Source organism: Triplophysa rosa, linkage group LG17 (assembly GCF_024868665.1).
Source record: "Triplophysa rosa linkage group LG17, Trosa_1v2, whole genome shotgun sequence".
Classification (NCBI taxonomy): Eukaryota; Metazoa; Chordata; class Actinopteri; order Cypriniformes; family Nemacheilidae; genus Triplophysa; species Triplophysa rosa.
Window position 1 is genome coordinate 12,676,552 of NC_079906.1, and position 60,191 is coordinate 12,736,742.

Consider the following 60,191-nt stretch of genomic DNA (forward strand, 5'->3'; position numbering starts at 1 on the left):
AAGCTCTTTCTGATTCTGATTCTGATTCTGATCGTGTTATCTGGGGACATGCACGTGCATGGTGATGATTTTACCCGATTTCCCAGCAGATGTCGGACGGCGGCAGATTCGACGAATATGATTTTCCACGAATTTCTGGTTAAACACGTAGATCGTTTAATGTTTGTATCACTATCTATCGATGCATGTCCTCGATGGCCTTTCCCATGTATTTGACGCATTTTAAGAAACATTTAAACGAGTTTCCATGTCGAGCCGGAAACCACGCCCACTTTCGATGTAACGCAAACAAAAGATTGTAGGTGTGTGTCGGTACACGATCTGGGATGCCTGCACGATCCGTCCGCGCATGCGCATAATAACGTAGTAGATAATTCTGTTTAGCGACGATTTATGACACTGCACGATCTGATCCACGCTTGAGCACCTTTGTACAGCGACTTTCACTACTGTCCACCTCTGGTCTCATGTCACTTCTGTGTGCACACTATGCGTTGAAATACTCTGTAACGTTTCCCCAGACTTGTTTGTAGTTTTTTATTCATGTAAGTGCAGATAGTCTAGGCAGAAATGCATATTATGTTCCTTATTGTCTTCTGTAAACACCATTGAAGGGATTATTCCTCATTTAGATTATATAGATAGATGTATTAGCCTATATAGACCCACACTAATACAAAACGACTCGATTTAAAGTTAACTAATATTAGCTGCTTTTAATAAAAAAACGTCTTTGACAATACTACTGACCTCAGATCGAAACACAGCAAGTTAAGTAGGCCTAATGCCATGCAGCAATGAATCGCAAAGGGGAGTATGCATGGAGGAAACTGAAGGTTTGCAGTGTCAGAAAGACTCACACGATTTTGGTTACATGTGGAATAAAGTCTATGTTCATGTAACAACTCCTTTATTATTTTGGATTGGCAACAACGTAAACACATCGTAATGCATAGCGTAAGCTACATTTTAAAACATCAAAATAGACCCGCCATGAACTGTTAAATGAAAAACACAATGTAGCCTACAAAAATATGCCGCCAGTTGTGCCGCCTGGCCGTCAAGTGTTTCATCGCATGCGTGATACCAATAGTGTAGGGAAACCGTGACGTGATTTACTACGTAATTACGCGCATGCACAGAACGGATCGTGCAGGCATCCCGGATCGTGTACCGACAGCATGTTCAAATTAATTTGACCCTGAGCAGACCGATCGGTCTATGTATGACATCAAACCACCAATCACTCTCGGGTATGATGCCATACGCCGATCGGTCTGCACAGCACGAAGTCGAACACACCATTTGCGCTGGAGCCAAACTCTCGGATTCTTGTAATTTTACAGGTTTAGATTAATTAATTAGATTAATTATAATTTTACAGGTTTAGAATTAAAAGGTTAGTTTTTAAAAATGACATCCGTAATTACTAACTTTAAACTTATATTTTAGATTTTGAATCCTCAGTCATGTTACAAGGAATCAACGGAGATCAATTTAAATTTTAGAAAATAAATGTTATTTGCAAACTTATTCACAGAAAACGGGTCTTCCTAACCAAAAATCTAAATCAATTTTACAGAAACGCCAAACAAATAAAAACACATTAACAATAACCTAAATATATTTAACCATTTTAACAGCATGCTGGGCATCTGTATGAAGTTGAAGTTGTGAAGAGGACCTGGGGGGCGGTAAACTACAACAACACTGAGATGAGTAGGAGAAGTGATATTAACAGCATGGTATTCAAATGAATAGTTGTTGCATAGGGAAGATAGTGTGGAATATTTCCAATTATTGTTGATAAGCAAACCTGTGCCTCCTCCTCTTCCAGTTTGGCGGGGGGAGTGAGAGAAGGAGTAGTTTGTGGAGAGAGCAGCGGGTGTCATGATTTGATTGTTCAAGGTCTCCAGTAAAAAACAAGAGAAAATCAGGATCAAGGAGGAGAGGAAGACCAAGCGTAGGAGGAAGACCAAGCGTAGAACCAAGCCTTCAGAAATCAATGAATGATATGATTTCCAAAGCTACGCAAATGATAAGGTTGAATTAGCGCTGGCTGTTGATTTAGATTGTACCTTGTGAAGATGCTTACGCTTCTGCAACATATAGAATTTGCAAACTATCATCTTGACAGTTCAGCAGCTAACTGCTTTTGCATTCGAACATAGTTCATGTGTATGAAGCCTCCTATATGTATATGTTAATTTGTGGGGGGAAACAGATGTCAGCTGCCATACCCGAGATCTTATCTTCATTGTGGTTAACAGGTGTCGGTGCTTTGGTAATCTGTTTATGCTTAGGTAGAAGATGTAAGTCTAGAATAGTTTCCACTATGTGTAGTGCCCAAATAAGGAATGTATATTCTGGTACAGGGCCCCTCTGTATAACGGAGACTCTATAAAAGGGGAACTAAGATGTTGATCGAGGCCGAACCTCGTGGTGAAGACTTTTTCATTGTTATGTTTGTATTATTACTTTTGATGATTTGTTCAATCACTTTAATATGTAAAATAATTTGTATAATTGCAAAGATAGTAGGAAATCTAGAATTGTTATAAACATACAGTAAGTTATCAAACCATTACAAATAACAAACATATGTCCTCGCCATGGTTACATTTCATCAGGACCCAGCTAAAGCATTCGCCTCATTTACCTGTAACAAAAACAAGATAATTAAATAATTATCACACAGATACAGAACAGAATAAAGTCAGATTATTATTAACTTCTCATAAGAGTTACACACAGTAGCTTGTAAATACAGCAGAGTTACCTTTTTAACCATATAGGCATAGCTGCTTTACGTTCAGGGCACAGCATATGGGGACATACGCTCAGACGTCTAATCTATTAGTACAAGCAAGAAAAACACAGATAATCGCCATCTGACATCTGCTGGGAAATCGGGTAAAATCATCACCATGCACACGCATGTCCCCAGATAACACGATACCCAGTTCATCCATAACACCTGTTGTAAACCAGGAAGTGGAGAAATAAATGTGACTAAGGGATTATGGGAATAAGTAAAAATAACACGCAAAAAATTGAAATTAGAAATAAATTGTGCAAAAAATAAATAGTAATTTACTGTACAAGTCAAATAAACATCATAAAATTGTTGAAATCTAAAAATAAAATAATTAAACTAATCAAAAATAACGAGAGTTAAGGATGTAACTGCGGTTCTATGAGTTCTGGATGACAGCCAGAGGCAGTGCTTCACACTGAATGTTATTTCATCGCAGATGCACAGGTCGAGTCTAATACCAACAAAGTCCCCGTGACCAGGATGACGCGGGGTCCTCCCCTATTTAACCCCGTGACATCCGGCAAACAGTCTCTACGGAATCTTCTCGCTGTGACTCCGAGTGACAGAAAGCTCTGGCGGTCATCGAGAACCGCAGTTACATCCGTAAATCTCGTTCTATTTCGTTCTTCCTGACCGCCAGAGGCAGTTCTTCACACTGGATGACTTATAACAACAAAGTCACGAGGAGGTCTACTCACCTCTAGAAAGTTGAGGGTCCTGACAGGACCGCGGTTTGAATTGAGTCTGTCGTATCGACATTAATTCTGTAATAACGTGAAAATGTGTTCACAGATGACCACGTAGCTGCAGTGCAAATGTCACTTAGCAGGACACCTTTTAGTGCTGCCCATGATGCTGAGATGCTTCTTGCCGAATGGCATCTCACTCCTGAAGGGAAGGAACATCCATTCGATTTGTAAGCATGGTTGATGGCCTCCACCACCCAATGCGACAATCTCTGCATTGAGAGGGGTTGACCTCTTCTTGGTCCCCCAAAACAGAGAAAAAGTAGGTCTGATCGCCGGAATTGTTCTGTGGCTCTGATGTAGCTCCGGAGAGCTCTTACTGGACATAAAAGTCTGCTTCCACCATCCTCTTGTGTATCCAACCCTGAAGGATTAAATACAGACAGTTCAATAGGCTGGTTCCTAAACAGGGTCGAGAGCCTCTTGGGAAGAAATGCTGGATTTGGCCATAATGTGACTCCTGAACCATCTGCATTCCAACGCATGCAGGATGCGTTAACAGACAACGCGTGAAGCTCACTAGCCGATGTAATGGCCAATAGGAATACAGTCTTCAGAGAGAGCCATTTAAGGTCACTGTGCTCCGTAGGTTCGAACGGAGGTAATGTAAGAGACTTCAAAACAAGGCTCAGGTCCCATGAAGGTACCCGAATGGTCTGAGGGGGGCGCAGTCTCTGTGCACCTCTAAGGAACTTAGTAATCAAGGCATGGGCTCCCAATGGCTGACCATCTATTCTTACATGATGTGCCTAAATTGCAGCCACATAGACTTTTAAAGTAGAGGCTGCCCGATTATCATCTAGCAGAGATTGCAGATAACGTAACACTAAAGGGACATGGACATGACTCCGGCGACATTGTCTGCCCCCTACACCAATCAGAGAACAACTTCCACCTATAAGCGTAAGCACGTCTAGTGGAAGGCGCTCTAGAGTTCAATATGGTGTTCTGTAGAGCTTGATCACAGCTCCTCAGAAGTGGTTCTGGCCCTTCAGAGACCAAACACACAGCTGTAGCCTGTCCGGCTTCGGGTGCCAAATCTGACCTCCCAACTGATGTAGCAGATCTCTCCTATTGGGAAGGCTCCAGGGCTCCCTTTCTAAGAGCCTGTACATCATTGGAAACCAGGGTCTCCCTGGCCAGTTGGGAGCAACTAGCAGTAGACTGTGGTGTCCTTAAAGGACTATGTGAACTGTTGCCAAGATCAATGGTATTGGGGAAAGGCATATAGTAACAGGTCTGGCCAGTCGTGGGCTAGAGCATTGGGCCGAGGGCATTGGGCTGACACTGCTGAGGCAAACAGGTCTACTTCCGCCCTGCCAAAGTGCTGCCATATCAATTCTACCACCTCCGGGTTGAGACTCCACTCTCCCGATTGAGGTTTGTGGCGTGACAAGAAATCCGCTACCCCATTTGTCACTCCCGGAATGTGCATCGCCCTGTCACTTGCAAACCAAAGGAAGGCCCAGGTCAACAGATTCTGTGACACATGAAGAGATTGGATGGATCTTGTGCCCCCCTGATGGTTGATGTGATAAACCACTGAAGTATTGTCTGACCTGATGAGAACATGTCTGCCTTCCAAATTCGATGCAAAATGCTTCAGTGCCAGTAGTACTGCCAATAGCTCCAGGGTGTTTATACACTCCCTGCTTTGCAGAGAGCTCCATTGTCCCCTCACTGATCTGTGTTGCCAGACTGCCCCCCAGCCGGTTAACAAGGCATCAGTCGTGATTATCTTGCGCCGGGAGGGAATCCTGCCCAAAGCAACTCCCTTGGTCAGATATGATCTCTTTCTCCAGGGTTTCAACGTGAGAAGACATTGCTCCGAAACCTTGATCAGTTTGTTCTTGTGCACACTGGGATTCAGGTGAAAACTGTTCACCCATGTTTGGAAAGGACGCATTGCCAGGAGGCCCAACGGTATGACAGCAGCTGCTGCTGCCATCATACCCATGAGTCTCAGGAAGTACCTGAGCGAAATCCTGGCCCGACTTCAAAATCGTTGAAGGAGCAGCAGAATACTGTTCACCCGCTGTTCTGCTGGTGAAGCTTTCATCAACCGCGAGTTCAGGATAATCCCTATGAACTCCACTGACTGACTTGGAGTTAGCTTGCTCTTGCTGAAATTCACCGCAAGACCCAGATGGGTAATATGGGAGAGCAGCTGCCCAATTTCCATCATAGCCTGCTCCTGAGAGTGGTAGCACAGAAGCCAGTCGAGTCATCCAGATATGGGAGTATCTGTAGTCCCTTGGCCTGCACTGGGGCCAATGCTGCTGCCATACACCTGGTGAAGACCCTTGGGGATAGAGAGAGACCAAATGGAAGTACTCGGAATTGATAGACCTGATCCTGGACTGCGAAACAAAGGAATGGTCTGTGTTGTGGAGCAATTGGAACATAGAAGTAGGCGTCCTTTAAATCCACTGTGGTGAACCAGTGCTGTTGCCTCACAGCCTGAAGAACATCGGTCACTCGCAACATGCGGAACGGTAATTTCTTCAGAAATTTGTTTAGGGAACGAAGGTCAAGTATAGGTCTTACACCGCCATCTTTTTTTGAATTAAAAAGTATATTGAATAAAACCCATCGAGCCGTTCTGACCATTTTACTGGTTCGATGGCACCTTCCTCTACGAGTTGTATTATTTCTTGATTTAACGAATCTGCATGTTTTGGGTCTGAAACTATCGTCGTTCTGACCCCACTGAAAGAGGGAGGCCGACGTCGGAATTGCAGCCTGTACCCTTGAGTTAGGGTCGCCATAACCCAAGGGTCTGAGGTTGTTGTTTCCCAGTAATTGAGCTGCTGATGAGAAAAACGTCCGACGGCCGGCCTCGGACCCTCAGGTCCTGCGACCCTGGCCTTTATGACCTCTAGTGGGTTGTTGGTCAGGTGCCCTTCCCCTTGGAGCCTGAAATGATTGGTGTACCCGTCCCCTGGGCCAGTGAACATATTGATCTATTCTATGAGACCGTTCCCCTCGCTGAGGCTGATTCCTATGAACCTCCATTGGGCGTGTGGCAAACTGAGATCTCTGTGGCACATGCCCAATAGGGGGCTGTCGGAACTGTAAGTGGGACGGTGGAACCCTCCTCAGATCCGCAAACTGCTGCCTAGTCTGATTCACCTGGACACTACGCTCTAGTGTCTGCTGTGCGGCTGGGCCAAAGAGCTGTCCAGGAACTACGGGAAGGTCCCTTAGTGTTCTCCTACAGACCTCCGATAGAGGAGACTGCGCAAGCCACACTTGTCGGCATTTCTGTGTGAGAGTTGACATAAGCCTGCCCAATTCTCTTGTCATAAATGCTACTGCTTGTAACGAAGCATCACTCAAGTCTTGCGATGTAGTATCACTTCCTGAAGAGACTGGGACAATGCCAACATTAGATGGGAGAGAGAGTTGCCAATGCGACCCATACGCGCTGCTGTGTTATAAACCTGTATGAGAAGATCGTCAGTAAGTGAAGTGACCTATTTGTCAAGTATGGTGACCCATACCCGAAATGTGACCTCTGCATTTAACCCATCCAGAGAGTAGTGAACACATGCACAGCAAGTGGTGAACACACGTACACCCAGAGCTGTGGGCAGCTATCACTGCAGCGCCCGGAGAGCAAGTAGGGGTAAGGTGCCTTGTCAAGGGCACCTCAGTCTTTACACGCCGGCCCTGAGGATCGAACCGGCAACCTTCTGGTCACAAGTCCGACTCTCTAACCATTAGGTTGTCAACACTTCCTCTGGGGAGAGGACAAAAGAGGCAATAATTGGATCAATCTTGGGCATCTGATCAAGGCCAAAAGTGTCAGCATCTTGCATCGCAGCCAATGCTCTGCTTGCACTAGTGTGGTGTGTAAGTGATTTTGGGTTAGCCCAGCACTTCTGCAATTCATCAATATAATCTCTTGATGGTGGTATAGTAAGAGGAGAAGGTTGAGTCGAACCTCTGAAAAAACCACTAGTAGGGGTTGTAACTACCGGAGCTGCATCAAGGCCTAAACGAGCCAGTGCAGTCCGAAGGGCTCGCTTCACCACCTGTTCTGACTGTGAATCTTCTGAGTCATTATGGGAGACCTGAGAGTGAAGCTCTGCAAAAACCTGTTCTTCCTCTCCAAAAAACTGATTGTGAGAAGCTGCCACCGACATGGCATCTTCTTCCAACATGGGAGACTCCATCGTGGGAGCTTCAACTGAAGGGATTAGTTTCTCAGCCGATTGTAACTTCATAAGCAAAGACTTAATTTGAGCAAACTCTGCAGACAACCTGTCCACCTTCTTAGTTAAGGAATCTTCTTTAGATCTTTTTCCAGCCGAAGCAGCCCTTGTTTCAGTATGTCTACGTTTAGCCGCTGCTTTATGTTGTGTCGATGGTGGAGTCGGCGTTGACTGTGGTGGTCGCAATGACTCCCCCAACAGTTTTTCCACCATAACTACCCTAGAGGTCTTCCTCTCCCAGGAAAGAACCTTACAGTTCATACAGGCCTCCTCCGTGAGACCTTTTTTCAGATGTTCCAGGCCCAAACAGGAAGGGCAACATTCGTGCCCATCATCCGCTTGCAGAGGAGTCTTGCACAATGTGCAGAAATGAGATAGCGTTTCAATAACCTCGCAGAAATTCTCTAGGCCAAGCGAACGCACTCTGACCTCTGCTGCAAGATAATATATCGTACACCCACAAATATCAATAATGGTCAGGTAGCCACAGAGCAAAAACACTCAACGTAACTACATAAATACTGCTCTGAGCATAAATAAAACAACTCACCAGAACTGCTGTATTTTCCGGGAGTCCGCGGTGCGGCCTTCCGTGGGCCTCACGTCCCCCTAGGACACCCGGGGTAAACGTACCGCTTCAATGACTTCTACTGAATCCGACGTAGCCTCTGGAGGACGCGCAGTTGCGAAACACCAACAACTAATTGTTGCGAGGCTGTGAAAAACGGATTCCAAGAGTTTTTAATTTTTCTCAATATTCTCTGACCTGTAATACATACGAGCAAGAAGATTATAGAGACTGTTTGCCGGATGTCACGGGGTTAAATAGGGGAGGACCCCGCGTCATCCTGGTCACGGGGACTTTGTTGGTATTAGACTCGACCTGTGCATCTGCGATGAGATAACATTCAGTGTGAAGCACTGCCTCTGGCGGTCAGGAAGAACGAAATAGAACCGAAATATCTACATATGTAAGCGCAAAGGCGCCACCTAGTGGACGTAAAAAAGCATACGCAGAAGTCTTCGTAACTGCAGATACAAGGCCTACTACTACTACTACTTTAAATAATAAATACACTAACAAGTAAACAAGCACACTGCTCCACTGAAAACACCCTACCGGCAGCCGTGAACGGTATATCCTGGAAATGCGCTAAACCACTGAAGGCGTCTGAATGTGAGGGCTCGTCCCAGATGAGGTCGTCAGGTGAAAGGTTATCACGTGGGTAATTTTATTTAGGAGTTAAATTATTATTAATTAATTTTACTAATATTTAGATTGAGCAGGCCTTCACAAAAGGGCTTTTAAATTACAAAAAATTGCCGACAAAAGGGCACTTTCGGCATTAAGGGCCAAAAAAGGCAGGTGATAAAGCACCCTCCGCCCTCCCCCCTGTACGTGCCTGTTACTACATCTTTCAAATATACTGTATATCAATAGCTCTGTTTTAAGAGCTGCTCTCTCTGATGATCCACAGAGGGAGCACTTGCCCTCACAGCATACAGCCTATAAAATTAATTCTAATTATTTATAATTTTGTAATATCTTTGTTTCAACACTATTTGTACGTTTATACTTGTAATTCACAAAAACAAAAGGTTTAAAACAATGAATGGATGTGTATATTATGAAGTTTTACTTTAGAGACTTAGTTTCGTTTCCTCCCTTTTCAACCTCTTCCGCAAAAACAGCTGCGCTTCATACAAGCAAGCGAGTGTGGGTCATATTACGCTGTAAAGCACCTCAGAACCCTCAGCAGTGAGCACTAAAGTCAGACAACATGAGCAGAAGAAACAGAAAAAAGCAATTTTCTCTAGCAGACATGTGTGCGGTTGGATTGGATTTTATAGAGCTGCTGGAGGAATCCGACAGGAGATCTATTACAGGGAAAGAAGACCTCAGGACCATTTACTATAACGAGTTTAAAAACAGGTATACTTTTTAGTGTTTCTTTAATGATAATAATACTATTAATAAAAATGACCGACAACTGCAATTCGATTGAATAAATGTTGGCTATCAAGGGACGGAGTCAGAGATCCAAGCTTCTCTAATGTCCTGTATGGATTAAGAAAAAAAAGAAAAGCTCGCATTACTAGAGATGGACACGTTTACTTCAACCCTCAGGTAGAAAAACATTACATACATGTCTTTGTTTTGTTCTATGATATGGTTCATATTAATTCCCACAATATTTATTTTGGTGACGGACGGTATTTGCCTATTGGCTTGAATAAAATGGTGTTTTTCCACAAACTGGACATTTTGCATTATTATTTTATAGAGGTCTATCTTGTTATTAAATGTTCTGTAATGGCAAGATATGCTGGGCTATACTGTATGTACATTTACATTTATGTGCATTTAGTCATTTAGCACACGCTTTTTTTACAGAGTTCAGGGAGCAATAAGCCGGTTGTCAGAAAGCAACAAAACGAATGTAACTTTCATTTTTATTAAAATGAAACTCAATATCGTTTTATGATCGGAGATGATACAGCAATGATCGGCCAGTGACACTGCTATATAAACATTTTGCAAATATCTGATTCAATGTTAACCTGGTTTATGACATGCATGAGTAAAACTGTATGAGAATAAATTAAATCCACAATAGAAGTCGTCCCAAGACATTTATTTGCATTTAACATGTTTGCTAATACAAAAAGCAAGAAGACCTTAAACTGGTCTTTTTTAAGAAAACTAAAGTATGCATGTAGGGTCACACACTGAAGCAGTAAGGATTCCTCTAAACAGCACATTTCTAATCTTTGAAGTTTCGTGGGAGTCACTCTCTCTGCTCAGATACAGAGAGGAAGATTCATGAAGGTCAATGTTGGAGTCACACTTGTCATCTCTGGCGAATGCATACTTGGGAAAGGGTAGAGAAATGCTTGGGTGGAGAAATGTACACACTAAAAAACACTTAAGAATACAGATAAGATGGCTAAATGAGTAGACATGTCATTTCAAATGTGCAATACCAATGCATAGTTTTGCGTAATTTTGAAGTAAAAGCAGCTTTACAGAAATGCATTTCAGAACAAACAGCAGAGAAGAAAAAACATAAGAAGGAAATTATAAAAATACAGGTAAATAATATTAAATACACTGAGCACACGGCCCTCTCAAAACACGGGCTGGATGTAATGTGCAGGGATGCCAACTTGTCACCTTTCAGCGAAATTCGCGGTTTTGGATCCAAAATGGGTAATTGTTGTGATTCGTGTAGATCCGATGAGTTTTTGAAAATGGGGGGTGAGGGGGGGTCTGTGAGTCTTTGGATGGGGTCGCGGTGAATGAAATTATGAGAATCATGTTCAGATGTTGTGGTAACGACGATTTCAAATCACTAGCCAGTTTGCGGGATATGTTTTGAATGCTGCGCAGATTGAGCGCACATGCTCAACTCATGGATCAATATTAGATGTAGTCTTATTAGATGTATACGCAGCAATTTGACTGCGCATTTCTGACTTACTTCAACACAACCGTCACTAAGCAACAGGTAAAGGCGCGCTGGTTTGTTTGCATTGAAAGGAACGGGCCTATGGAAGGTAAATCCTGCCAAATTTAAATAAATAAATTAAACGATGAAAATGAAAACCAGATTAACAATTTCATTATACACAACTGCGCACACAATATGTGCCAAAACGGCTATGCTATTTAAAAGCATACTGATCCATTTATTCTCATAAAGCTCGCGTTTGACTATGATATCATAAGCGGATTCTTGATTTCAGGGAAAATTAAATGTTAAATTACCAATTGCATTTTCTTTTTCAATTTGACAGGGACAACGCATTGTCAGTGTAAAAATGAAAAAAAAAAATCATTTCATTTTGGCACATATTGTGCGCGCAGTTGTGTATAATGAAACTGTTCTTCTGGGCCCATATTCATGAAAAATATTAGCGCAAAGAGTTGCTCCTAGTGACAAAATTCTACGAAAATTCTTAGAAATGTGGGTGTTTCCCCTTAGAATTACAGAAAAGATCCTAGTAAAGAAAAAAGTAATTCATAAAGGCCATAAAAGAGCTCTTAAGGTCCAAAATTTTAGGAGTAGCGAGGAGGACTTTTAAGAGACTTAAAGAGTACATAACATGAGATCATGAAAATAAAATTTCATGCAGTGTTGCCGTGTTTCAAAGTAAGCAGTCTGCCAAGTTGTAAATCCGAAGGTGAATGAATAAAAAAGGGACGCGGCAAAACGCAACGCGATGTCCAGTCTGGTGTAAACAGTGATGGGCTGAAGGCTGCGTCGTTGAATCTCTGTCAGACAGTGCATCCGTGTTAAGTTCTCTTTCATGCTTGAATGGATAAAACCATACAAGATTATGTCAGAAAGCCCACTTGTCTAGCATTTTCTTAAGCAAGACTTCAAAGTGTAAAATAAAATCTTAAATGAATGCAAAGAGTTGTGAAAATGGGAGTGCGGTGACGGTCAGATCTGCGTACTGAAACAGCTCTTAAAGGGGCCACGTTCTTAAACATGCTGCTGTGACTCCTGTCACTAACGTTAATCAAAGAACAAAATAAAAGAAGAAATCAATGTGATTTTGTAGCTTTAATGAGAATTCTTGTGCATTTAATTTATAATTTAGCATTAAAGACTGTAAAGTGTTTGAGAACTTCCTTCAATTTCTGTATATTTCATGATAGCTCTCAATTATATTGTTGAATGGCTATAATTAATGTTAAAATAATCAATTTAATAGAGACATCAGTTACAATACTAATATCAAAATGTTTTCTTTCATTCATAAAATGACGCTGTTAAAGAAATATGTTGTTTCTACATCAATTTGAAGATTAAATGTGAAATTACTAAAATGTAAAAGTATATTTTAAAATATTATTGTTATGTGCGATTAATCGTGATTACAGTTTTTCTCGATTGCTAACACACAATTCATGAAACAACTAACCATTTTCTGACAACTATAAACACATTCTCAGAACAATACACCAACTTGTACAAACCCCACACACAAACAGCCTCAATTTGCAAAGGTTTAACCATATTCTCATTCAGAAAACACAAACACAAAATATAATGAACTGAAGTGTCAATATGTAAACTCAAATAGCACACATTTGTCCATCAGTAAACATTCAGTTGCAAAACTGATGACACACCAATCAGAATCTCAGGATAATATCAATAGGAGCACAGGTAATTGTGCATCCTAGAATCATCTACTGGGCTTTATACTACTTACTGTAAACATACAGTATAATTACAGTACACACTTTATATGAGAGAAAGTTCACTCTTCTGTATCCAGTAAACTGTAGCACGTGTACACCCTTTTTACCTGTTCTGAATTACGGAATACTTGTAAAAATTGGGCCAAAGGTGCAGAGGATGCCATATTTTTTACATTGCCTCCTATTGACAAATCGCTTCACTGTATTGTTTCCTTTATCATCTCTGTAAGTCGCTTTGGATAAAAGCATCTGCTAAATGCCTGAATGTAAATGTTATTTGTGCAGTTGTGTACTGTATTGTGTTGCATGACCAGTTTATATTGTTCTTTGGTTTTTGAACTTCTCTGTCTTGTAAGATCATCTTCATCTACTTTACAGTAGTGTAATGTTTTATTTTATATTTTTTCCTAAAGCTCATTCTTGCACTTTGCTCTATGTGCACTCTTTTATGTTGTATATACTAATAAACACTAAACTGTCAAATTATTCTTGAATCCCACGAAGAGTTTTAGTAACAGTGTTTTGAATTGATCTCACCAGTGTCTAAGACTATGTTGCAGTGTGGGTGATTTTGAGGGCTTGTGTGTCATATCTGGGGGAAAAGTTTGGTTTTTCAGCCAGTTTGAATGGTTTTGAGAAGAGAGATTCATTTTGACCTGACAATAGGATGTTTGGAGAATTGGGTGAGATGTTATGGATTTGTGTTTACTGTTTTGAGAATACGAGGCATAATTTCAAGAAATGTGTTTAAGCAATCGAGAAAAACTGTAATCACAGAAAATGTGTGATTAATCCGATTAATTTTTTTAATCGATTGACAGCACTAATATATATATATATATATATATATAGTGCGTGTGCGCGCGCGCGCGAGTATGGTAAAACAGGAAAAAAGACATGTGCATTATCAAACTAATGTTCCTATACTTAAAGGTGCTCTTTTTTCCTTCTTGGTCAACCAACCAATCACAGTCTTTAAAAGACTGTGTCATACATAGCAACGGGGTCAGCCCCGCCTACTCACTAAGATAAAAGTTTTTGTCTTTTCCTTGCTCAGAGTTTCTCTCAGATTGGTCCGGAATCATTTTTAAGCTAAGACTCCTACGCAGAAGTTTTTAAGCTAAATTAAGAGCTTTCTTAGAGGATTCTTAGAAGCTTTAAGAATACGGGCCCTGGTTTCATTTTGATAGTTTAATTTGTTTATTCAAATTTGGCAGGATTTACCTTCCGTACGGGCCGGGGCAGACCCAAGAAACATAATATGGGGTAAGTGCATTAACACACTGTGACAACCGCTATCACCACATTTACGGAGAAGCCCTGGGCCCGTATTCACAAAACATTTAATCTTAAAACTAAGAGCTCTCCTAAACGGCAGTAAAAGTTTTTAGTTAAGAATTTCCACTAAAAACCTATTCACAAGCTGCTGAGAGCAACTTTTACTAAGGAACAGAAAGAAATCTTAAGAAAAAGGGCAGGGTTAACCTCGTTGCTATGGATGATGTCAGCAAGCTATACTGACTATGACCACAGTGATTAGCTGATAGAGGATGGGTCTCTGCCAGTCATTTAAAAATGTAGTCATATTCAAATAAAATATTTTAACACATAATTATTGCCATATTCAAATTATGATTATAAAATATACACTAAATTACTAATTCAACAAGTGAAGAGTTCATTTACAAAAACAGATAACTCAGTTTGTTTTCAAACTTTTTATTGTGCATTCCAATTAATACCAATCAAACATTGTTTTTTATTAAGTAACAGTAACTTTAAAAAATACAGCTAATAAATACAATAAAACACAATAAACACATGATAACACAAACATGAATTATTAAAAAAAAGGAGTTTGCAAATAAACGATATGTTCATATAAAGTATATGTTCAGCTAATTTTCAGTATGCATTTTGCCTGTCTCAAACACCTAGCAGATATTAATTGTCTTTATGGTTAAGCTCATTGTCATGTAATCTTTCTAAAATGTTTACGTTTCAAGGTAGACTGCAGGGGCCCGTTTCAATAAGGATGTTCAACCAACACCGAGTTAAAGTGTGAACTCAGTTGATTTAAATCAATATGCTAAACTTTGAGTTTTTGGTTTCAGAACAGCGTATTTGAGTTAGTTCTATCAACTCTGTGTAGGCTTACCTTGAGTTAAGCGCATGCACCACAACTGCGATAAGCCATGATCAATGGAGCTCCGATATTACGATTCACAATGGCAACGGCACCAAAAAAGCAACATGTCGGCAGAAAGCGCTTGAGAGCAAGGCACTTTTTCCGCTCTGCATACATTGGATTTACTAATGTGCTGAAAATGACTTGTTTCAATTATTAAATAGATAAATGTACCAATAACAAATATATTAATCATTAAATGAGTGAAACAACAGAAATAAGACAGAAATAATTAAAAAAATGTTATGTTCTCACTCCGAATCAATGATCTAATGATAAGTGTGAGACGTCATGGTGTATAGGACACCTAGGGCGTCCTGTATCAAAGTCAGTGTGAAGATTTCATAAATACCCTCAGTAATTTGTGGGTTAAGTCTATATTCTTCTGTTTACATGTTTGTAGAGATGGGACGTTTGACACTAAGGCTTCGAAGCCTGTTTTACTCTATTGAAGCAGACTGGTTCGAAACTGTGTCAAGGCTTGTATCAAATGTATGTGATCACATGACCGATGACGTTTGAGGCTTCCTACGTCACAATTAAACACCTGAAGCGATGTGACTGATTCAAATCTTTGCCGTGCCTTCATTCATTATAAGGAGACGCAAAATGCTCTTAATGCAAATCAGAAAATATAAATCCAGGGATGTCCTTATAATCAGTTCCACCATAAGAGGTATCCACTGAATTGCATATTGCAACATATTTTAAACATTTTACTAGTAGTAAGTGACATTTCAAAACGTTGTAACGCTTTCATGTGTGGACAATGATTCTCAGACTGAAGATACAGCTGGTATTGCGGAGTATTGCTTCTGTGTTAACTGGAATCAACAAGATGTGAATCATTAGAAAGTGGCTTCTGTAATTGCAGCTAACCACTAGATGTCACTGGTAGGGTCAGTATTTGAGGCTTTGAAGCTTTGAATCATTTTTGGTACAATCAGGAAAAAGCCTCAAAAGCTTCACAAGGCTTAATCTGCCCATCTCTACATGTTTGTGTGGTTAATTTTTTGGAAATGTTTTCTGTTATTTTTCTAGTCTAAAGTGCACATTAGATTGGAAGAAAGACACCAGTCATTTTCAATTCTTTACTCTATTTAGAAGTTGTATTTATTCTCATACCTTTTGTCTCTGGGTTCATGGCTGCAGCATGGTTAAAGGGGAGGGGTTTAAGAGAGTGTGCGGCCTTCCTGTTTCCCTTTTTATTCTATCTCCGATGATTATGGGTAATGTAGGCTTGGTTCATTTATTATGTTTGTAGGGGGGGTTATTTTATGTTTTATGTAAATGTTCTGTTCTTGTTTCTTGTTTTTGGTTTGTGTATTGGTTTTATGTATTTTGATGTAAAATAAATTACTTTGAACTGGTCTGTTAATTATGGTTATTTAGTTGCTTATGTATATGAATTCCAATTCCCCCCCATATATTTAAATTAGTTTGATCCTCTGGGTAGAAAATGCTTTCTCTCTGTGTCTTTGGTTAGTTGTGGCTGAGGCCCTCCGTGAACTCCCGTCCCAGGAGTTGATAGCGGAGAGTGAGGACAGCCCACCTAATCGCTAGGCACTCTTTTTCAATGGTGCTCTACCTCGTATCTCTCCTTGAGAGCTTGCAACTGATGTACAGCACCGGCCGTTCCTCACCCTCTACCTCCTGGGACAGGACCGCCCCAGACCTCTGTCCGACGCGTCAGTCTGCAAAAGAAAGGGGAGAGCAAAGTCAGGAGAGTGCAATAACAGACTGCCACACAGAGAAGGCTTCACTTGGGTGAAAGCCTGCTGGCACGGCTCGCACCACTGGACCGGATCTGGTGCCTCCTTTTTAGTGAGGTCAATCAGCGGGCTGGTGAGGTTCGAATAATTAGGTACAAACCTCCTATAATATCCCGCCAGCCCCAGGAACTGCCTCACCTCCTTTTTGGTCTTGGGTCTCGGGGAGATCGCAACTGCTGCCGTCTTGTCAATTTGGGGACCTCAGCCCCAAGACCATGCGGCAGAAGTATGCGGTCCATGAAATGCTGGAAGGTGGCCGGAGTGCCTAAAAATGCTGAAAGGAAGGGTGACAAATTAGTGCAATCTGAGTGGCGTGGTGAAAGCTGTCTTTTTTTTTTGACAGAGGAGATGAGGGGATCTGCCAATAGAAATCCAGTATCGAACAAAAGCGAGCCGAACCAAGCCGATCAAGCAATTTGTCAACCCTCGGCATTGGATATGCGTCAAATTTCGACACAGCATTTACCTTGCGATAGTCCACAGAATATCACACTGAGCCATCCGTTTTAGGTACCAAAACTAGCGAGGAATTTAGAGCTTGATATTGGGAGTAATATGAGTACTTTCTCTCCCGGAGTAAATTTGCGTAATCTGGCACCCCTGTTATATTTCCGACTTTGTCTGTCCTGGGCCTGTAACAAATTCTCCATAGAGAGCCGCCCCAAAGTGTGGAGTTTTGTTCTCAGGTCCATAACATACTGAATTTGGTTCTTACTATTGGACGGTCCGTCCTCCCAAGTTTCCCTTCCCTCGAAGGGGGAAAACCCTGTGGAGGCTTGGGGGACCTCGCACATGGCAAATAACAGGGGTTCCAGCCATCTATCCCAATTTTTGGCGTCTTCATGAACAAACTTTCAGATCGTGGTTTTCAATGTGCGGTCAAATCGTTCGACCAGACCATCAGTTTGTGGGTGGTAGACGCTGGTTCGAATCGTTTTATACCCAATAACCCGTAAAGATCGCAGAGGGTCCGTGACATGAATGCCGTGCCTTGATCCGTGAGAACCTCTTTTGGATTCCCACGTGGGAGATTAAGAGAACAGGGCATCCGCTACGTTTTTTGAGGAAATATTGTGAAGCACTACTGCCTCGGGGTATTGCCATGCATAGTCCACTATGACCAATGCAAAGCGATGCCCTCATGCAGATCGCTCTAACGGCCCGACCAGGTCCATTCCAATTCTCTCGAAGGGGACCTGTACGAGCGGGAGAGGGCACAATGGTGCTTTTGGGGTGGCCGGTGGGTTTACCAGCTGACATTCACGACAAGACGCGCAACAAATGCGCAAGTTCTTGTGAATGCCCAGCCAAAAAAATCAGGTCGTTAGATGATTCAACATTACTGCCTGCCCTAAATGACCGGCTATTGGATTAGAATGAGCTGCTTGGAAAAGCATTTCCCATTGGCTCCTTGGTATGACTAACTGGGTCATATCCTGTTTTGACTGAGCATCTTGGGTCACCCGATACAACCTGTCTTTTAAAATGGCAAAGTATGGATAGGGGAGCGGTCTCGTTGGTTGGAGAGGCTGCTCGTCGATGGTGCGGACATGTTCAAACGCATTTCTGAGACTGTTCCAGGGGAAAATCATCAGAGATTTCTCCAATCAACAGTGCTCCATTCCCCCGAGTCAGCTCTCGTTGGCGCTGGTTCAGCCTCTCCCAGCTGTGCTTGATTCCGCCAAGAGACATCCGCACACAAATGTCCCAATAAAATACTAAAATCCAGGCAATTTGTCCCCCAAATTAGCCGATGCAAGAGGTGCGGATTAACAGCCACCTCAACGTTATGCTTTTGCCCCCGGAATTGTATCGCCAAGGACACTAAGGGATAGTTCACCACATCCCTGTGAACACACTGTACTTTAACCATGCGGCCCGTATCCAATGCCGCGGACTGAATCAGGCTTTGGTGAATTGAGGTTTGGTTACATCCTGAATCCAGCAAGGCCTGATACGTACGATATGTACTCCATCACGGGACAGCGGTCTATAAAAGGACCTGGATCGGGTCGGCGCCACCCAGAGGTGGATAAAAAAAAACAGGCTCCCGTTGTCCCCCGGGTGTGGGGAGCTGCCCGCGGCTGTAGATCCGGCTGGGACCTGGGAAAGTGAGTCGGACGGGGGGAAGAAACAGGGGTAGAGAGAGAGATCGGAGGGGTTCACCGACCCCGGGGCAGGCCGCCATTTAGTCCTCCGACAGCTGGATGGCCTGGGTCAGCGAAGTCGGCCGTTGGCACTGGACCCACTGGGCGGCCTTCCTGGGCAGCCGCATCACGAACTGCTCCAGTACTACCGTACAGATGTCGCTGTCATCATTGGCCATCCATTTGTGGCAGGCGTCCTGGAGCTGTTGAGCCAACACGAAGGGTTGGCCGCACTCCCCGAGCTCCAGGCACTGAAAGCGCTGGCGCTACTACTCAGGAGTCAGGCCGACCCGCTGGAGGATCGCCTTCTTGAGGTCCACATACACGAGAAGGTTCTGGACTGGCAGCTGGACCCGTCACTCCCCGTAACGTCAAATGTGCTAATGAGTTCACGGAGCTGATGGCAAACTGCTTCATAATGTTTTGCACAGCCGATCTATCTACACAATAGCTGTGCTACAGTATAATGTGATAGTCTACAAACGTTCATAGACGCCACAATGCAACCCATTGTATTGTTGTTTTTAGTACAACATTGCAGATAGAATCACATCTAATGTTGTTGTCACAACGCAACCTCTTGTGTAAAAATACAATTTCAATCTGTCAGTATGGTTACAGGCATGCTGTGCAAATAGTATAACATTACAAGTTTGACAGTTCATTCATGTTTTGATTAGAGCTGTGACTGTAAGCTGTTTTGTGAAAAGAGAACCTTGAAGTAAACGTGAAGAGTTCATTTGCAAAAAACGTTTTTGTTCATTTTCATTAACTATGTTTTTGTGCATTCCAAGTAATATAATTTAAACAGTTGGATTGTTTTGATTAAGTAATAATAACTAAAAAAATACAGATAAGTAACACAGTAAAAACACAATAAAACATGATTTATGAAAATGAATAAAAACGGAGTTATCTGGTTTTTCAAATGAACTCTTCATGTGGCTGTCTATCATAGACACTTTTAACAAACCATTGACTATTCTGATTATGTGCACTGAATAATATGAAATACAAATTGTAATAATTATTGTAATGGTTATATATATATATATATATACAGTATATATATAACTATATAAACTATGACTATATATATATATATTTAGCGTTGGGGGGTCTCGTATCATTGTCACCTTTTCACCCATGAGTTTGCATCCCTGAATGTGTTAGTCTGGCATCGATTCTGCTGAGAACGCTCTGGAAACTGAAAACCATGTTGTTGTACATCCAGGTCCGAGTGCATTTACAGGATCAATGGTTTAGACCCCGTCACAGACAGCAAAACCAAGCCACGCCCACTCTGACTTACGGTAGTTCAACACCTCCTAATGGCCAGGAGGCCTCTGACCCGACTTCGGTTCCAGGGCCAGAGGGTGGAGTCAGGGCAAGGAGAAAACTAGCTAAAGACATACTACTCCGACTGAACACTGTAGACAGGTGAGCTGCTTATTTCACTTTCAAATGCAAACAGACTTCTGATCATACCCAAGATTGTGAAATTTCACCTGGACATCAAAATATCATCTTGTACAGTAGCCACCATTACCAAGACCCTAAATGGATCAAAAGTATAAAGCATAATGTGCCTAAAAGGGATAGTTCACCCAAAAATGAAAATTCTGAAATCATTTACTCACCTTCATGTCATTTCAAACCTGTATGACTTTCTTTCATTCGCAGAACACAAAAGAAGATATTTTAAAGAATGTTGGTAACCAAACAATCGTTATGGTACCCATTGACTTGCATTGGTTATGTGTCCATACAATAGAAGTGTATGTGACAGCTGTTGTTCGGTTACCAACATTCTTCAAAATATATTATTTTGTGTTCTGCAGAAGAAAGAAAGTCCTACAGATATGACAAGAGAATCAGTAAATGATGATAGAATTTTTATTTTTGGGTGAACTATAACTTTAAGGAATAAGGAAATATTTTTTATTTTTGTATATTGTTGTATATTGGTGTTGTGGTATTTAGAATAACTGGTTTTAACTGATAAGCTCATATGTTTGCTTACTGCATAAGTTCATGTAATAGAAACATTTTTATGATAATTAAGTTTTGGATTAATAAAATTCAAATTCTCACATTTTAGCTATTTAAAAGTAGTCAAACCTTTGCCTTGAATTTGCATGAAATTTACTCTTGGCGTTTTATCAGCCAACTTCCTTTGGTCTCACCCTGAAATGTTTTTAAACATTTTTGAAGGGGTTCTCATCCATTCTGGGCTCTTATGTCATCAACCTTTTAAAGTAAAAAAATATATATATATCCTAGTCTAAAATATCAAAACAAATGCCTCTTTCCCAGGTCTGAATTTATAGCTGATAAATATGGGGTACGAGTGTTTTCAGAGGCACTGACAGAAGACGGCACGATTCAGTTCTGTGTGGACAGAGCAGAAGTTCATGAGCTGAAGCTGTTTGTGGAGAAAACGGGTCAGGAGGTGGTGTATTTCACATACTACACGGCCCTTCACTGGCTTCAGTGTTTTACTCTAGAGGACAGCCAGAAAGTCACACGCAACAATCCGCTTCGCCTTCAACCAAGTGAGTTAATACAAAACTGTTTTTGACATGCATGTTTAAAACATTGGACATCAGATAATCTCTCAATATGAGTCAGTCAACCGGTTTGAGTCCAACTAAACTTTTTTGTTATTAGGTGAACAATATGAAGTGATCGTGAGATTCAGATCAAATCACATTGGAGTTTATTCTGCCACACTGGCATTTGAGTTCAAGAAAGACACCCTGGCTGACAGTTTCCACATTGTGCGCTTCACTGAAGTGGTTTACGGATCCGAACTTGCCACTCAACTTGGTCCCAAAGAACCATATAAACCCTTCAGACTTGAGCCGAATAAATCAACGAACTTCAATGTGGATGAGGGTTTTCGTCCTGAAGAGTGAGTAAAAAATCCAATATGTTTGTAGTAAACTGCTTGTACAAAATTTTAGTTCCTTAAGTTTCAAATTGAGAAATTATTTTCTCATACCTGCAGTTCTACTCGAAACTATTTGCAATTTGTTGTGCCATTGGCGCAATACCCTCTTCCATCTTACATCCATGATTTGGTCAATTTCCTGAAAAGCAGTAATTCTTCCCGAGCTCTCACAATACAGCTCCAGGAATCTCGGTAAGTGGTCTATAATTCCAATTGTGCTTGTTAGCACTGATCTAAGATCAGATCTAAGATACACAATAGCATATTTGCATCTATTTATGTGAAGATGATTATTAAACGTCATAGTCACTGTTTCTTTTCTGTGGCTCTTACTAGGTCTCTCCTCGAGAATGATCTGAATTTTCAGGACTATGCAAAGCGGTTTGAATTACTGCTGTTCCTGGAGGAGGATCAGATGCGTATGGACATAAAGAGATACAACAAAGATGATGTCCCCATGGAGAAGGACAGTCAAAATAAACGACTGCTTGTTTTAGAGGTATGTTGTGTTCTTACTGTTTGTTATTAAAGCAATGAAGTGACCCAATGTACACATACATCATAAATCTCTTGTGCTAAAGCTTCCTGGTGTATCTGAGAACCGTCCATCAGTTCTGAGGGGAGACCATCTGTTTCTCACCAAGAGTGAAGAAATCACTGCCTTAAATGTAACGAAATACAAGGGCTACGTCCACAGAGTAGAACTGGACCAGGTCAAACTGGGCTTCTCCAACAGGTATGAAAGATTTGATCTCTAAACTTCGAAAGAGTATGTGAAGAACTTTTTTATCTTTGAAATACAATAAATGAGTTTAATGCACTTTGAAAACTTGCTGTAAGTTGCGGAACTGAAAAGTAAGGGTCAAACAGGGGGTACATCAAAATAATTATTTTTTCAAGTAATTCATAATAAAAAGTAATTTATTTGAACTAAAGTTAAAAAGTGTGAATAATTTAAATAATGTGGAAATTTTTAAGGTCATGAAAGCAATAATTGAAAATTAGTCGATGATATAGAACACTTCACAAAATGCAGTCGATAAGCTCTTGCAGTTTCAGTTTTTATTTAATATTATTATTATGTTTTTGAAAAATTACATATTAAAGATATTTCTTTCATGACAACTCTCTGAGTGTTTAGCATGGTAGTGTGCATGACATATAATGTATTTGGTCTTGGAGGAATAGATCTGCTACGGTGCTGCGGCGGAGCAAGTATGGAGACTTGCTACTGCCAATATATCCACAACATGCTGCTGTGTGCATATAAGGAATGCTGCTGCTGCACATGTAACATATGAAGAAACCACAGCTTACGTGACATTCACTAGCCGAGATTTAAATGTAGAGCAGCAAGCTCATTGGCTGCTGATACGGAGGGAACCAATTTTCATATTGTGTAGTGTTAAAAATTGAAACAGGAAGTTCCTCTGGACCAGGGTTGGACCATCATCTTCCTAAGGGGTCTATTGTATTTTTTATTCTCATGATGAATTTTGTAATTTAGAAGTAAAACTATTTTATAGAAAAATACAAGACCCTGCTGTTAATGTAGGAGTGTGTTCATGATTTAAAGTTTTGCACAACCCTTTGCGAAACTGAAACTAGTTGCTTATCTTTTAAGGACACATGTCTTTAAATATTCATCAACGGGCACTTTTTGTCTTTGACTGACTTTATGTTTCAAGGCTGCTTGCCAATTTCATAGACAATATGAAATTTCGTGTGGAGTTTACTGTCAATCGTCTCCCACTAAAACTGCAACACCGGGCAGTGAACATGGCGGTCCAACACAACCTCAGAGGTGTGCTGTTTCCTGACAGCTTGAGGAACACGAACCCTGTGTATGCACCTAACCTGAGGTCAATTAGACTCGCACTTTATATCACAATAATGAAACATTATGGAGTATTTCAGAAGGATGTATGATGTGTGTGTGCTTGTGTAGACTCTTTGATTTAAAGCTGGAAAGAAAACAAGAACAGAAAACCGCAGTATGCAACATCGTCGCAGGTGTGTCAAAGCCGGCACCGTACTTGGTATTTGGACCTCCTGGCACAGGCAAAACTGTCACAATAGTGGAGGCCATCAAACAGGTAAAGCAAGTTATCATAATTACAAATGAACACACACCCAATAAACACACCTGCATGCAAATCAGCTCATCTCATTGTGCCTATATGCAAAATTTTACAACACATAATATAAGGAGAAGATCCTATAAAATTAAATGATCTAATTTTGTGTCTCTTTCTGTGTTTAAACTCTCAGGTGGAGAAGAACATACCTGGTGCTTTTATTCTAGCATGTGCTCCATCTAACAGTGCCGCTGATCAACTGTGTGAAAAACTGATCAGCAGCCAACATGTTGACAAAGGGAAAATCTACAGAATCTATGCCAGTTCACGCAATCCTAAAGATATTCCTGCAGCTCTAGTGGTTGGTGTCTGTGTGATAGTCTCAGGAAAGGTTTATGATCCATGACAAGTTATGTGCCATGCAAAGTTATTTTAGTTTACTAAAATTAAATCTTTGAAAACATTTCTGTTTATTGAAATAAAATAAAATATTTGCCTAAACTAAACAAAAAAAGCAAAATGTTGCCTCAGAAAAAAACTGAAAGTTTAAGGCACTAAAATTATAATAACAAACAAAAACTAAAATAAAAATAATTACTCTTATATAGCAACAAAAAAACATACAAATAAATAATAAAATGACAAAAGCATATATCGAAAATTGCTAAATTAAATTATTGCTAATTTAAAATAATAAAACTAAAAAACTAAAACAAAACTATAAGAACTTTGGTGCAATGACCATTTAACTTTAAAATAAAAAGCACTTGTTAAATCTTACCCAAATGTGTGTTATGTCAATGATTCACTTCAGTTTTGAATTGATTGTGAGTTTGTCTACTTTTTTTGTGTTTGTTTAGAGAAACAGCAATGTGGAAGGAGATACGATTATGTTCCCATGTAAAGAGGATCTAATGTCCTATGAGATCCTGGTCAGTACTCTGGTCACTGCAGGCAGGTAAAGAGCTTCATCATATACAACCACAAAAAATTCACACTCTCTCACACAAATACACACAACAGTAAAGATTGTGTTTGTGCATGCGTGTGTGTGTGTTGTAGCAGGGTGTCTGCAGGGTCTTAAAAAGTATTAAAAGCTGATAAATAAATTTAGAGAAAAAGTATTAAAAAGTCTTAAATGCCATTTTCCAAGGTATTACATTTTGTATCATCTTTTCATATTTGTCCAAAGAGGTCATATGCTAAAGTTTGCCTGAATTTTATCATTGCGTAGACAAATAGTGGGAAGTCCATTTACATGCAGTTGTTAAACAACATTGTTGACTAATGGGGAAGTGCAAGTTTTCATGCAAATGGTTGGAGGATAAGGAGTTGGAACCATGGCTGAGGGCCGTCTCTGGGAATAACTCGGAAGGCGATTAGCATAGCCTCGTTTCTCATTCTAATAAACCTTGCATTGGGTTAGTCACTCAATTAATTCTCTGGGGCTTTGTTCCCACCCTTCTGAATTATGTTGCATTAATAAGAAGTTATCACAAACCAAGACTGTTTAGGTGTGTTATTTTACAATCAGTATATAGTAAATGTAAGTTAACGTGTCTGCAGTGTACGATTAAAATTTGAAGTGGTGATGAGGTCTTAAAACGTATGGAAAGAGCCTTAAAAAGGTCTTAAAAAGTATTAAATTTAGCTCGATGATTTCTGTATATACCCCGTGTAGGCTGGTCAGTGGAGGTGTTCCTGTGGGTCATTTCTCTCACATCTTTGTGGATGAAGCAGGACATGCTGTGGAGTCAGAGACCATCATCAGTGTAGCTGGTGGATTCTCTCTCTCTCTCTCTCTCTCTCTCTCTCTCTCTCTCTCTCTCTCTCACACTCTCTCTCTCGCTCACACTTTCTCTCTCACACTCTCTCTCTCACACACACACACACACACACTGTACTTTTCTCTATTCTCAATGCACATCACTCTTGTTTGGAGCAAGGTTATTTGTAATTGTTTGCATGCTGCATGTCTGTGTGTGCAGGTTTGCTAGATGCAGAGACCGGACAACTTGTTTTGGTTGGTGATCCCAAGCAGCTGGGGCCAATTCTGAGATCTCCTTTTGCCATCAGATACGGACTAGGTAAGAGATACACGCATTTAAAAAATGCTAGGATTCGGGATACGGGGCTTGAAGCTGCTTGAAAATTTTTATTGCTTAATTTCATATCAAATCAGTATGTGCAGTTCAGTTTTTAGATAAAATAACTGAAAAGTTCTTATTGCGTTTGCATTTAAAGCATTCTGCTCAAACTTCGCTTGCCGCTCTGATTCTGCGCACGTGGCGGGAGTTCAGATGCAAAACCCTCTAAAAGCTCCGTCAAAAATTTGATTATGATGTTAAGTGAATGCTCTCCACACATCTTTTCTCTTGCAAATTCCGCTGTGTAAATAGCGAATCCGCCATGGCGTGAGCGCAACTGGCTCTTAAAGGGAATGGGAGATGAGACTCTGATTGGTTTACTGCACATTTTGCCCAAAACACACCCATGACTCATTAAGAGAATAGGGACAACCCTTTTAGACCATGTGCCTGGCGCTGACCATTTTCCGTCCATAAAGTGGATTTGGACACGCCTTAAGTGCACTTGCACCCTGCGCTTTAGACCATGCGCATAGAATTAGGCCATGCACATAGATCATTAAAATAGAGCCCCTCATTTTCAGACCAGCACCCCAATGAGCGGAAATGCATTTACTATTTAAACATGATGTGAAAATGATAACTGCGTTAGACTAAAAATAGCAAAAACACTTGTTAAAAAATAAAATTCAGGCCCTGCAAGCTTTTGCAAATGGTAGTCAATTTTTATGTAAAATGTAGGCCTATTTAATTCGCCAGACAGTCAACAATTTAAGTTGGGAATGTCATTTTAGGATCTTTTTTAGCACTATATCATCACTTTTTGTGATTAAGTTATGTATACTGTAAAAGCATGAAAACACATTGAAAGTACTGGAAAAGTGCTGGAATTTGACTTTGTAAAAGGTGTAAGAACCCTGATTTTAAATACAAACAACTTTTGCACATCCTGTTTAATAGATTGCTTAACCTAAATTGAAATAATGTCCTTAAAAAATTCTTAAAACATTGTAGAATATTGTATTGTTAATACAAAGCATGAATGTTGATGTCCCTCCTGTAGGTCTTTCAATGCTGGAGAGGTTGATGACACAGAATGAACTTTATCAAAAAGGTGCAACAGGATATGACAACCGCTATGTCACCAAGCTACTGAAGAACTACAGGTAAAATTTGAATAGTCCAGAAAGCTACTTAAAGAGACAGATTTGAACTGTGTACTGTGAGACTTAAAAAACACAATTAAAGAACAGTCTGAAAGTCATGCATTATTGTGTAAAATAGAGGGACCTGTTATCTTTCTCTACAGGTCTCATCCATCCATTCTGAAAGTTCCTAATGAGTTGTTCTATGATGGGGAGTTGATGGCGTGTGCAGATGAGATCAGCTCGAACCAATTTTGCGGCTGGGAGCAACTACCTAAAAGAGTATGAGCCATATTTAAAAGAAAGAAGATAAATATTAAGAACATCAAGAAATAACCTTTTATATGATAGGTCGAATGAAGTGATAATAGATAGGCTTTTGAAACAGTTTTGGTAATTTGGGGCAGTTGTGGCCTAGTGGTTAGAGAGTCGTACTCGTGACCAGAAGTTTACTGGCCCTGAGACTGGGCGAGCAGGTTGACTGAGGTGACCTTGAGCAAGGCACCTTACCCCCACCTGCTCCCCGTGCGCTGCAGTGATAGCTGCCCACTGCTCCGGATGTACACTGTAAAAAACCCAACTCAAAAAAAGTTAACTAACAACTAATTTTGTTGTGTTGTTTGAGCAAAAGTCCATGAAAAAGTTCACAGAACTTCTTTTAATAAGTTCATTCATTGTAACCAAACATTTTCTTCATTAACTTAAAAATATGAGTTGTGTGAAAAAATCTTTACAAGTTCACTCAAAAAGACCTCTATAAATGTAAAAAATTGAGTTACGTCAATGTACAATGAACAAACAAGAGTTTGAAAGTTCCCAAGATGCATGTTCAATGCAGTGTTTCTTATTTGTTTTTCTTTTAAAGATTAGTGTTTTAGTTCTTGCTGGAATAATTTATGCTTTAATCTTGTTGTTACTGTTTGTTATCTGTTGTGTTTAGAGTTTTTTTTAATGAATGATGGTTTTTGATTGTTACCATGGTTGAGGTTTGTGTGTTCAATGTTGAGGTGTAAGTGCAGACCCAACCTATCTCAAACTGTTCAAGCAGTTGTTTGATCGAAGTTTACTCAAATTGTAGTAAAAGACAAAAACATTTGTTTATTTTTAAGTAACCAATTTATATTCTTTATTTATGTTCAGCCAACAAAAATAATTTGTTATGTTGTTCATTATGTAAACTTGATGTTGTGACAACTAATGACTTGAAGCATATTTTTTTTGTACCTCTCAAGAAAACTAATAATCCTAAATTACCTCAATTAATTATTTTTTGTATCTCCAATTACAGTACTTGTTTTAAGTCAGTACAACTAATAATCCTGAGTTATCCCAATTAACTATTTTTTGTATCTCCAATTCATTATTTTAAATCAGTACAACTTCTATTTCAAAAAGTTGAGTGAACAAGAAAAAGCGAGGGGAAATTAGTACTAAGATTTTTTGTTGTTGTGAAGGCTTACATTTTTTTACGGTGTACGTGTTCAGGACTTGCAGTGCGTGTGTTCACTACTCTCTGGATGGGTTCAATGAAACGGTCACATTTTGGTTATGGGTCACCATAACTGACAAATAGGTCACTTTCACTCACTTCACATCTAGTTCTTAAGGGATGTGAAGGCCGAAACAGAGATAACTGCCTTTCTGAGCTTATTTATTTTGACTACTCTTTAGGGTGTCAGAGTTCTTCATTATTCAGTCAATTTGGTTATTCAGAATTTCTGTTCATTATTTCCCTGCCATTGACAAGATTTTCCGTCATTCGTGACAGATTGGTTCTCCCCCATGGTCGAGTTTTTCCGTCTTTCAATGTTTTGCCGTTATATGGAATATAGAAAGGGGGCGTTATTACACTATTTGTCTTAAAAAGTATCTATGGATTCAAAAAGTTTTTATTATTGTTCTTTATCTTTATTTGGATTTTTGAAAAATCCCACCCACATTTGAGAGTGGATAAAAAAAATTGAATGTGATAAATTGTATGTTCATATATTCAAAAAAATCTTAAGTTTTGTAAAAATGCTAAAATATGCTGGTGGTGGGGAAGGGTTAATACCTAAAGGATTCTTGGTTATTTCTAGAGTTTTTATTGATCATGCTGTTTGAGTTTTATTGTTTAACTTTTAAAACCATCTATAAATAACAAATGATGACCATCTGCTCTGTGCTGCATTTTCAGGACTTCCCTGTGATTTTCCATGGAGTGATTGGGAAGGACGTTAGAGAGTCAAACAGCCCCTCATTCTTCAACACCTCTGAAATCGAGATCATCATGAAATACCTGGAGAAGCTGCTCCTGACACAGGCCAAGAAAGGCATCGCTAAAATGTCCCCCAAAGAGATCGGCATTATCGCCCCCTACAGGAAGCAGGTGAAAATTCATTTTTAATTGCCTAAAAGATAGTCTGACTTAGATGACACCTGAAATCTACCAGAAATATTATACAATTCAGTGTACTTTCTGTGCGATTTTACAGGTGGAGAAAATCAGGCAAGCCATCAAAATACACAGAGAGCTTAAATCCTTCATGGGCATTGAAGAGCTCAAGGTCAGTCTGAATCTAAGCTCTCCAAACATTTAGTAATGTTTTCTTGTCAAAGTCACAGATGAGCAAAAAACCCTTGTGTGTGTAGGTTGGTTCAGTGGAAGAATTTCAAGGCCAGGAGAGGAAAGTGATCATTGTGTCAACTGTTCGCAGTAGCAAGGAGAACATCACTTTTGATGAAACATTCAACATTGGTTTCCTCAAAAATGAGAAGGTAATGCATATCACACACACTGGGCAGCACATCACACAATGTTTGTGGCATTTTTGCATTGTGTTGGATTTGACCACATCATTGGGGAGTGCATGCATCTCTCTCTTCTCCAGAGATTCAATGTGGCGGTGACGAGAGCCAAAGCTCTGCTGATTATAGTGGGAAACCCCATCATTCTACAGACAGATACAAACTGGGGCAGGTACTGTATGTATGCTTTTACATTGAAATGCATAGAAAAATCCTGGCCATGTTGTGTATTTTTGGACACTTGTGTTTGTAGGTTTATTAAGTACTGCACTGATGAGGGAGGTTATACCGGATATGATATTTCCAATTTGGAGGAACCAGATGACGTTGTTGATCGCTTGCTTGCTCTTAATATGCATGCACTGGTGCTGGGTAAGAACAGGCCATACATGCTACATTATATGTTCAAAGAACCAGTGTTTAAATATTATATTTTAAAATAGAGTAAAATTCATATAGCACATCATGTTTCTGGTGTTTGGTTGTATATTTAGTTGTACAGAGTTTGAACTTAATGATAAGGAGGAAGATCTATACATCATTTCTGGTCTCAGCATGACATTATTTGTACAGAAATGATTGGACTATTTTAAAGTTAATCCCATGCATAAAAACATGTTATCAAAATACTTTAGATGCTAACTATTGTCTTATGTCTCCTAGTGGAAACAGAGGAGAGTGTCGTCCAACAATATGTGAATCCGGGTTGGAGACATGAACACTGAAGTGCAGATAATTCTCAAAGCCACACTTCTTTAGTTATATATTAGCTATTTTGTGTAAGAATAGATTCATTTAAGAGCATTAATCTTTGTCATGTTACACAAGGAAAACATTTGTGACCAAGTCTATAAACTAGGCTAAAGTCTTAAAATCTAATTCTGAGATAACAAGCCTCAAAGTTTGATTTCAATCATTAATTTCACTATGATTTTAATGTTTGACATGGCCTTACTTACAGAAGGCTCTTTTATACGATGTAGAATGTATAATATAATACATATAATAATAACAGTGTATTACAAAAAATTATACTTTGTCTGCTATCAGTATGAAATAAATATAAGCATATTGAACACATGGTTAGTAAACCATATTATTATTTTACTGCAATCAACCCTTTAGCCAGATTTTATTTTAGACACAATGTTAACTCATCCAACCAGTTACAAGAAGCCATGCAATGACAAGGCAACGCGTGTTAACCTTAATTTAATATCGTGTAATAATTTATTGTGGTAATGACCAGGCTGCACAGATGTTAATGCGCGATGAATGACTCTGACTGTTTGTTTTAGGGTGGATTTTGTTTGCGTTCTTGTTGGCTTAAACCCGCTGTACAATGACAATGTCTTGATAAACCAAAATAAAGCAAATGCTGGAAACAAAATGTGAATAATTTCTCGGACCAATGGTTTGTCAATAAAAGTGTTTCAAGTACAGAACAGCAATTTCTTCATGTGATTATACAGCATATGGCGCTGCCTACTGGCCACTGGGAGTACTGCTACATCCTATCTATCATGTATCAGATTCAGTTTTTGGAGCACTCGTTTTAGAGCTGTTCAGGTTACCAAACACAGTCTTACAACCCCACAAAGAATGTTTTATTAGCTGCTTAAAGCTGAACTGTGTAATTTTGGAGTACCAAGCAACAGGTTTATGTTAAAGTGTAGTTCACCCCAAAATAAAAATGCTGTCATCATATACTCACCCTCTTGTCATTTCAAACCTATGAATTTCTTTTTCACAGAACACAAAAGAATAGATTTTGTCCCCCACACCTCGTCAAATATAGCCATTTTGGTTGAGCTAGCATTGCTGGTCAGGAAGCTCTGACAAACAGAGCAATGTTTACATAGTGCCAGTGTTTACACTCTTCAGAGTAAATCAACCTACAGCTGTCTCTGGATATTAAACTGATAAGTAAAAAAACAAACACTTCCCCCTTAATTTTTTATTTCTTTAAACCAAATAGTTTTTTTCCTCTCTTGATCACTTTGCTATGCAGAATGCTTTTGAATAAAATCAACATGCAGGACAACAGTCATAGGAACAGTATATTGCACCACTGACCCAGAAATGTGCATCTCATGTGTAAGCTTTATCTGTTTGTATAAAAGGCCTTATTTATTCTAAGACCTGATGACTTCTTTCGCTCATCTCATCAAGACTGTCAAATCAACCATCTATTTTAGAGAACTTCTGAGTGAGAGGGCAAAGACCCATCTCAATCCAACAACAAAAAATGTCAGATGGTCATCATCTTTAAAGCAGGTATAATTTTTCCTAGGAGTTTGAGTGATTTATCTTGACTTGATAACACCTTTGATATTGTAACACACTGTACCAGAGACAGAGCCAAAAGGATTATTTTGTGTTTGAAACACACGCACACACACAGTGAACTAATTCAGTCAACACTTCATGTAAATTCAGCTGAAGCCCACTAAACCCCTATTGCAATACACATCATTCTCTCTTCACAACCAATTTGACAACTTTCTGTTTCCCACCAAAGCTCCTGTTGGATGAAGTCCCAAGAGCAGCATTCACAAACACAGACACTTTAAATGAATGATAAATGTATTCTTATTTTTTTGTTCCAAATGTATAAGACATTTTTAACTTAGTTCACAGAGCATCATATACAGAGGCATAGAGTAACTAAACCAGAACAGAGAGAGACAGAGATTTATGTACAAATACAAAATTAATCAATCAGTCTTTCTTGCAGAGAAGAAAAAAGATATGCTGGTGAAAAGAAAAAAGAGAGAGCAATAAAATAGCAGGGTGGAGAGGTATTGACACACACTTGGTTCTCTATAAATATTTTTTCTGTCATCCACACCCTACTTGCGAGAAACGTGGTGAACGGTAAGAGGAGGCAGATGGCTGGATAAAGGTTTCTCCTTGGGTGGTGTGTCAGTTGTAGGAAGGTGGATGGAGGTGTGTGCGTTTCAGCGTGCAGCTCATAGGAGCAGACAGCCTCCCCTCTTCTTGCGCTTGCGAACCTGCAGTGCCGCCCTGGTGGCCATTTCAAACACCTCCCGCACTCCATCTTTAGTTTTAGCCGAACACTCCAGATATCCAAAAGCGCTGATCCTGTTTGCCATGTCACGCCCCTCCTCTGGTTTTACAGGTTCCTAAAACATACATGAACACACGCAGAGCTTCAGTCAGAATCTGTAAACAAGACTGAAGAACTGAAGGAATATTGCAAGTCTGTGGGTAAAGTTTGGAAAACCTAGTACTCTATATTAGAAACTTCACTCCTGTTTATACCAGGTATAAAGGGAAAAGCTCATCCACAAAATAAAAGTAATTTCTTATAAAAACGCTGCTGTTTTTCGCCTTGTATAACTCGCGGCTCCCAATTTTCCCAAAGAACAATGTTATTCAAACACAATAGATTGAACATGTGCAAGAGCATCTGCTTTCTGTTTTACTTTCTTCTTTGCTGCTGCAGTATATTTTTCATAAATAAACCTCACGTTTAGTTACATTCACATTATCTGTCATTCAGATTGAATCCCTGCTGCCTTTTGTACTGACATTTATTAAAAGCAGAAGTTGATTACAAAGCCATAATAAAAATATCTTATAAAAATCGCAACATAAAGGGGAACAAAATACCGTTGTACACTGTGCTAGGTACTACTTCATGCTATTTTTAAATAATAAACAGTACAGAGCCTGTCATAATGCAATCTGAATCAGTCATGTGACCCACATTCCTGAAAAGATAAAATCAAGGATTCAGCTCAATGAGAAGTCCTAGACACTAACAACACTGCTAATGTCTGCAATGACAAGAGGCCTTAAATGGTGTTCTAACACCTATAGCACCTAAAGTTTCCTCCCAACCCATTACTTGTGTGTAAAATTAAAGCAATCCAATAGAATGATAGGCGTCAGAATATCACATTTATGATTGTTAAATGTATACCAAATTGATCAAATGTGGTATACTTTACCTTACGCAAAGAAAATTTCCTATGTATTAACTGTATATAGTATACTACATATTTTAATATATATATTTGAAAATACATAGAATAATACACTGCATTTTATTACAATATATCGAACAATACATAAGAATTTATGCTTTTCTTATATTTAAAAATATGGGCAGTTTTATCCCAACAGGAAACAGCTGCATTCATTTATAGCTTTCAGACAGGAAGTGACTCAAGTGTCCTGTTTGTTAAAGGAGTAGTTCACCCAAACCTATACCATACACAACAACCGATAAGGACTTAAATTGTCAATTTGTCATCTTCAGAAAACTTTAAATACAGAGAGAAGCTTGAAATGTCATTCAATGTATAACCAGTGCATTCAAAACGTTGGATTTTTTGGTTTGAAATTAAGTAAATAATGACAGAAAGTTTAATTTGAATAACCCAACAAAAGTCATCTGCCGTGCCTCACAAACACAAACTATCCACACCTGTTTCATCTTTATCAGTTCCCTGCGTGTGTGTTCATCGTTCCGCAGGTCCTTTTTATTGCCCACCAGGATGATGGGAACATTGGGACAGAAATGTTTTACTTCTGGTGTCCACTTCTCTGGAATATTTTCTGCGGGGGACAAAAACAGAATTTACATGAAAGCATCCAAACAACATTTATTTCAACAAATTGTTTGTTTTTTTAGTTAAAAGTCTTAAGTTTTTGCTATTTTTATTTTATTTGTCATTGACTGTTATGCAAGGATGAACCTGTGTGTGTGTAGTGTAAAGTTCTCACAAATACCCAAGCTATCTGGACTGTCTATAGAAAAGCACATGAGAATAACATCTGTGTCTGGATATGACAATGGCCTCAACCGGTCATAGTCTTCCTGACCAGCTGTGTCCCATAGAGCCAGCTCCACCTGAGAAAGAGAGAGGTATTGTTCAGTATTGTTTCAGACAAAACTATTTCTCTGGACTCCGAGTGGTCGAAGTCAGTGGCCATAAATAAAAAATCATTTATAAACTTGAGGCTATTTATAGGCATAACTGCATTCTGGACGTGAGTCGGCCACTTTGACGAAAAAAACATCTCCATCTTTAACCCACACTGCAATTTGTTTAGTTGTTTGTTGGAGTAGCACAGCGGATAGTTGGCCGTTTGTTGGGGCGTCTTTGTTTGACTTAGCGTCTTGGCTTATGATGCCCCATGACTTAAACTGGTACAGAGTGTTGGGTTGTACATTTTAATTACGTGTGTCTTCACAGTACAAGATCAGACATTTATTTTGCAGAGAAATAAAATCATTTTTTCCTTACATGTAATAAGACTTTTTTTAAGTCTTATAAGTTTAATGTTAGCTGCTTTCAGAGAACGAGAGGACAGGGAGACCATCCCAAACAGGACACTGGAACAAACAACCATTTCCTGTTTGACTCTGTCTCTATAATGCAGCAAGACAAGCTCACAATATCAAAAAAGTTTATCTAAAAAGACAACTCAACTGACTTGTTTGCCATCCACCTCGATGTCAGCAATGTAGTTTTCAAACACTGTGGGCACATAGACCTCAGGGAACTGATCTTTACTGAACACAATAAGCAGACATGTCTTCCCACAGGCTCCATCTCCCACAATCACCAGCTTCTTACGGATAGCTGCCATCACTAGAGAGAGAAAGACACAAATATAAGAACAGGTGAGAATCACGTTCAAAAAGCAGTTTATTTCACATAAATGAGCCCCTGCGGTGTGACAGACAAGACAGCCAACGATGTACTGTAGCAGAAACTCCAAGATTAATTCTGCATTTAGGCAAAAATCTAAATGCTGAAAAGGACTTAAGAGACCTAAAAAATGCACATCACTCTAGGATGAAAGAGCACGTTTTGTTCTAAACCTTATGTGGGAGCATTTTTGTAGTCACGTCCATACAGACAAAAACAGCAAGTGTGAGAAAAAGTATGGAAAAAACACCGAAGTGAGAGAAACTTTCCTGCCCCACCCTTTTCCTCTTTTTCCCGCAATTTGGAGAATGAAATAAGGATGCGATGGCCTCAAAATGTCAGTGCAGAGGAACATAGACTCTCTGCCACAGTTTTCTTAAAATAGTGCCAATCTGACCAGCTGTCCGCATTTAAAAAGGACACACATATATGGAACAGCAAAGCGGCTATAGGAGTAGCCATCTGGAAGAAAGCAGACACATTGTAAGCCTGACTAACTAATAGAGCTTAACCCATTATGACAATAAACAGAAAGAGAATTCATGTATGAGAGGAATCCCTTAAGAGAATTAACCAAGGTTTAACAACAGTAATCATAGTTTTGGGGTTTTATTTGCACACATTTACTATGGTTTTACCAACAAATCATGGTTAAACTAATAGTAATCAATCAGCAAAGATATGGTTACCTCCCCTTTACTTAAAAAAAAAAACATGGTTCATTTTCTATAACTGTAAACTATAGGGCACTAAAAGTAGTATGCTTTCTGGACCATGGCAATGTTTTTTTAAAAACATTTTTCCCTTTTTCAATATGACACGTGTCAACAAGATACTTTTGAATTACAGTACATGCATGATGATTAATGAATGATAATCAATATCCCTATAAACATTTTTATAAATTTTGAGCAATCAAATGTCAGAAAAATAAGACCACCAACCAAATAAAATGGATGTTCCAGCATTGTAAAATTTAATAGAATTTTATTTTAACCAAAAACAAATTTATTATTTATTACTTATTTATCTTGGGGGCCACAAAGCGATACACCCAACACAAAGGGGGCCCCATACAACGAAAACCTCTGAGAACCACTGCCAGTACCATAACAAAGATAGCATCTGATCATATCGTACCACAATACTGCCACATTATGTAAGGAAGGCTTGATTTTCTCAATTTGATTTCTGATTGGCTGCCTAGTTGACCATAAGAAAGCTTTTCGAGCAATCATATATCTCTAAATTGGTCAGACCTGTCTCATACGATACATCTGGGCGATTGGGTTAGATGGCCACAGAAAATTGTTCTCCGAATCTGTCTCCAGATGTCACGCAAAAACTGAAGCTCAAAAACACAGAACATATTCTGAGAGAGAATAAGTGAAGCAGGTCAGCGCTATTCTTAGATGCGCGTCCCTGGAGAGAGAAATATGTTCTTGGTGACGACAGCCTAGTTTTTCACATGCATTAATCTTTGTTACCATTATCTCACACGCTTTTCATACACACACAGTACTGCTCTGAACACTACAGGCTTTTGGAAACGGTTAAGGAGAACTCAAATACTTCTCATTGGATGGAAAATATGAACTAAAAAAGATGGAATAACAATGAATTTCAAATCATACTTCCCATTTTCAGCAGTTATCTGCCAGGACGCATGCTGGGAATTTCCCACCTCTGCTTGCTTCTGGGAATTCTGTCCCCTGTCTGACTACACAGTGCAGAACGTATCGTCATCCTCTGGTGGTAGGAAGAAAAGAAACTCACTTCCTGTCCCGACAACTCCCTTCCTGTTCACATGCAGGCTCTAAAAACCATTACGTCCATGAAGTTGGTGAAGATTGCAGCCATCCTAATTCCTACAGTGGCCTCTTATTAGGGCTGAAACGATTCCTCGAGTTACTCAAATACAAAAAACCATCGAGGCAATTTTTGTTGCCTCGAAGCCTTGTTTAATCCATTTAACTACAGTAGGCTACACACGAAGCACTGCGTTTCCCCACAGACCGTTATTACTGACGCACAGCCCGCTAAACTCGTAATATGGCAATGGAATGTACTAAATGGGTTTAGTTTTCACAAATATGAATGTATGCAATTTCAGCAATAAATATGTTAATTTTTCTAAAAAGGAAACAAATTAGTTGTTCATTTTAAGAGACCTGTCTTATTTTCTCTTGTATATTTAGTATTGCTCTTTAATAAAGAAAACGTACTTATTATCCGAATACCCAATTAAACGATGGAAAATTCAGTAGAATACTCGATTATTAAATAATCGATAGCTGCAGCCCTACCTCTTATACAACACACTCGAAATATAGTCAACAGCGGCTGAGAGGACTTGTAATCACAAACAAAATGATAAGCATCACTGGAGTATTTCTTCATGCATTTTGACTTTCTGCATATCTGTACCACACACACGCACGCACGCACGCACGCACGCACGCACACACACATCTAGAATCAAAAAGTCAATCACTGGACTGAACCTGCATTGAATCAATAAAACTTAATCAGCTTTATTATGATTGATAAGAATCTATAATCGCTGGAAACAACGATTTCATGATATGGAAAATGAATGAGATTTAAATTGGATTCAGGACGAGGTTTAATGGTTCTGTTTTAAAAATTTCCAGTAGGGATCACACGATAATTGAGTCCAGTCCATCATGACAGCCTTCCTCTCCGAGCCCATCATAGAAATGACAAACGCACACCTATAGCTCACTAAACAGGGCCCGGGAGAGCTGGTCCTGCTGACACTTCAAATGCTTTCAATTGACCTTGAGCCAGAGAAGCTGTGAAGCGATGGCTCTCTATTAGGGCTGGGTGACATATTGCCCGAATATTCACAATATACCCACAATTCTTATGCTGGCAACAAAAAATTAAGCAACATCATGAATGTGTTATGAATGTAATGTTTAGCATGTAATGTATTGTAGTTTTGTGATTGAAACTTCATAAGCAAAAACAAAGTTTGTTTAATTTTAGTGAATCAGCTCAAACTGCTAGTTTTATGAATTGGTTCAAAACTCAGTCCAGTCCTAGTGTCAATGTCAGATGTGTGTGGCCATTAGGAGCATCTTCTGTTGCCACTAGCTCACTGAAGGCGCCTTATATTCACCGAGGGGACATTGTAATGTTTAGATCCACTAACTATCTAGTTATCTTACACAACAGTTGGGCACATGAGTGCAAATGAACCAGTGCCGAGTGATGCCCACTGGCCTGGTTCCCGTGCGTATCCAGGAAGTAACGGGTGAAGTGAAAACTGATTAGAGTGTGACCGAAGGACCATGTGAATATATGATGCCTGCAGTGGAAGCTGCATGTGTCTGAGGATGCAGACAAGCGATGTAATCCTTCTGTAGCATTGCGTCTTTGTCTGTCCTTCTTTACATATGGCATTAACATTACGTGATCCAACTACAAGTGGACAACAAGGACAGACTGGCACTTTCTGATCAGATTCCATCAACTGGTCTAAAGGTTTTGTGCCTACACATCACTGTATTGCAGTGTGTCATCCTTTTTTTAAATATATATTTTTAAAGCCAGATAAACTTTAAAACCAAAACATTTTGGTGTTGTAATTTTGTTACATGAGTACAGGTGCTGGTCATATAATTAGAATATCATCAAAAAGTTGATTTATTTAACTAATTCCATTCAAAAAGTGAAACTTGTATATTATATTCATTCATTACACACAGACTGATATATTTCAAATGTTTATTTCTTTTAATTTGATGATTATAACTGACAACTAATGAAAATCCCAAATTCAGTAACTCAGAAAATTAGAATATTACTTAAGACCAATACAAAGAAAGGATTTTTAGAAATCTTGACCAACTGAAAAATATTAACATGAAAAGTATGAGCATGTACAGCACTCAATACTTAGTTGGGGCTCCTTTTGCCTGAATTACTGCAGCAATGCGGCGTGGCATGGAGTAGATCAGTCTGTGGCACTGCTCAGGTGTTATGAGAGGCCAGGTTGCTCTGATAGTGGCCTTCAGCTCTTCTGCATTGTTGGGTCTGGCATATCGCATCTTCCTCTTCACAATACCCCATAGATTTTCTATGGGGTTAAGGTCAGGCAGTTTGCTGGCCAATTAAGAACAGGGATACCATGGTCCTTAAACCAGGTACTGGTAGCTTTGGCACTGTGTGCAGGTGCCAAGTCCTGTTGGAAAATGAAATCTGCATCTCCATAAAGTTGGTCAGCAGCAGGAAGCATCAGAAGCGTCTCGCCTGGGCGAAAGACAAAAAGGACTGGACTGCTGCTGAGTGGTCCAAAGTTATGTTCTCTGATGAAAGTAAATTTTTCCTTTGGAAATCAGGGTCACAGAGTCTGGATGCTTGAGGTCCAGTGTAAAGTTTCCACAGTCAGTGATGGTTTGGGGTGCCATGTCATCTGCTGGTGTTGGTCCACTGTGTTTTCTGAGGTCCAAGGTCAACGCAGCCGTATACCAGGAAGTTTTAGAGCACTTCATGCTTCCTGCTGCTGACCAACTTTATGGAGATGCAGATTTCATTTTCCAACAGGACTTGGCACCTGCACACAGTGCCAAAGCTACCAGTACCTGGTTTAAGGACCATGGTATCCCTGTTCTTAATTGGCCAGCAAACTCGCCTGACCTTAACCCCATAGAAAATCTATGGGGTATTGTGAAGAGGAAGATGCGATATGCCAGACCCAACAATGCAGAAGAGCTGAAGGCCACTATCAGAGCAACCTGGGCTCTCATAACACCTGAGCAGTGCCACAGACTGATCGACTCCATGCCACGCCGCATTGCTGCAGTAATTCAGGCAAAAGGAGCCCCAACTAAGTATTGAGTGCTGTACATGCTCATACTTTTCATGTTCATACTTTTCAGTTGGCCAAGATTTCTAAAAATCCTTTCTTTGTATTGGTCTTAAGTAATATTCTAATTTTCTGAGATACTGAATTTGGGATTTTCATTAGTTGTCAGTTATAATCATCAAATTAAAAGAAATAAACATTTGAAATATATCAGTCTGTGTGTAATGAATGAATATAATATACAAGTTTCACTTTTTGAATGGAATTAGTGAAATAAATCAACTTTTTGATGATATTCTAATTATATGACCAGCACCTGTATACATTTGTATTATATTGCATTTTGAATGTAATATGGCAATGTAATGTGTTAAATGGGTTTACTTTTCACAGATATTAATGTATGCAATTTCAGCAATACAATTTTTATTTTTTCTAAAAAGGAAACAAATTAGTTGTTCATTTTAAAGGGGTCATATGGCGGAAGTACATGTTTTTCTGTGTTTTTGGTGTGTTATAAGTTGCCCATGCATGTATTAGACACGTAAAATTGCACAAATGAAAGTGTGGGAACAAAAGATGCATTCTATCTAAAAGCGAATGCTCAACCAGACTTGCCTGAAACGCCTAACTTCGCGTAACTTCGTAACATGATTTGACTAAGACCGCCCAAATCTACACGTAGTTAAGGTGGCCGTAATTGTAAATCTCATTGTATCGTCTGTCAGTACAATTGCTTTGGAAGCTGATGTTCCGAATATGATAAGAGGCGTTACATTTCCGTGAAATGCTTACAGTATTTGACCAATCACTACGCACTGGTGAACTGGCCAATCATAGCACAGCTCGATTTTCAGAGCGATGAGCTTTGTAAAAAATCAGCGCGTTTCAGAGAGGAGATACAAACATGCACGGTATGTGGAAAATACAACGTTTTAACTTTAAATGGTGTATACACATCGCGTTACATCTAAAATAAACAATAATATTCATTTTAGCCGTGCAATATGACCCCTTTAAGAGACCTGTCTTTTTTCTCTTGTATATTTAGTATTGCTCTTTAATAAAGAAAAAGTATTTATTATCCGAATACCCGATTAATCGATGGAAAAATCAGTAGAATACTCGATTACTAAAATAATCGATAGCTGCAGCCCTAGAATGAACTACACCCTCCCTGTTGTAACATCCACCCATTGTAAAAAGAAAAGTGACATCTAGTGGAAAGTAGTAGCAATTAACATTCACGTTAATGAATGTTCAGTGCTTGTGGAAATATGAAAGAAAACAATTTGAGGCTTTTGAGGAATCGTTATCGAATCAACAGCATTTTAAAAAACAATTAATCGATTTTTCAATTTTTTTGCCCAGCCCTAGCTATAAGCATCCCTTACCACCAAACAGAATGACAGGATCAATTTAAGCAAGTGGACCAATTTCAGAATTTTTGCATTAGATTACCAAAGACTGATCTTGCCAGTTGTAAGCCTATAATACATACACAGACCAAGTTATACTTCAGATGCACTATATCTGAGAGAATTAGACATACATCACTCAGTAAGAACACATAAAAAGATGAAACTTCCATCAGGAACTCTGTCTGGAGCATCAAAACAAGCTGGAGCAGGTTGGAAGGAGTAAATTGGCTATAAGCCTTCATTTAATGAGGGCCATCAATTTACAACTAATCTCACAATTAATGATCTGTAGAGATTATGAAGGGGTCCATGGAGACGTGGGCACCTCAGACAAATGCACACATTCACACTTATCCTTGTCTGACTACATCTAAATTTCCATTAAAGGTAAAGTTCAGCCAAAAATCAAACTGCTTTTATCATGTGCGCCTACTGCATCAGTGACTGACAGTGTCAGTCCCAATACACTTCCATTATATAGAACAAAACAGCTTTGGCATTTCTCAAAATTTCCAGGGAGTAATAGGGGTTGTAAATGACATCATGAGGGTGAATAAATGGTGAGGTATAACTTTAATCAGTGGTGTAGTGGTGCCTGGAGAAGTGGCTATACTGTTAATTATAGTATTAATTATACAATTTTTAAAGCAGCCCAGCAAGGATGAACGCCTCGGTGTTATAATGTAGCCAGGTTTCCACCCTCATTTTGAGGTTTTGTATCAGAAATGAGTGATGGCCACAGAAGAGGTGCAGGTATGACTGGATTTTACATTCGGACGTTTACCATGTTGACGCGGGTCACAGTAAACCCCACCACGGGCACGCAAACTCCCGTAAGCTGTGGAAAGAGGAATAAAGCGATGCAGCCAGTGTTTTTAGACGCGACGTGAACTACCCCTAACATTTCTATGATAAAACATTTAGCTACGTACTTGCATTGCGTGCGCTCTTTCACAGTTAAACTGACCTCGAGCTGGGCTTCTGGCAAAAGCAACTCCTGCCTTCTTTAATTTGATTGGACAGTAATGCTTGGCTTCCTTCATTTGATTGGCCATCTCAATTAGATTGATGAGCACTTGTAGAACGCTGAGGTAGATCAGATCTGAGATCAGTCATATGCGTTTTCTACATATTGGCAGCAGTTCATTCAGTTTGTCCTGTTATTCAAGACTTTTACGAGACACCCTGGAAAAATTACTGAGGATACGCCATATAACAAATTGAGGCTTATGTGGAAAGCTTTCCAGGGTTCTTATCCATATAATATACTTAAACGGGGGGCTGTTGGTTAAGGTCCAAATTTCAGTTTCATCGCAGCTTTAAAAGGCTCTACACGACACTAGCCGATGAATAAGTGGGGTTGTCTAGCGAAACGATTGGTCATTTTCCAAGAAAAAAATCATAGACCCCTTTACGCCGACGCACGCTTACGTCACGCCACGGCATTAGCTGGAGGCAAAACAAAGGGAAAACTGGAGGCGGCCAATCAAACCAGCACAGATTCGGCTACATAAGGAGTTTAAAATTTCATCTTGTTGTGTTGTTTAGTGCCACAATTGACAGAATACAGTCTCCAGTTTGATATTTTAACACAAACCTGCTGACATTGCCAAACAAAAACACTGATGACAGCTGTAGTTAAACACAATAAAACTAGCGGACTGAACAGAAACGATCATCAAAAATGCTCGCGTTTCACTTCATAACACTTAAGATTAAAGAACTACTGTCTTTTGTTGGTGTGTGGATTATGATTTGGGTATGCGTCTAAAAATAGCTCACATATGCCCAAATTAGAAACTGGGATACAAGGTTATTTTTCACGTAGTGTTAACTTTTGAACGCATAGGCTACGCTAGCTAACTTTGTTACCTTACATGTTAAAATTTAATCCGATTTTTTTTCTAGTCATTGTCAAAAGCAAGCAAACAAAATGTGCTACCTTGCATTAGTAATGCGGTCAAGGGATCTTTCTGTCTCCACCTAAGCTCCGCCCACAAAAATGTGTCAATGTTTACTAACAGTAAAGACGTCTATACCTTTTCACGTGTGACCTTTCCAACGTGATTACACAGTATGTGAAATCGTGGACACATACATACACACATCTTTGTCTGACTACATCTAAATTGGGAAAATCAAACTGCTTTTATCATATGCGCCTAACATGAGGCACTCAGAAGCAGTGCAAGCCGTGTATTTAAAAAGTATAATCTTTTAGTTTTCTTGGAAAATGACTAATAATTTCGCTAGACAACACCCTTATTCATCGGCTGGAGTCATGTAGAGCCTTTTGAAGCTGCAATGAAACTGAAATTTGGACCTTAACCAACAGCCCCCCGTTTAAGTGCAATATATGATTAAGAACCCTGGAAAGCTTTCAACTCTCAACTCAACTTTATTTATATAGCGCTTTTACAATTTTCATTGTTACAAAGCAGCTGTACATGAGACATATTGACTATAAGCAAAATAATTAAAGTTGTACCTGCAGAAACAAGAAAAGGTTGAAAACACAGAAGACAGACATACCCACATACAAAACACTCCACACACACAATATGCACACGTACTAACACACATAGACAGAGACACACACACACACGGATGCGCACGCACACACACACACACGTACGTACACAGACAAGTACGCACACACACACACACACACACACGCTCAGTGAGAGCACACATTTAGGATAAAGGAGAGAGAAGCACAGGTCAAATATAACAGACTATAAATTCCTATATGCAATATTAATTAAGTAAAACTTTAAAATTCTAAAGCAGCCCCCCGGTCAGGCAGATAGTGCAAAAACAGTATGCAAACGGTGGCGAGGAACCCCAAACTCTAATCGAGAAAAAAAACCTCAGGAGAACCCAGGCCCAACCAGGGGATTCCAGTTCCCCTCTGGCAAAAGCTGCTGCCTCTGCACAAGCTCCAGAGAGCTTGCACAACAAGGCTAAATAAAATAAACTTAATAATAAAATAAATTATAGTTTAAGATTATCATTAATAATCTAATAGCATTTGAAATTTTGTGGTGAAGACATGTCAAGAGACCGCGTCCTTCTTTATCCAGCTCTATCATCTCAGCTCTTGTCAGGTCCCAACTTCCCATTCTCCGCTCTACCATCAGGTCAGGCCATGAACTGCATCCTGCTCTCTGTGGTAACCTTGGAACAATGAGACAAGACTGGCTGAGAGTAGAGTACTGTTCTGTACTCTTTGATGCAACAAGTACATCAGTTGTGTTTTTGGTTCCGGTTGATCTAACTAATGCAGCCTAAGCCCTCAGAGGATTTATATTATGGAAGAGTAGTGTATGCAAGATTAAAAAGATGCGTCTTTAGTCTAGATTTAAACTGACAGAGTGTGTCTGCCTCCCGGACAGTGCAGGGAAGACTATTCCAAAGTTTAGGCGCTAGATAGGAAAAGGATCTACCACCTGCACTTGATTTTGAAATTCTAGGTATTACCAACTGACAGGACGCCTGAGAGCGTAATGCACGTGAAGGACTGTAATACAAAAGGAGTTCATTCAAGTACTGAGGAGCTAAACCATGTAGGGCTTTATAGGTAATAAGCAAGATTTTAAAGTTAACGCGATGCTTTATAGGTAACCAGTGCAAGGTTGACAGAACCGGGCTAATATGTTCATACTTTTTTGTACGTGTAAGAACTCGAGCTGCCGCGTTTTGGACCAATTGGAGTTTTTGTAATAAGCCTGCAGGGCAACCACCTAACAGTGCATTACAGTAGTCTAGTCTTGATGTCATGAATGCATGAATTAACTTCTCTGCATCTGACATTGACAGCATATGACGTAGTTTAGATATATTCTTAAGATGGAAAAACGCAATTTTACAGGTGTTGGCGACGTGGCTCTCAAATGACAGATTACTATCGAATAGAACGCCAAGATTCTTTGCTGACGACGAGGGTTTTATGGAACATCCGTCAATAGTTAATAGTTAAACTTTCCTCAAAAGCCTCAATTTGTTTTCATCTTCAATCCTGTTAGGTCAGCCTCATTCCTGCTCAGTAAAAGTTTCTCCACAGATTTCTTGTCTGCAAGTTTCTTATCTTTTTCTTCCCCTTTCTTGCTTTTTGATTGAAACGTTAAACCGCTTTTAGATAAGGTCCACCCCCCGTGTTTCACTGTTAGGTGCTGGTCTGAATCACCAAACACAGACAGAAGGTTTCCACTGCCAGTCTGGCAAAGCAGCTTTTGCAAGCAAAACATTGCCAAGTTTGGTTACTGAAACATGAAGTGACAAATGTTTGGAAAGCTTCATGGGAGAAAATTCTAAAAAAAAGTACATTAATGTAGTTTATATATTTTTAATGCACTTGTGCATGTAACTGAAACGAAAAAAGTATCACCATTTAAGACAATGAACAGGAAGATATTGAACATACATACATACATACAATTATAGGAAATAAAATGGCTCATAATGACTCACAGAACATGTAAACACATATACAGCTAATTAAGCACGGTTGTTTTTTTACTGCTGCTCTAGTAATTAAACATCACAATCTTAAGGTAAACCATAACCAGTGTTGGGTGTAACTAGTTACTAAGTAATTAGTTACTGTAATTTAATTACTTTCCCCTTGAAAAAGTAAAGTAAGGGATTACTCTTATTTTTTCTGTAATTTAATTAGTTACTTTTGATGTAATTAAACTAAATACTTTGTGTAATATATGTGTGTGCAATAGTGGAATTGACATCAAAATTCAAAGTCTAACTTTAAAATCTGTGCTTTAATGTATAATTCTCACATTTGTAATACTTTGGTCAGTTAATAAGAATACTTTATGTAGTTTAATATTATTTATTTCAATGAATTAAAAGAGCCCTTTCATGCCTATCCTTGAATCACTTAACTAATCAAGGTTGATATAGGATATAGAAAGTAATAAGTAATAGGTAACTAAATACTTTTTGGAGAGAGTAATTTGTACAGTAATCTAATTACACTATTGAATATGTAATTAGTAACTAGTAATTAATTACTTTTTGAGAGTAACTTACCCAACACTGACCATAACTAGGTAGTTATTAATACTGATCTTGGATCATCCTCTGTATAGTCTAATATAACCTTGGCACTAACCTAAAAATAGACAAAAAACTGCCCTGAGGTCAGTAGATAAAAGCTGTGCAGAGGTGATTAGACTGTGTGGAATGCTCTCGGGTTGCTGATTTGGACACATGCTGGGCAGGTTAATAATGTTTCAGCAACTATAACACCATTGAGAATGTGTGTTTGTGTAGATAGTGCTTGCTACTGAGACAGGAATAAAAGTTATTCTGATGCTTCTGTTTGAAGATTTGGTGACAGTCCAATTATTTAAAGGTGGTGGTGTGTGTCTTCTATTCATTGTTAAACTTTAAATGTTAAATGTAGGTAGCGTTATTTTATATAGAATTGTATATGTTAGGCTATGTAAATTATTTTTAACAGTATACTTTAAACAATTAGAGAAATCAATATTTAGCATACACCAACTACAATCACCTAATCACCCTATATTGAGTCTCAACAATCGCATTACTCTACACCCAGATAAAATAATCATTAATCACCTGCCACAACAATCACGAATTATGCTACACCCATCCAAAACAAACATTCATTGGGTCATTCTCACGAAACCACTGAAACATCATGGCAGTAAAGATTTGAATTATAAAACAAAAAATTGGGTAACACAAAAAAGGATCATAATAGGAATTATTTTATGTTTTATAAATTACATCTTATATTATAGTATATTGCTGACATTTTTCTGCTGAAATTCTCATTACTGTAATGTGTCCTAATTTGTCTGAGTGCATTGTATGTTGTTACTCAAACAAAGCTAAATTGAAATAAAAAACAATTGGATGCTCTACTAGATGTTATCAAACGACAAAAAATAATTTACATAATATTTATGTATAATAAAAATAAAGAAATTGTTAAAAAAAAAGAAGAGTCCATGACTGATGTTTTCATCCTCCGTAACATTTTTAAAAGATTGTTAAAACACACAAAAAGATATTTACATTATGTTTGATTTCATGTGAAGAAACACATCAACAGTACCTTTGAAATGCAGGTTAACAGGTGAACAGATTACTTTATATTTCTCTAGTTAAAAGCTTAGTATTCTCTTGTCATGCTGCGTACATTACTTTTTTCCTCATTCTCATTACCGACACAGATAGTTTTCCACATTTAAAAAAATGTTACAAGTATAATTTTCTATTAAAATATGCTTAATTAATTTCTTATTATGTATGATTAATAAAAACGTGCTTGGGCATAGCAAAACATGCTATGGGACTGACAGTTTTAAATGATTAATTATTAAAAATGAAATTTGTTATTGCAAGTGTTTTAAAGAAAATCACGTGTGACATATTAAAACCAAGATTTCGTGATAAATAACAGTTCCTCTAATGTATATCATCAACAACAAATCAACATTTAGTCTCCACTCCAGTAAGCCAAAATAATCAATAATTACCGGAAACAACTCTCATTAATTACCTTCCATAAGCCACAACTATTCTACAGCAGTCACGTTGAGGAAAACGTTTTGTGGACCGTTGTCTCACCAGTGCAAAATGTGACACAATGTGTGTGTGTTTGTTGTGCAACGCCAGAGGAGGAACCTTATAAACCACTTGCCTAAACACAATCACAGCGAGACTTGCTGAAGATCATCAGATTGCTACGGCAACACTTTTCTAACAGGATTCATTGACCCCGAGGGTGATAGCCAATCAACAGCAAACACAGCTCACTCTAAACCACACACAACTGCCTCACGGTTCTGCAGCGCATCCTCATCGGATTCTCCACACAGCAGAACAGAGAAGTGCACAGAAGATTAAACTCTAATTTAAGGGCCTCCTGAGGCCTCGCTGATGTTTGGTTTCCTTAACACACTGAGAAAGGAAACATTTTCAGTGTAACAGACACTGAGGGGAGGAAAACACACATACACAAACAAATGATAGCAAATTAAACTTCCTAAACCTTTAAAATTCCTTTTCTTAAAGATGAGGTAACAAACGCAATTTCTGCCAATCTCATATTAATCTTGAGTACACAGGTTTTTTCCTGCATAGAGAAATTGGAGGCGGCCGCCTCCGTCAAATGTCGTGCCGCCTCAGGCTCTTGCCAAAATTATGTTGTGAGTCTTCACAAGAAATGCTGCGTTCATTTAACAGACTGTCATTTGTAACTGCAGTTGCGACATTACACCACAGTGGAGGCGCTGTTTCGTTATCAGCACACTGAGGCGCTAAAAAGAGTTGCAGAACAAGAGCCAGCCTGTGTTTCACGGCTGTTTGTTTTGCATCCAAGTACGTTTAATTTCTTGAAATTTATTAAATTAACATGACGTACATCATTGTAATGTCTTTAGCTGTGCAGTTGGATCGTTGAATCAGCGTATACTGTACGAGTTCGCCAGTATGAACGCACATTGCGTTCAGAACGACTCGCACACGAATGACTCATTTGAACCGATTCATTTAAACTATTGAACTTCAGTCACTAGCGAATATAAGAGATCATTGAATCATTTAAAGTGAACCACAGAGAATGCAAGATGTGAATGAGCTTTGCTCATTTAGAAAGACTGGTTAATTCAGATGGCTATTGTGGGCTGAAAAGTTAGTTGAAATGATAAAAAAAAGCTTTATTTGATTAAAAAAAACATGTCTGTTTGGTTGAATAAAAGTAATGTTTTATATAACTTAATAATTGTCATTTTTATCTAATTTTATTAGAACTTTTTGACATTTTAATATGTCAAATGGGGGGTGCAGAACTACAGCACGAGCACACAACAATTCATCACATTGATTCACTTTAAGTTTGTGTTGTTTACATTATGCACATACACGCCGATTGCCAACAAAACACAGACATGTGACTTAGTTTGACTTATCGCGCGTGTGGTTCATGTCCAGCTGGGACCGTGCCATCTGTCAGTTTCAAATCTCCAAATCCAGCATTATATCCACCGTTTATATAACATTCATCACCGAAATGCAGTGAGCAAACAAACTAGGGATGGGTATTTTTCAATAATTTCATATTAGAATATTTGAGCTTAAAAAACAAATATTCGTTTATTTCAATTAAGTTAATAAAGACGTAATTTTCACAATTTCACAAAGTCACAATTTCACATCAAGCTTATCATTATCTTTAAATATTCATAACGCATTAAAAAACCTATATACAGGATATAATATTAATGTTGAAAAAATGAGCAACATTGGAAAAAATAGAAAAATACATTTGCAATGTATTACAATGTGTATACACGATTTAAGGTAAAAAAAACGCTGTATTTTCCACATACCATGCATGTTTGTATCTCCACTTAGCCCTGCCTCTCTGAAACGAGATGATATTTTACAAATCTCATCGCTCTGAAAAGCGAGGTGTGCTATGATTGGCCAGTTCACTACTGCGTAGTGATTGGTGGAATACTGCAATTGTGTGACGGAAATGTAACGCCTCTTACCATACTCGGAACATCAGGTTTCAAAGCTAATGACAGGTGATAAAATGGCATCGATACTTCCCTATCAATTCGAGCCCGAATCTGATCCGGAGAATGAAGATCATGCCGATACATTAACTTTGCCAGCGCGACTCGAGCAGGATGTTAAGGATTGTTAAGTTTTTATTAAAAAACTACTTTAAATAGTTTAAAACTATAGCTACTGTTTTACCTTTTATATACGACGTTATAAATATTTGGCGTCAGTGTAATGAAATCATAACGAATTATAACAAAATTTAAAAATATACTTTTATTATATTACCTTTTATGTGTAGGTGCAAATGTGAAAACTAATAAAATGCCCACTGAGGTTGAAAATGTATGCTGCTTGGAAATACAAAAGGTACGAAGTAATTACATTTTTTCATACATATTGACACACACACATGCTTTTACTGTTTTCTGTATTACAAATACTAAGTCTTGTCTTCCACAGGTTTTGAGACGAATGAATGAGGTTGCAGGCCCTCTCAAATGCATGACACACCACACAGGCTTCGAACCTAACTGTTTAAATCCTTACGTCCTCCAGAATATTTATAACATTTATAGATTAGTGAAGCAATCGTCGTTAAAATGCTCTGCACAAACTAGCACTTTTTCATTGTACTTCTCTGGAACAGTGTTGAAAATAAAATGTAACCATTCGTTTTTTGTTGACTCATCTTTTGGTAGAGAAAACAAAGAGGCTTTCTTTTGGCAACGGAACACACAGCGTCTCCACGACATGGCTGCTCCGGCGGCGAAATGAGATTTACAAGACCGCCCACATTACTTGCGTGTAGATTTGGGCGGTTTTAGTCAAATCACTCCACGAGCTGACGTCAAGTTGTGGGGGTGTGATTACACAAGGCGTTTCAGGCAGGTCTGGGTGAGCATTCGCTTCTAGATAAAATACATCTTTTGTTCAGACAATTTCACGTGTCTAATACATGCATGGGCAACTTATAACACACAAAAGACAAAGAAAAACACGTACTTCCGGCGAATGACTCCTTTAAATGAATTGCGATACATGTTTACAATTAAGAAATGCTCTACACAAATAACACAGATACTATGTTTCCCAATTAATCTACATATAAAAATAATTTTGTTAAAAGCCAATTCTGTTAGTATACCATAAAATAATGTGAAAAGTGGTAACTTTATTATTAAGCAAACTTACAAAAACTAAACATTTACATTGTACCACCACTGTCACTCCAGTCTTTCTCCCACAGTGATCTCTGATTCAGCATTCGTCTTCAGTTTCATCGACCACATAAACTGCACCAGAATGTCACAGTCCTGCATTACCAGCAACAGAAGTGAACTCTGTTGACTTTGTATACTGTATATGTATGTATAGCATATGGAAATTAAAGATCGGCTGTACACTTGCAAGATGTTGTTCAGGTTTTCGTCTCTCTAAACTGTGTCTAAATCTACTTTCGTTCTCTGCTGATTCAGCATGCTGCTGAAACGGTCTAAGCCACCATTGCTAGCTCAAAGTTTCCCCAATGTTAAACACCATTATGAATTCGAAAGTCCTTTTAGAACAAGTAAAGATGACTCATCTTTGCTCTTCACATCTGTTCAGGTTGTGTAGGTGTTTAATGTACTCAGCCCAGTGAAGCTTTACAAAAAAACTCAAATCATCTCCAAATAACGTCATGCCAGTCCTAACCTTAACAGAGCAAAACAGACAGATTTCTCTAAACTAGAAGGATGAAAACCGCAGAAGTGTCTGACCTACTTCAACGTTTGTTCTCATTCCTAGAGAGAGAAAAGCAGATGAGAGAAAGAGGGTGTCCTAATTAAAGTCTTGCCTCATTTACCCTTGTTCTCATTCGATGGGGTGAGCATCAAAGAATCAACATCAAAACATCATTTATGGTTTATTCATGGTCAGTCAAAATCATTTTAGAGAGAAAAGGCAAAGGTAGCAACTGCTTTTGCGTTCTGTCGGTTTATTAACATTAAAGGTTAAAGTTTCTTAACATTAAAGGTTAAAATTCACCCAAAAATGAAAATTCTGTCATCATTTAGGCCTACTCATGTTATTTCATACCTGTATAAATTACTTTGATGAACACAGAGAAAGAGATTTGGAAGAATGTTAGCAATTTTCAGTTCTGGAACATCATTGACTACCATAGTAGGAAAAATTAAATGGTAGTCAAAGGTGCCCCAAAACTGTTTGTTTTCCTAAATTCTTCAAAATATCTCATTTTCTTCTACTATGGTAGTGGATGATGTCACAGAACTGAAAACTGCTAACATTCTTTCAAATATCTTTCTTTGTGTTCAACAGAACAAAGAAATTTATACAGATTTGAAACAACCTGAGGGTGAGTAAATGAGGACAGAATTTTCATTTTTGGGAGAACTATCCCTTTAAGCTTGTTTAGACAAACATCCAACTGTGCATTAAAACCATTTACGACTTTGAATATGCTTATAGGCAGGGCTCGACATTAACGCTTGTCCGGGACAAGTAAATGTTTTGTATGGGCAAGTGAGAGAGAATTTGAAGAAAAGAACAGTGCGACATATGTAGAATAATAATAATATATGCATTAGACAGAGCTGCGTGTTTGTCGTGGTTGTGCTTGTTTGTGTTTGACAATAATCAATGCGCACCGCACTAAGTCCACGCGGACGCGGAATCCTGTTATTTAACATTAAATGTCCTCTGGCTGTTCTGCGTGTCTGAGTGAATTATGTGCACAGTTTAACATACAACACGAGTGATGGTCGAGTATTTATCTGTGCTGCACTGTATGAGAATATGAACACATGAACTTCATCTCCAGAGTTGTTCTCAGAGTTTATTTTACGAGCGTTTTACTGTTTGATTGAAGCTATCTGCAAACAAGCGTCTTCCCAAAGACCCGTCAAAATAAAAGTCCCGTTAAATTGAACGCAGACAAAAAAATACTGTGGTGTACTATTGAAAATTGACGTGCCGTTGTAGTAAATTGATAAACACTGTATACTATAGTAAAGTTCAAAAACAATATAGTAGGAATTTTACTGCAGTTTACTATAGTAAATACTATAGTAACCTACAGTAATTTATGTGGACAAATATACCACTATTGTATAGTAAAAAAGGAAAAACACAGAACTTAGAAATATTAAAACAACTTTAGGTAATCTAAAAATGATATGGCCCTAATTTATCCATCTGTATGTAACATTAATGTCTTTTGTCAGTTATCTGCCTATTCATAATGAACTACACTTGCACATTTCTGCCTGTTCTACCAAACTTTAAACCTCTCTAGCACCAGTGCTATGTGCAAAAAAAGTTAACTTACAGCCTTAACACTAATAATAATTACTGCTTGCCTTTGTTTTATAGCAGTCACGGAGAGTAGGCCTATAACCAAATTCAGGCGGCCAAAGCGGACACTAGTTAAAATGCTTAGAAGCAAACTTGACCAATCTAAATCCGAAACAATTATATTGATTATATTATATTATAATTCAAATGAAATATCATTTTTTTAAATCTTTTTTACCCAATGTTATCAACCCTTCACTGGTTACCCATTAAGTATCGTATTGACTTTAAAGTTCTTTTAATTACTTATAAAGCCTTAAACGGTTTAGCCCCTACCTACATAACAGAGCTTCTACCACACTACAACCCATCACGCTCTCTAAGATCTCAAAACTCCAGACTTTTGATAACACCTAGAATAACTAAATCCACCAAAGGGGGTAGAGCTTTCTCATACGTAGCACCTAAACTCTGGAATAGCCTCCCCGATACTATTCGAGGGTCAGACACACTCTCCCAATTTAAATCTAGATTAAAGACACATCTTTTCAGCCAAGCATTCACTAATACATAGCTAATGAACAGCAGCTACGCTAATTATTCTCTTTCTGTTTCTGCCCTCGCCTCGGGATGCCCATCCCGAGGTAGGGAGAGATTCCGCCAGGCCCAGATGAACGTCATATGCCCATCCACAACTAGAGATTACGCCAGCTACATCTGAAAATCCCGTGCCATCCTCCTGCGAGAGCCTGCGGACTGACTGACCATCCAGCTCCATCCAAGGCAATTCCATCACCACCCAAGAAAAAGGCGACCATCTGGCCGGCCCAGCTCAGACAATTCCATCCCCAACCGAGAGCAAAGACGGACTACCTGTCACATAAATGCTAAATTTACAATACTTGGTATTTAATGCTAAACTTACATCACACGACAGCAGTTTGAAGTTATGGCTGCACTCAGTGACTTTGATTGGAGGTAGCTGGGTGGGTGTTGTAGGGAGTGGGGGGGCTTGTTGGTTGTGGTTCGGGGCGTTTCATTTGTTGGGACTGTGTGGGTCTGGTCTGGTTGGTCTTGTTTTGTGGTCGATGTCGGACAACAGAGGAATAAAGTTAATTATGCCATTACTACTTTTCCCTGGTTGTTCCTCTGTTGTCTGTTGTTGATCGCGGAATGGGACCGGGTTGGACCTGCACGGTTTCGGAGGGTTTCCATTCTTCGTGGACGTTTGCTCGGTGGCTTTGGTCGGTGTCACTGAGTGCAGCTATGACACGTCAGAGGAGATCTGGCCCTCCCGGCTGAGCCTGGTTTCTCCCGAGGTTTTTTTTTCTCCATTTATTCATCATTGGAGTTTGGGTTCCTCGCCACAGCAGTGCAGTGTTGGCATGCTCACCGGGAGACTGCATTTACTTATTTATTTATTCATTTATTTATTAGATATTATTTATTAGAATGATCTTGCTTGGTCTATAAACACCATGCACTGTGCTGTGTTTTACCTTTCTGTGTTTTTCTTATTTGCTCCTTCCTGTAAAGCTGCTTCGGAACAATGCACATTGTGAAAAGTGCTATATAAATAAAATTGAATTGAATTGAATCTTTGGACAAGTAATTTTTGTACTCGGACAAGTGAATGTCAAATTTACTTGTCCGAAGGACAACCACATGACAATGCTTAATGTCAAGCCCTGCTTATAGGGATGCAGCGATTACCGAGGTTCACTATTAACCGTAGGGCTGAACGATTAATCGAAATCGAATCGCAATCGCGATGTGAGACGTTGCGATTTGCTAATCGCAAGAGGCTGCGATGTGGAAGCGATGTGAAAAATAAGAAACGCGTCTGTTCCAAGCCCGCTTTGAGTGGCATTCTTGCTAACCAACTGAGTGAGCGCACCTCTGTTATGCCCAATCAGCACTGCCCTAGCCAACTGCGTAAACGTCCGACATTAAAAAAAAAACATAAGGCAGGAGAGAGAGAGAGTGTGTTATTATGGCATCTGCAGAGTCAGATCGATCATATTAGGCAAATAAATACTAAAGAACCGTCCAATTCAGAAGACCGCACACACAGCCTGTGTCATACTCGCGCGACTCTTCCCCGCGTTGGCGTCTCGCGGACGAGCCGTTTAAACTTGACGCGCACACACAGCCTGTTCATACTCGCGTCTCTCGCGGACGAGCCGTTTAAACTGATGCGCACACACAGCTGTTTCGTAATGACGTTTATAGTACTCTTGAGTCCGGCTCCACACGGGCATCTGGCAATATGGACGAGGCTTGACGCACGCGCGCACCCTGTGTCAACTCACGCCTATCTCCGCGTTTCAAACAAATGTAAATTCTATCTAACTGTTTTGCTAATTTCACTTGGATGAAATTAAACATTCAGCACATTTTAACTTGTTTTAAAAAATCCCACATACTTAAAAAAGTATAAATCAGCCATGTAACCTATGAACTATTTTAATAATTCACTAACACAATAGAAAATGTTATGGATTTAAGGGTTACAATGGGAGTTGTATTTGTTTTAATGGAAACTATAATAGTGTACACTGGTATTGGATTCTATTGGTGTGATGTAATCTGGAAGTTGGGAACCAATATTTGAATAATGCCCAAAAACACACTACAAAAATGAATTTTGTAATGTTTTTAATGGAAACAATTAAAATTTCTGTAATGTTTTTTGTTGTTGTTTTCTTTCAGCAGGGTAACTATACCCATATTGTGCTCCACACAACAATATTGAGCTGAAGCTTGAATTGAAAAGTTAAAATCGCAAATCAAATCGCAATCGCAATGTCTGTCAAAAAAATCGCAATTAGATATTTTCCCCAAATCGCACAGCCCCTAATTAACCGCGCTTAAAAACGTCACGGTTAATCTTTCGTAAATGCTTCGTTACACCGTGTGTTTCTGTTGCACGGAAGGGAACTGTTGCAACTTGCACAAAACGAAAACAAAGTTACACCAGCGCTGCACCATCTTAAAGAGCCGTGCTTATCAGAGACACGGAGGCCACGACACAACATGGCAGAGAGACCAAACAGCCAATCGTATGTACATTCACAATCGCGGTGACAGTTAAGCTTTCAGTGTAACGTAAACAAACAAAGCGGCATGTTAGTTAATAGAGTCGCACACCGGACGAGAAGCGTCGCGTCGAGGACAGCTCACAGGATGCGTACATTCTGTATGCCCAAGATGAAAGCTCAAATTCAAAGTCTACTCCTGACGCAAGTTGAACCAATTTAACTTATGCTTATGTTATTTTTATTAATAATATGTGGTGTTTATCGTGTCTATATCACGTTGATAAATTGAATCCATTATGGTTTGTTACGAACGCAATCAGTGGGGATACAAAGACATGTGATCTGTGCGCGCTAGCTCTTAAAGGACAGCAGCATAATAAACATATCTGTTTTAATGCTCATCAAACAACAAAAAACGAAGAAAAAACACACTCACCACTCCTGACTGATTAACTTGAATATCTTGAATATATATTTCATTTATACTGTGAAGAATATGAAGTGTTTTACATTTGACTCCTTTATTCAGGTTCTGTACCTGATAACCATAGTTAGACGAACTTGAAACACATGAAAAACACTGTTAATTTAATTTGTGTGTTTGCTTTATTACATTTATTTGTGCTATTGCTTATAATTTGATCATTTGTACTAATTTTAAATTTATAATACTTACTGATTCACTGTCTTTGACTATATGAAATGTCTGTGAGTTAGGCTAATAGTCTTAGGGTATTATAACCTTATTTATTAAGAAAACAGATATAAAAACAAACAAATAACTAGACAATATTATTTATTTATTACTTTTTTTGTGGTAGGACAAGTTTAAATTCAGGCAGGGCCAGAAAATGTAGAAATGAATGAATGCATAATAATTGCAATAATCGTACCAACAAAATCTATAATCGTTGCATCCCTATATGCTTATATCTGAAATAGTGCATCCTGCTTCTCAGTAGGGTGGTGTTTGGGGATCCAGCTGTACTGCATCTGACCTATGTGATCTCATTAAAATCATCCAAATAGTTACTGATTTCATAGCCAGGTCAGTCTCTCTCTTTCTCTGTAAGTCTGAATCAAATGAGATTCACTAACTTAGGTGTAAATTTTTATCAAAAATAGTTTTATCAAAACTATTAGTATATAAAACATCCCAAATGTTGTTTATGATATTTGAGTGGCCTAGTCTACACTACAGCATTTAGGCCTGCCTCTGAATCAATACAGTGTGCCTCACTATGATGTTTGGACAGTGAACTGAATAATAGTCCAGATACCGACCTGCACCTCTATGTTCACACAGTGTTGTGGCTTTGAGCCCACACCTGTTGGCACTGCTGAGGTGGCACTCTGAGACAGGCTTATAAAGAATGAGTAGTGATATTCTCCACCTCTGTGTAAGGACATCACAGATACATTTGTCAGATAAAGTTAAAAAAATGGCATTAAGCTGCAACAGAAAGGGGCTGTGCACTTTCAACAGACCGACTGGATCTCAAAAGTAACCTATGTAGGGCTTCCCTAAAAAGTTGTTTAGGAAGGCAGCCCAGTATGTTTTGAGACTACCACTAAGATGTGCCGATCAAAGCATTTTCCTTTTTCCTTTTGTTTCACTTTTGTGTATGCATGTACGTATGTATGTATGTATGTATGTATGTATGTATGCATGTTGGTATGTATGTGTATTTCTCTAAGCTTAAAGGGACAGTTCACAGAAAAAATCTGTCATCATTTAGAAAGAGAGAATAGCTCGGAAATTCCTGCTGAAATGTGGCCTTCTCAAATACGGGTGGGGTTTCCTATAGAAACTGCTTCAAACACATGGATTCCTGTCTGACAAGTTCTCAACCATGTAAACATGTCGCTTTCAGTACGCTACAATATGTTTGTTTCAGTCCTAAATCCATTAAAAATAAAGTCTAGTAGCGCACTCAAATGTGTAACGTCAGAACCCGCACGAAACTGTAGCGATAGCGAATCCGAGACTTTAACAACACGAGCTCAAAGTTGCTTGTGAATATTTCGAGGTGGGGTCCAAGTTTCATAAATGAACAGTCATCTGTATAAACGCCCATATTAGCTGTTTACAATGTAACATTCACAACTCCGAACGTATCCACGAACTTAAAGACCTAAAAATAAGGCTGTGAGAGGTGTTCAACAGGGGTGTTGTCTCACCTCACACTCCCAAGACAAATCTAATGCCGCGGCCAAAAACAAACAAACACCTAAATCTGTCCGTGAAAACAGATGGTGATTACAACTTTCCGAATTGCATCCAAATGATCCACAATCGAAATCTACTAGCGTACGTTTCCCACGCTTTCTAAGAGAACCGTCAAGTTGTTGATCTTCATTAAATACGCTTTTCTGAAGCCAACACCTACTTTTCTCCCTAACGCGCGCGTGATAAGCACTGGAAAGGTTTCTGCGTGTTCCAACACCCCATAAAAACTAAGGCAAAATTGGAGGGTTTTCGAAACAAAGTCTTACCTTCCGATCAAAGTGAAGTTTCAGTGATTAAGGTTTCGTTTTGGCTTGGCGCAGTGTGTTCAACCGTGTGGCTTGCCGTGGAGAAGCAGAGCGCTGCCGTTAGATCCTCCCACAGATCGCGGACACGGGCTGCTGGTGTTTCTTGTGCCCCAGCGCTATTGGTTCGGAGGGAGGAGCTGTCCGTTACAGTCGGCCATAGCTCCGCCCATACCGCTCTTAAACAGAATGACATCATCGGCACAGGCGGCGGCTGGGGGGATAGGTGAATTTCGTTGAATTCCAACTGCACCGTAGTGAGTTTGGATTAAGAGAGTTTTTGATACGAACAGCAGATCGTTTATGAGGATTTGGGGTGATGATTTACGAAAAATGGCGTTTTATAATTCACATGCATATTATTTCTTTATTCATATATTTAAAGAACGTCTTATTATCAAGGATGTTTATAAAATTAAACACGGGCCTAAAATAGCCTCATGGATTAGTTTTTGGCATGATTTGGGATGGATGGTAGCTAGTCCAAGTCAACTAGTGAGTCGTTAGAAATGCTAAGTATTTAATTTTATTTGTTATTATTAAGATAAGTTTATTTGTTATTATTTTTAATATAAGTGTGTAAAATTGGCCTTGGTTTCTGTTCATGGGTCACAATGCAACAGCAGAAAGAACTAAGATTTATAGACATTGATGCTGAGTCAGA

The 60,191-nt window shown here is 39.0% G+C and overlaps 2 protein-coding genes across 2 annotated transcripts; one reads left to right on the forward strand and one right to left on the reverse strand.

Annotated features, from left to right (window-relative positions):
- Positions 1-9,472: 9,472 nt before the first annotated feature.
- Positions 9,473-32,565, forward strand: LOC130567839 (putative helicase mov-10-B.1). Its single transcript, XM_057356297.1, has 22 exons — positions 9,473-9,714; positions 9,807-9,909; positions 20,338-20,543; positions 21,420-21,658; positions 21,774-22,017; positions 22,114-22,248; positions 22,393-22,555; positions 22,638-22,792; positions 23,745-23,918; positions 24,005-24,152; positions 24,328-24,495; positions 24,995-25,092; positions 25,816-25,913; positions 26,123-26,221; positions 27,285-27,387; positions 27,531-27,648; positions 29,543-29,734; positions 29,841-29,912; positions 29,998-30,123; positions 30,237-30,325; positions 30,407-30,525; positions 30,817-32,565. Exons 1-22 carry the CDS (start codon positions 9,563-9,565, stop codon positions 30,876-30,878), a joined length of 3,063 nt encoding a protein of 1,020 aa, XP_057212280.1. The 5' UTR covers positions 9,473-9,562; the 3' UTR covers positions 30,879-32,565.
- A 173-nt stretch (positions 32,566-32,738) lies between these two features.
- On the reverse strand, positions 32,739-59,633 carry rhocb (ras homolog family member Cb). Its single transcript, XM_057356337.1, has 5 exons — positions 59,492-59,633; positions 35,623-35,780; positions 34,915-35,035; positions 34,610-34,740; positions 32,739-33,299 (listed from the first exon to the last, which is right to left on the reverse strand). The coding sequence occupies exons 2-5, from the start codon at positions 35,776-35,778 to the stop codon at positions 33,126-33,128; spliced, it is 582 nt and encodes a 193-aa protein (XP_057212320.1). The 5' UTR covers positions 35,779-35,780; positions 59,492-59,633; the 3' UTR covers positions 32,739-33,125.
- Between the last annotated feature and the right edge of the window lie 558 nt (positions 59,634-60,191).

Coding starts and splice junctions, on each gene's coding strand:
- LOC130567839 (XM_057356297.1), top strand. CDS start 9,563: ATGAGCAGAAGAAACAGAAAAAAGCAATTTTCTCTAGCAGACATGTGT. Junction 9,715..9,806: donor TATAACGAGTTTAAAAACAG/GTATACTTTTTA, acceptor TTGGCTATCAAG/GGACGGAGTCAGAGATCCAA. Junction 9,910..20,337: donor ACGTTTACTTCAACCCTCAG/GTAGAAAAACAT, acceptor TTGTACATCCAG/GTCCGAGTGCATTTACAGGA.
- rhocb (XM_057356337.1), bottom strand. CDS start 35,778: ATGGCAGCTATCCGTAAGAAGCTGGTGATTGTGGGAGATGGAGCCTGT. Junction 35,036..35,622: donor TCGAGGTGGATGGCAAACAA/GTCAGTTGAGTT, acceptor TCTCTTTCTCAG/GTGGAGCTGGCTCTATGGGA. Junction 34,741..34,914: donor AGACAGTCCAGATAGCTTGG/GTATTTGTGAGA, acceptor TGTCCCCCGCAG/AAAATATTCCAGAGAAGTGG.